The 51,447-nt window shown below is 45.6% G+C and overlaps 3 protein-coding genes across 7 annotated transcripts in view; 1 reads left to right on the top strand and 2 right to left on the bottom strand.

Moving 5' to 3' along the window:
* Positions 1–4,169: 4,169 nt before the first annotated feature.
* KLHL38 (kelch like family member 38) lies at positions 4,170–9,525 on the bottom strand. Its single transcript, XM_013956871.2, has 3 exons — positions 8,167–9,525; positions 6,566–6,671; positions 4,170–4,456 (listed from the first exon to the last, which is right to left on the bottom strand). Exons 1-3 carry the CDS (start codon positions 9,514–9,516, stop codon positions 4,170–4,172), a joined length of 1,743 nt encoding a protein of 580 aa, XP_013812325.1. The 5' UTR covers positions 9,517–9,525.
* An 8,149-nt stretch (positions 9,526–17,674) lies between these two features.
* On the bottom strand, positions 17,675–43,182 carry ANXA13 (annexin A13). 2 transcript variants are annotated; one of them, XM_013956945.2, is made up of 12 exons: positions 43,107–43,180; positions 41,243–41,317; positions 29,391–29,469; positions 26,428–26,522; positions 24,592–24,762; positions 24,309–24,342; positions 24,149–24,228; positions 22,830–22,898; positions 22,532–22,633; positions 20,185–20,260; positions 19,249–19,361; positions 17,675–18,009 (listed from the first exon to the last, which is right to left on the bottom strand). In XM_013956945.2, exons 1-12 carry the CDS (start codon positions 43,119–43,121, stop codon positions 17,890–17,892), a joined length of 1,029 nt encoding a protein of 342 aa, XP_013812399.1. In that variant the 5' UTR covers positions 43,122–43,180; the 3' UTR covers positions 17,675–17,889. The 2 variants fall into 2 exon arrangements, with proteins under 2 accessions (XP_013812399.1, XP_013812400.1); XM_013956946.2 differs by lacking the exon at positions 41,243–41,317 and having other exon boundaries at positions 43,107–43,182.
* A 6,426-nt stretch (positions 43,183–49,608) lies between these two features.
* The window catches only part of FAM91A1 (family with sequence similarity 91 member A1), a 30,785-nt gene continuing 28,946 nt past the window's right edge, over positions 49,609–51,447 (top strand). For all 4 annotated transcript variants that reach the window (XM_067290183.1, XM_067290182.1, XM_067290181.1 and 1 more), the window contains exon 1: positions 49,609–49,757. In XM_067290183.1, coding sequence (XP_067146284.1) covers positions 49,686–49,757 — 72 coding nt within the window. In that variant the 5' untranslated portion in view covers positions 49,609–49,685. The remainder of the gene's footprint in view (positions 49,758–51,447) is intronic.

The raw sequence follows: 51,447 nt of genomic DNA, 5'->3' as shown, positions 1-51,447 counted from the left end.
AAGAAAAAGTAATCTCCTCTCTTATTTTTTGCCTGAAACTTTTTCCCTAGTATAAAAATGACTCAAAAATAAAATATTTGCTGTGAAAATTAATAGAATTAGAGCTGAATCCAGCTGAGAACACAATAATTAGGGCCTGGTGCAAAGCCCATTGTTGAAGCTCATGGAGAGACTCATTGTTTTTGACAGGGTCTGGCTTGGGACCCTGGTGAGCCAAAGGGAAGATGGAGTTAAGACATAACCCTGGGAGACCCTGGGTCTCCCACAGTCTTTCTGTATGACCTTGCCCAAACTTGCAAGCGTTCCTTAATCCTGAGGCCTGAGCACAACCGAACCCAAGTCGGTAATCTGCTGCTGCTGCGAAAAGCAAATACCCTTCTGGGATGTGTAAGCAGAAGTGCTGTAGGTAGGATGCAGAGGGGGTTTATTCCACTCTTCTCTTCTCTCTCCTGCTGAGCCAGAGCACTGCACTTTTAAGTTAAAAAAGAATACAGACAAATTAGAAATTGTCCAGAGGAGAGCAACAAAAATGATCAGAGTGCTAGAAAACATGACTTCTGAGGAAAGATTGGAAAAGGGCTGGGTTTGTTTAGTCTACAGAATCTGAAACATGTTAATAAACTTTAAAGATGTAAAAAAACATATATACAATACCAAGGAGGGTAATCAATTGCCCTCTATCTTCACAGGGGCAGCTGAATGGACAGCAAAGATGATTTAAGATATATATACTATTAAAAGCTATGAGGCTAGTAAAGCACTCAAATACGTTACTTAGAGAGGTAGCAGAATGTCTCTCATGGGAGATTTTTGATGTGTTAGACAAGCACCTGGCACGAGGGACCAGGGCATTGCCCCACAGAGCAGGCTGCCTTCAGACACGCCATCCTACGGTTTCCCTGAGCTAGTGATCATCTTGGGACACCCACAAATGAGGCCTCAAAGGTGATGAGCATTCACAGCCCTCCCTGACTTGCAAAAGAGCAGCAGCTGCTCAGCTTCTCCAAAAGCTGACTCACAAAACAATGACCCTTTTTGAAAACCCTCTTTTCCTTGGCTTCCATAGTTAATAAACAAAGAGCAATAAATCCCCACCTCCGCATGGAGCTGTGATCATATTTGTGAATTACCTTGCTGTTCTTCGATGGGAAATTCCCATCTAAGTGAGCACCCTGAATGCTCAAATATTAGGATGATGAGACCTCTGGAAAAGCATGTGATGACTCAGAAAGTGCTTGGGATAGAGCTAGCCTTGCAGATCCTGTTTGGGAAAGTACCCCCTGCTACTATGGAGAAAGGGGTGTCTTGGCTGACTCTTGCTATGAGTGCCTTCATCCACAGCACCACTGGCTACAACAACCACAAAGCACTCAAGGGGGCACCAGGTACTGCTATTGGTGGACCAGGTGGTGACCAAAACCTGGTAAGAAAAGCAGCATCAGTTCTCACCGCCTCTGAGGAGGTGTATACCCTGTCCTGAAGCTCTGTGGGTCTGTTGGTGCTCTGGAAACCAAGTGACGGGACATGCCTTGGTGTGCATGTTTGCCTCAGTAATGCTTGACTCTGTTGTCTGACTTCAACCCTTTTTACAAAGGGCCCCAAAAGCTTCAGTCATAGTTTGCAGCTTCCTGGACATCAAAGTCAGCCAGCCACAAAATAGAAGTCTATCAGAAACGTGGTTTCAGCAGGCCCAGAGACTACTTTTTCCTGCCCAGGGAACCCAATTTCCTTGAATTATGGGCACTAGGCGAGGAGTTTGTGAAGGGAAGGAGCAGAGAGTTGCAGCCACTGGCAGAGCTGGCCAGAGCCCTTGGCAGCACGAGGGACTTGAGGATGATGTAAGGGATCCCTGGGGGATGTAGGAAGGATGCTTTGCTGAACACTGCACTGCGGCTGTGCCTGTTCCTTGCACTCTCTGTTTCCTGCCCAGCTACAGCCGCGCAAGGTACTATTTTGTCCCTGTACGAATACTGAGAAAATTGGTAGTTATATGATACGGGAATTAAAAAATCTGTTTGCTTCCAAGCATAAACCATTCGCTGTTGCAATGGTTTGCAACACAGGGTTATGACCCCAAGTTAGCTTCTTCCATCAGCTCTGGGTACAGTCACGAGCCTGGCAGAAATCAGTGTCAGCTAAAATGTATGGCAGCGACTGGCGTCTCACGAAGTTATGGAGCTGTGAGGGGAGTCACAACAGGAAGGAGTTTGGGAAAGCAACACTAAGGGGTTAGGAATAAACATCTCCCCTGGGCAGAGTTTCCATAATTGGTCATGACAAGGGTTCTTTCTCCAGAGAGCTGGAGCTGGCCCATGAAGAAGCAGAATGAATCACTGCTCCGGTCCAGTCTGTAAGTGCTGTGATTTAGCCCTGCTTTGCATGGGGATGAGATGATTATATAGACTGAAAGACAGAAGGGAATCATAGCCAAAGGCTTCTGAGCTGGGAGATGAGTTTGGGTTCCTACTCATTTTTTGCTGGTTTACTCAGATCCTTAGAAGGAAACCCTGGCAAAAACCTCTGGTACAAAAACAATTCCCTTTTTATCAACAATGTAGAGGGAACAGTGGGGACTCCTGAACACAAAGCTCATAAAAACAATAATAACCATTTTATTTTGCATTGTTAAAACAGCAGTTGATATGCAATTCCTTCTTCCAGTCTCCCGCTTTGTCAACTATTTTTGTTGACCTTCTGCTCCCACATACAGATTTACGAGAGGGGGTGTTAGCTCCACAGTGAGCGGTTGGAGTCTGTGTCCTGCAACATTGTCATGACCACGTGGCTGTGCAGCTGACTGAGAAGAGAAGGGCTGAGTGTGATTTCCTCATGCCATCCTGCACCCTTGGAAAAGTCCCTCTTTCTTTCAAATACAGAGAGAAAAGGGTGTAGTTCCTGCTGTCCTTTCTCTGGATGGTGGTCACCAGTGCTATCATAAAAGCTTCTTGCTGTCTCAGCAATCTTACCAAGCCTGGTGACCTGAGAGCAGTTCACAGCCCGTTCAGTATCTGATGATTAATCCCCTCCCTTTGAAAATATGCACTTAGTGGCAGAACCCCACAAAAGTACTGGTAGAGCCAGAGCTGTTTTGCCAAGTGGCAGACTTAGACATGCTCTTCTTGGAAAGCTGGTTTCCTGTCACTGGCTTTCTCTCATCACTGTTTTCCAGTGGTTTGGAGAGAGGAGAAAGGGAAAAAAAACCCTCAAAAAACTGTTCCTCCCAAATACCTCTTCTCTTTTACATCCACTTTCCCCCCTGTGTTACCTCTATTATTTCAGCTTTCAGGAACTCCACCAACCTAGAGACTTCCTAACCACCCCCAGTGCCCTCCCTGATGGAAACAAAGCAGCAAGCTTCATGCAAAACAAGATCCCTCCAAAAAAATAGACACAAATAACCTTCATTTCCATCTTCCCTTCTCCTGCTCCTTCAGAGAGCAGGCAGATGGAACAAAAATCCTTGGAGAGATTGTCTTCCCTGCACTGGGGAGGAGAGGTAGCTCAGAAAACTCAAATCTGCATCTTGCTACAATGTGAGAGAACTCAGATTGAAGTATCAGGCTTTTGCTAATTTCTAGTTTGATATTTGGAACATTAAAATATTATTTCTTCTTTGATGACTACTGTAGCCAATCCAGATAATTACTACAGGGCTGGCTACTTGGGCCTTCATAGTAAGAACAAGGCTTCAGCTTGGGGCTTCCTATTCCAAACGTTCCTGCCACTCAAAATGAAAAGCTTGGTCAGCACCGAGCACCAAAGGGCTGTGGCACACAGCCGAGTAGTTCCGTTTCTTTGCATGCTAACACAAATGCAGATCACCCAGATTTTATTTTCTCTGGAGATACCAGCATTCCTAGTCACCTTTCACTGTAAAACCTGCACAAAGCCAAATCCTGCACTAGATTTTTACCCAATATTTCTCTCCTATTTTCTGTTGAGATGCTGCATAAGGCCTCAGGGTTGGACTTCAGCAGCACCACATGCAATACTGTCAGCTGAATATGACATGCACATGAAACTCATGACCTTTCAAGCAGAGCCTTTGGGGAATGACCAGCCCTTCTGATGCCTTCATGAACAGGAGTTTGTGGGACCCTGTTAAGATTCCTTGTGTGCTTTATGCAGAGCAAGGTGGGTCCTTTTTGCAGAGGAGTACAAAACTCCTTTTAGAGAAGGTTAGAATAGGGGACACACTGGAGAGTAAGGCATCCATGGTCAAAGAGTTTGTGTGGCAGTTTTCCCTTTGGTGTCCACGTGTTGGTCTCTGGGTCATAGCAGTCCAATGAATCCGAGTCTTCAATGACGTTGTCCGCAGTAAGACATCGTCCTCCTGTGACATACAGCTTGTTCTTGATGACAGTGGCCCCATGATGCATCCGCCTGTCCTTCATGTCTGCACATTTAATAAACTTGTTGCCCTTCGTATCATAAGCAATTATTCTCCGTGTGTACCCTAAATGCAAAGCCAGAGATGGAAGAAACAGATAGGAATTAGAGGCTATGGCCAGCAGAAGAAATGATAATGTGTTTCCTGATAGTCTTCAATACAATCTATTATACTGGTACATAATTTGGCAGAATAAGACATCCGGTTTAGCTGGGAAGTGATGATGTGTCACAAGAATTTCTGTTGATCTTCCCTTCCTCTGTGTCCTCTCTCTGCCTCATATCACCTTGGTAGGCAAGATTCAGTGATCACCATAAAACCCATCAGATCAGAGAGGCAGGTATAAAGCAGGATTTGCTGTTCTAGGTAGGCAAGCAACCTGCAAACACAGCTGGAACATGCAGTTTTCTGCCTGTGCCTTCCAAAGTCCCAGTGTATTTCTTTTAACCCAACAGACTCCTAGAGCTTCACTTGGAAATACAGAAGCCAGTGGCATCTGGGAAGCCAGAAGGGATGTAGGGAGCAACAATGCCTTGTTGGGTTGGAGTTGTCATCGTTGTCTACATATGGGAGCTGGGTACTCACTAGTGCAGTCCCACCCATGCTAGCTCCACTCCCATGTCCTGTACTCCAGCTCTGCGCAAGCCAGACTGTAACCCAAATGCACAGATCTTCCACTGATGGGTGAAGTAACCTCACATCTGCTGAGAGGTAAGGACTGGTACTGGGACCATTGCCCTGGAGCAAGGGAGGTGTAAGAGTGTGTTGCCCAGCAGTAACTTGTGCATGAATTCCTGTAGATAATCAAGAGTGTCAATGGCAAACAAACTGCTTTGGGCCATATGTTTTGAAGGCCTTGAGGACACTCTCCCTAGCCAAAATCAAGACCTCTCTTGTTGAGGCCAATACATTCCCCTTTATTATGATGTAAACAGTCATGCAAAGAGGTGGTGAAAGCTATTTTTAAGAGAAATTTTTTGTTGTCGTTGTTGTTACAGTTGTTGATAAACCAAGAACAGTTGGCCAATGTTTTGGCATGGAAGTTGGTAAATAAAACCTGACCATGGTAAATCTGTCTGCTCTCAAGCAAAATGAAAGATGTTTAAAGTTAACATTTTTTTTGTGGCTTTTGTTAAATAAATAAAAGAAATTGAGAACTTAAGCTCATCAGCAGAATACTTGGGTCAATACAGGCCTTTCAGATAAATGCATCTGAAGATAAAAGTTTTGAAAATACTGTATTCTGGGCTCTGTGGTCTGATATCAGGGCAATCTGCCACACAGAGGCCTGATAGTCTTGAACCTTTGGACTCAGCCCTTCCCTGCTCTCATTGCAATGGGTAGCAGTGGCCTCTTGCAGAAGAAGGATGGTGTGTTTGAACCCTATATGACTCTGATTCAGTCCTCTGCTCTGCCATAGCTTCTCTATGCCTCTTTCTCCCTTGAGCAATGTGACACATGTCTTACTGTTGTCCACGTGTGATCAGGGTAGCTTCATTAAAGACTGTGAGATGCCAAACTACCACAGAGATGTGGGCCACCAAAATGCTGTGGGCAGAGGCTGACCCTTGAGTTGAGTAAGGTGCTAAAAAGTTACCTCCTCAGGGTATGGTATTTCACATCCCTCTCAGGACGTTTCATGGTCATCCCCAGGAGGCAGTGGCAGGAGCGATCAGCCCCATCCGTCACAAGCGGTCGGGGCGGCAGGCACCCTGGCCTGCCCGTAACCCCACTCTCCGCCCCAGGCACTTCCAAGAAGAGCAGTTAAGGAGGGCCAGCCCATGACTCAGCAGGGGAGGGCGAGGGCCTCCTGTGCCTCTTCCCTGCTTTGGCTTCCTCCCTTCCTCTGCTGGAGAAGAAACTTGCACTGGCCCTTCCCCAAATACCCCCTCTACGCGCCCCCCAGGCTGTGTATGGGCCCCGCTATGTGGAGTAAGTTGATGTGCTGTGGAGAACTTGTTCCCATCCTCTCCACGGCACCAAGCCCGCATGCGAGGCTGGGTGCACGCCTGCTCTCCTTCCCAACCTCCGCGGGCTTCGGCGGGCAGCACAGCCCAGCTCGCGAGCACAGCAGCAGTGCCGGGAAGCGGCACCTCTCCCTGCACAGTCCGTGTGTGAAACCCCGCGGGAGCAGCGCACGAGCGAGCAGGAGGGAGGCCGAAATAGAGCTGTTACCTCCAACAATGATAATCTGGTCTCCGATCAGGACAGCTGGTGCACAGACGTTCTTCACCACTCTGGTCTCCATCCGAAACCACATATTCCTGGAGACATGGTAAACCTGACAAATAAATAAAGATACACACGCAGCTGTTTATGTTGCATTAAACTGGCAATTGTAATTACAGAGGAACTTATGGTTCTTATTTTTGTCTTAATGAATACAATTTACTGACTTGAACTGCTGGAAATCCGAGAATTTACCCACTTTTTCTCCTAATATGTCCCCTTGGAAAACTTTCTAGTTCTCTGGGCTCGTCGGCTCAGGGCATGTTAGCATGTAGTATGGCAGAGTGCATCTGTCAGAAACTAGCTTCTTGGCTGTAAATCTTTGTGTGGCCATTAAATTGCTGTAACTCCTGGTTAATGCTCTTTCAAAATGCGGGTCACTTGCTTTCACTTTCTGATTATTCTGTGTATTCCTGCCTTGCCTATGGCATACTAATTTCCCGTGCAAACAAACCTCAATTTTATCTAGCTCTGCTGGCAGCCACCTTGTTTGCCCTGCTGCTATATTTGTGCTGGTGGCTGGTATGTACTCAGTTTGGCAGAGAGACTTGTCGATGGGACCTAGGTGATATCTAAGTCATCAATTTATGTGGGAGAAAGAACCGTTGCCAGGTGATGATCATTCAGTCATCTATATCTGGGCAACACAAACTTTTATGCCATGTCATCCGCTTCTTAATATAGCAAATATCTCCAGGACATCTCCCCGCTTATTGATAATTACATTTCCTTCCCACTGATAATTAAATAACGTTATGATCATAAACAAGTATCGCTCACATACCCGCTGCCATCCTCGCCTTTAATGATCTTTCTTAGTTAAAATACCTAAACCAGTGAAAAACACTCACATGGGAAAGTAACATTACAATGTTGCTAAAGCATCAAATCAGATAAGAAATGATTTCATGTATTTTTTTCCTCCTAATATAGTTTAACCACTGAAGGAAGGCAGAGAGCCAGCAACATGTGGCAAGAGGCACATTTTTAAAACAGCTGTTTATGTGAAATAACTGTCAGTTTAAGTTCTGGCCCTTTGATGAGTGAGAATCTAATCGCTCTAATGATCACAAACCGGCATCTTTGCTCTTACTATGAGTGAACAGATGTACAGCTGAGACCCCAACTCAACCACCTACCTGCCTAATGGGAAGCATCGACTAAATGAGAATATTGTGGGCACCAAGTTAGGCACGTGGGTAAGCTTCAGCTTGCTACATGGTCTGTAGCGTCGCCCTCGTGAGCCCTAAGGCCTCGGCCCCAGCACCACGGTGGGAAAAGTGCCCCTGACAGAGCTGACTGAGGAAGGGCCTCGGGACTTTTGCCTGAAAAATAATCAAGGTCACTCTGGGGAAAATGAAGGAATTGCAATCCCAGCTCTCTACATACAAGATTTCCCCAAAGGAACATTTCAATGTATCCTGCCTCTTGCTGCCTGTGATTCACAACAAATTGAATTCAGTGTTGGGCTTTGATTTCCTCTGCAGGGAGTTGAACCACTGAATCCTTTAGATGAAACTACCAGGACAAGCAGGACTGGCTGTTACCTGTATAAGCCGGACGGGGTTTTGCATAATGTCTTCTCCCCCAAAGAGGTAGATTCTTTGGTCTTTGGCAGCAACGGCAGGGTGAAGGACAGCAGCAGGCATGCTTGCCATGCTCTCGCAGGTGTTGTAGATGCTATCATATCTTTCCACAGAATTCAGGATTTCCTGGTTCTCACCAATTCCACCAAATGATAAAATATAGTTTTTGTATGCCAAGCTTCTGTGGGAGTATCGTGGAACTAACATGGGTTCAACTAACCTCCACTGATTGAGTTTGAGGGAGTAAATGTAAATATTATCACTGACTGGGCTTTTCTTATTGCTAACGGGCATTCCTCCAAGCACATAAATATTGCTGTGTAAGCTCACTGCAGAGGCTTTGTACAGGCGCACAGGCAGTTTGGCAAGGCTTAGCCATTGGTTGGTCTTGTCATCATACAGCAAGACATCTCTCGTTGTCTGCTGGTTGTCCTTCCTGCCACCAATGATGATGAGGAACTCCTGGCTGGAGTACCTGCGAGGAACATGCAACATGGGCTTGATGTCAGGCGTGCTGGTGCTGTACAAGGAAAACATGTGTCTCCAGGCTGATTCCAGAATGCTCCTGCAAGTGGGAGAGGACTGAACAAGGGAGTCATTGGCGATGAAGTGGAAGAGGAAAGTTGGATGTACATACTGAAGCCGGACCTTCTTGAACAAGTCTTGGATGTAGCCTTGCCTTGTCTGGAGGTCGTGCCGGATCCAGACCATCAGTGCCTCAAAGACCTGCTCCTCCTCCCCGCAGAGCTCGTCATCCCCAAGGTAGTCAATGAGTTCCAGAGCACAAAGGTCCTTTAGGTCCTCGGAAGAGGCCACCTCAGGAAAGCACTTCAAAGCCATAGCCTTGGCTTTCTTATTAAGGCTTTGGCAGTTTAAGATTTTTGCAAATCTTATCATGCTCAGACAGTTGTCAGGAGTCAGCTTGTCTTGGAGGTAGGCAGAACAGGCCTCAAACAACTTAGCATACTGCAGCATGGACGCAGTCTCTAAGAGGTACAGGACATTCTCAGGGGATATCAGAATCTCCCCCGTGTAAACATAAAGGATAATCTGATACAAAATCTCGGAGTCAATGCCCTTCAGGATGATCTTAGTCTGGCGACTCTCTTTAAAGTTGTTACAGAACATCGCCTTAAAGTAGGGACTGCTGGAGGCCAGCACGTTTCGGTGGCAGGGGATTTCAAAGCCCCCGGAGCAGAGGGTAACATCAGTCAGCATCCCGCTCTGTCGCAGCCCATTCAGCTGCCTCAGCAGTTCGGAGGAGAAGTCCTGGTCTTTGAAGAGAAACTCCTCAGTGGATCCCTCCTCCATAGCAAAATAAGAGAGAGATGAATTCTGGACTTGGCAGAAAAAACAAATTCTTAGCAGCTTTTATTGAACTATCCAGCTCCGAGGGAACAAATCAGGACTTTGATGTTGCTCTAAATGTTTGTTCGCTGTTACGCATGAAAATGGAACATGGGTTAAGCACAGTGGGAAAGTAATAAAGAAGTTAAAAGGTCACTAAGACCCTTTTAAATTTTCTATAAAGTTATCAGGTTGTAACTCTGAGGTCAGTATTGCCTGTATCCCTGACGAGAAGCAAAAGCGCTGAAGTTATCTTGCTGATTTGGGATGAAAGCTGAAAGGCTGAAGCAATTGGTTTGTTCACTTTAATCACACTGAATAAATGCGCTTAGACATTTATTCACTATTTTAAAGTATTAGCAGTTTAGTAACTTGCGCCTCTTTCCCCTAGAGTTAGTCATTCCCAAAGAATGTAAATCTGGCAGAGCCGAACTCTGCAGCAGGGCAAACTAAACCCTAGAGACTGGGAATCTGCATTAAAATGGTTATTTATTAACTCTGCTTAGCTGTGTTTTTTTTTTTTTTAATGTTAATCAGACACACAATGACTAAATTAAGTGCCAGGCAGAACAATCTGATGAATATCTATTTTCATAACTAACAGCTCAACCTGCAGTGAAATCATACGGTAGAAACGTTTACCTTCTGCTGTCCTTCACTGCTTTCACTTACTCTCTGTCGCTTATCCCCTGGTGAGATTTTCCATGGCTAGAGCCTGCATAAAAACTATAAACCCACAGGACGTTTCTTTCGGTGGGTAAAAGTGATTCATAGAGGGTGATTTCTGGCCGTGTTTATTCTGAAGTCCCTTTTGCCGCTTTCGGGAGCTCTGTGACGGAGCCGCCAGGCGGGGGGGCATTGTATACATTCCTGCGCTAAGAATAGGCGCATATGGACTTCTCGCCGCTGTCACGTGTGACTCTGCCGTTGCCTTTTGCAATGACCTGCCTGGGACTGAGCATGCCCAAGGGGTGTTTTTCTGGCAAATGTTTACATATAATAAATAGACACGGGGAGGAAAGTTCACTTATAAAAGTCCTGGCTGGCCGTTTGGAAACAGCAACAGGACCCTGTCCTAAAGTGCCTGGGAACTCGAGAAGCCTGTAAACAGTCTGAAAAGGCTGGCGTTAGGTAACGCGCCATCATGTATTTTCGTGGAGAAAGAAGGGCTTCCAGGAGGCCCGGTGGGACAGACTGTGTCTCCATCCTAAGGAGACACCTGGGGAGCATCTGCCCCTTGAGTTCGGCAACTGCGGGTGGGAGATGCTGATACCCCAGGACTCCCCCCACAGTCAGCAGTGCTTGCCCCAGGCAGAGCAGCCGGTGGGCATGGGAGAGCCCAGCTAACTGCCCGGCAGAGACCAAAGTTCGCTCTTCAAGCAATTTATCTTTGTGATGCTGCTTGATACTCAGCATAGAAAACAAGAGGTTGTGGCCTCTTGCGTAAGGAGCTCAGCTCTCTGAAAGCCTTAGCCAGGAAACTTCGCAGCGCCTTGGGGAGCTGGGCATTACCCGGGGGGCAAAGCAAAGCAGTTTGCTGAAGCAATGTAGCAGGCTGATGTCCAAGCTGGAAAATAACCCTGGTACCGGGCTTCTGGGGTGGCATTCAGCTCCTGGGGAGACACCTCCATGGGGTCTCTCGCTGCAGGTGTGAACAAGGCGTCCAAGCTCCCGTCACACTCAGGGAGGTCTAGGCAACACAGGGAAGTGCGGAATTATTCGGGTCACCACTAAGTCCCACCTGCATGTGGACAGGCGAATGGCTCACTGGGCACCCCCGATTAAACCTCTGCCGGCTGTAAGTGCTCGGCTGCCTGGACCACACACAAGGCATCTCTGTTTGACCTGTGGAGGTGTCCACGATGATGAGCCTAAATCCACCCCTGGTGCTGTTGGAGACTCCCCACAGCCCTGCTGGGCCCTGTCTGCCATGGCAGAAGGGCCAAGGTCTCCAGTGAGTCCTGCGTTGCGTGTGCTGGCTCCATGCCAAAACCCTGGACCATTCAGGAGAAACGGCACTGGCTGCCTGTGCCCGGGTAACTGGGGTGAGCCCCTCATCTGCCCCCAAATCCCTCCCTTTGATTTGGAACAGGACCGAATCCAAAACAGCGTTTCTATGCATCGCTCCCACAGGGAAACACAAGGTTAAAGCAAAACTCCTTTGCCCATTTTCAAAGCTGAAGCTCCCTGGCGAGTGACGTCTGCGTCTTGGCATGGCGAGGCGGGCGAGCGAGACCGCTGGGAGCCCCCGCGCCCCCATGGCAGCTCCCGGGAGGCGCTGGCGCTCGCAGCCCTCCCGCAGCCACTCGTGTCTAACCCCGAATCCCGCAGGGTCCGGGGCAGGCTGTTCTCCTAAAACCCGCGGCTTTGCAGCACGGGCCATGCCACGCGCGGCCTCTCCCAGGGATGCTGCGGCGCAGCAGAGCAACACGGCTGGTCTCCAACCAAATGGGCACATCAGCAAGACGCTTACTGACATAGTTATGCAAGTTATTTTTTAGTCGTAGTTTTTTCGACTCAATCTTGCAGCTGAACCTGCAGGCTAGACGAAGCCCTGAAGGCCCAGACCCGTGCTAGACGCCGGGTGGAGTCGGTCTGGCACACCTTTTTGGAGGCTGTAGCTTCATCCCTTCCTGTACAGTGCATGTGTGTGTGTGCGCGTGTGGGCACACTCGGCCAAGCAAGGTGCGGGAGGCCAAGGGAAGGAGCCCCTGGACTTGCCTCCTGCGGATGAGTCAGTTTTCAGGAAAACACGGCAACGGGCAGCCTTTTCCCGACTGAAAGGATGATGCAGACGATTGCATAGGTGCTTGGGGGGAAAGCACGCCGTCCCCTCCCCGGGCCCTACCATCGCTGCCTCACCAGCTGGCCAGGATCTTGCTATAAATATTTAGAGTGGCATTAAAAACCCACAGGAGAAGTTCTCGCTCCGCGGCCAGAGAACATTAGCTACCCAAACAAACCGCCTGCTCGCGCGCTCTGTATGTATATGCTCTCATCGTGGAGCATTGCAATGATTGATTTAGCTCTATATCTCTGCTCTGGCTCTAACGCTTCGCTGTCTGTTTAGTTCTTCTGGCCTCTTCTTGGCAGTGGCCGTGGATTATTTTTTTAACCCTTAAAGAAACTAATGATGCTATCTGACTTCACTAATGATGCTGTTTTATGGGGTCAGGGAAGGGTAGTTAGGATGTTCCACTGCTTTAGACACTGATAAATGTGACAGTTGCTTGGAAGATCCCAGTCTGGAGGGCTTTGCATGGTTATACAAACTCCCACTAGCCCAGAGGACGGCATGTGCTGATTAAATAGCTGCTTGCAGGTTTCTGCTAATTCAGGGTTGAGACACCAGCTCAACGAGGAGCCTGCTGCCTGCTTTGCAGCTCGCTCTTCTTCGCTTCCTGTGAGGTTACGGTTTCAGATGTGTCTCCAACCAAATGGGCACATGAACAAGATGCTTACCAACACAGTTATGCAAGTTATTTTTTAGTCATAGTTTTTTTGACTTAATCCTACAGCTGAACCTGCAGCGAGTGCCTATATAAGATTACCCTTATGAATAAATTAGAAATAATTTTTCATGGTATATGCTAGAATGGCAGCTCTATGGTCCCTGCTGCTGCAGTATCTTAGTGCCTCAGAATTAAATGCATTTTCCCTCAAGACTTCCTGTGAGGGAGGGAAGAGCTGTTTCTTCTGTGGGACAGTGGCACTTGTCTGAGGAGGTGTGTCCCTGGGTGAATCCTTGAGTCAGGTTTCCTAGGTTAGCATGCTGTTTACCGAGCAGTTCTTCCAAAGACTTAAAAAGACTTTTTTAGGGGACTGGATATTGCATTAACAAGGGACTGGGATCTTGCATGGACAATGGCCTCGTCTGAATGCAGTGCCCAAAAGGGAAAGTGGCTTCATTTGTAGGGCTGCAGCAGGTGAAGTCAGATGGTCACACTGTGGGAGTCGATGCTGCAGATTTCTCACAGCCCCTGAGGGAGGCTGGAGCCCTGGTGCCTCTTAAAAACAGCAACCTCTGCCACCTTTAGATTATGAAACCCATAAATGGCCACTTGCTAGAAACTGGAAGAGCCTACCAAGGAATGACCACTTTTCTGTAATGCTGTATACTTACCCTGTTTCTTTGGTGTTGCTCAGTTTTGGAATTAGGATGGTCAAACCTTTGATCTGACCCAGAGCAGCTCTTCTTATGTTTTAATGTAATGGGATGATGAAATGTCTATTATCATGTGCTAAGCAGCAGAGCGGAAAAAAGTGGTAATCTAATCAGTCAGCAGACAGGTGCATGGAGAAGACTGGTGATGTCAGACAGCTTCTTAAACACATACGCTGATCCTATTACAATTCAGGTGAAAAAGAACAAATGCGAACGAGGAAAAAAGGAGTGTTCAAGGCAAAGACTTCACTGAGCTTATTCATAATTATGTGTGTTGCCCTGATGGCTCTCAGCTCCCCCGGTATCAAGAGAGAGATCATCTTCTCTCCCTCCAAGAAAAAATATTCCTTATTATAATCTTATTAAAACTGGAAGAGGTAACAACAAACAGGCTTGATATTCCTTGTTATACAAAAAGGACATTTACAGGGATCATAGTTAATCACATGCCATGAGCTGGTGTGGGCAGGGAGATGCAGAGCCCCAGTGGCAGCTGGCCACGGGTTTGTCTCCAGCCCATTAGCTCTGGGCTGGGAGAGCAGCCAGAGTTTCGGGGAAACTGGGCAGCCTGGCAGTGTGTATACTGGCAGTGTGGAAAACTCAGTCTGTGTGCCCTGACTGGGGTAAGATGGGTACATGACACCATTTGGCTTGTTATAAGCCAGAGGGGAAACAAATATGAGAGCAGAAAGGAAGACTAATGTGATGGGTATTATTAAATTTATGTTTTATCACATTTATCACATACTTACATGTGCACGTAAATGTATATAAGAATATACATAGTGAGAGAGCGAGAGGAGATATGTCTACACTACCAAACTATACAAACATGTCTGGAGCACAGGCCCTAGCACTGGCTTGTGAGGATCCACATGGTTAAATTGGTCTTTGGCATAGTTTTGGCTCATGCCAGGCAGCGCTCCTAAAAAATACTGAGGCCTCAGTCAGGAGACATGATGGAGAGAAACCCTTCTGCTCAATGTGCATGTCTGTATCTTACTCAGCTGGTAGCACGTGGAGCCCTCACCCAACACACAGTGTCAGGCCAGGCCAGTGAAGGTAATGCTACCCCATGGCCCAGCACCTGATTTCTGGCACACTTGGATGCTCCCCACTGAAGCAGCATCCCCGAGTCCTGTCTGCACTTGTCCGGGGCAGAGTGTGGATTTTCTATTTGCCTCGCTGTGTTGGGGAACAGCACTTTGACCCCATTCTCTAGCTCCCTAGCTGACATTTCAGCTTCACCAAGGGCAATGAAACTCCCCAAACAAGCAAGGAGTATAGAAGACATTGAGAAGCAAACTTAATCCACTGTGAATGTATGGAATTTGGGAAACAATCACATGACAAAAAGATGAAGCCCTTCATACTACTTCAGGTATCAGAAATACAAAGGCTTATTCCAAAGCCATCATGCTGCCAGGAGCTAGGTATCATTTATTCTTTCCAGTGAGGTAGATCTGTGGTCTCCTGCCGACAAACTCTCTGATTCTTCTAGAGTCATTGGAAGATTTAGGTTGGGGAGGCTCGCCCCCAGGATCTCACCTAGTCCAACCTCCTGCTCAGAGCAGGGCTAGCCTCAAAGTTAGATCAGGTTGCTCAGGGCCTTGTCCTGCTGAGTTCTGGCAATTTCGAAAGATGGACATTTCGACAACCTCTCTGGGCAACCTGCTCCAGTGCTGAACCACTCTCATGGTGCAGATTTTTTCTCTATACATCCAATAGGAATTTCCTTTGTTGCAACTTGTGACTCCTACATCTTGCCCATGTAAAAGTCTGCTAACTTCCATCTGCTGCTGTTAGTTGCCAAGTATCTGGTCTTCTTCCTATTTTTTGAAGTCCAGATATCCTTATGATCCTTCTCTCCCATTTCTCTGTAACTACTACATTACTCATCTTCTATTTAGATGCTCAGCAAAAATAATTTCATGGAGTGCACTATCACCACAGTTGTCATTCACATTGGTATGATACTTGATTCTGATCTAAGGCTTAATCTGGGTTTGGTTCTGATTCTGTAGGCTAAGTAATGGACTCATTCTGTAGGCTTGAAATCTGAACTTGAAGTTTGAACCCCTGACTAAACTTGTGCTATAGAGACAGGGGGACATATTTTACTCTTACAGCATTGGAGAGACAGAGTAACTTCACAAGCTTCACTGCCAGCAGTGTATGTACTGTGCAGAGAAAGGTATATAGACAGATAAATATAGCATGTAATTTAGTGATGACTTTACCCCAAGATGTGTGGGTGTGAACTCTAGCTTCTGGCCTGGTTGCGTGCCAGCCTGTAATCAAAGACTGAAAGATTAAAATGAAAGCAATTGTACTCTTTCTTCTTTAGTCAGAATGACCTATTAGTGTTAATTGAAACAGTCTTCAGGCAAAAATAAATTTGGCTGCTAAAGTTAGGCACTTCACATTGACATTAAATAAGTACATAGTTGGTTTTAAGGGGTGATGAACTTCTAGAGGTTTCACAGAAACCAGGGATGCAGCTATGGGCACCCTTGTTTGAATTTTTTAAAACAAGTCTTTTGCCTAAACCAGCTCCTTCATATGCCTTTCAGACATCCGCTGGCTTTTTCTCCAAACTGCATCATTTGAGAATGGGAACCTGCCGGCTTATCTTGGACTGAACATGCAATCTGACCTCTGAAGGATAAAATAACACTGAGAACACTGGACACCTAAGCAGACTATTCATGTGTCTCTTTCTACAGTCTCTGGTTACAAGAGCCCCATGGCAACAGCAACAAGGAGATATGCAGATCCCACACTTCTCCACACTTTCTGGGTCTGCAAATTAAAATGTCTTTGATAAAGTCAAATCCAGAAGCATAGGGTTCATTTCAGGTTCAGTATCTGCCTCTGATATTCTTACGTTGATAGAAATGTTGCCAAAGGAGGGCTGAACCTCTTAAATATTGGAATATACTGTTATACCTGTGTGATATACAGAACATCATTCCCACTGTCCACTCCATCTGTCTTGTACCATCTTTACAGGCTATAACTAGGTGTCCACATACTATTGCTGTGATATTGGTACAAGTGGGGAGAAAGAGGTCCAGTTCTTCAGAGATACTATTGTCAATGGGAATTAGGTGCCAAAATGCCTCAGAGGAGCTAGGTCTGAAAGACCTTACTCCTCACAGTATAGTACACTCAAAAGAAAGAAGGGACTAAACACAGAAAAGAGCTCCTAAGCCCATCTCCTTGAGCCAGACTCTCCTCTCTCTCCCTTTTTATTTGTCAGGCCTTGTCATGTTATTTTTAACCTACATCATCTGTCATGTGATTATAGGATCTTAGGATAATTCAGCTTGAACAGGACCTCAGGAGGTTTCTAGTCCAACCTCTTGATAAAAGCAAAGTCAGCTACAAGGTCAGACCAGGTTGCTCAGGGTGCTATCCAGTTGGGTGTTGGAAACCTCCAAGGATGGAGACTGCACAACAATCTTGAGGCACATGTCCACTTGTGTGGGAACAGCATTTTCCTGCCTGGCCATACTTCATGAAGTCCTACTTCCTGCCCAGCTGTGCTGCAGCACCATACCACAGGAGCTGGTGCTGATGGGGGCTGCAACTCCTTAGCTCCTTTGTGGGATAACTTAGGAGGTGACTGTGCTAAGAGGGCAAATATACAGACAGAGAAATCACTACAACTTTCCCTGGTGATAGCAGGACTTAAGTCATTAATTCACAGCTCCCAGGTTGTGTAAAGAGGTGTAAAGAGGTGTGATAATGGGCTGAGAAGAAACTAACATCCATTTTCTCTTGGCAGGACCTGTAGTGGTGTGACAAGACATTCTTCAGTTTGGGGATAAAAACGCAGGCAAAGAACAGGGATAATCTTCTGAACTAGAGAAAGACAGTAAGTCTACCCGGAAGACATAATGTCAAAAAATAAAGATTCCTCCACATATGCAAACACAAAGAGGTCAATTTAGATTTAGTTTTTTAAAATATCTTTATTGCTTAAGGACATTTGGCAAGATACCTGTAACATAAACCTCACGTCCAGCATTACTTGGCAACATGTTTCTCAGCTGGAAAGAAAATAAATTGGATTTTTTTCTTTCTGCTAATGCCACATTTTTGGATGCTACTTTGGAAACCAATCAAGAGGTGGCTGCTCAGCATGCCTCTCTGTTCTTGATGGCTTTTTAGCGTACAAGAGCCAGCAGCAACTTTCTGAAGTCCCCAGAGGTATCAGATTGGACAGCTTCAGCTAATGACTTGTTGTACTTTTGCTGGAACTTCTCTTTTATTGCTGGCAGGTCACACTGAGGAGACAAGGAAAGTCTCTTTAGAAGAGTGGGATGTGCTTTGCATAATATGTCCTGCTTCTGTCAAGCCCCTCAAAGTCCACTGTGTTCACTGGGAGGAGCAGAGGAGAAAGCAGGAGGTCCAAAACCTTGAAGGACTTTCAGGTTAATGTTTGGACTGGAGGTACGGCTGCATGTGTGGTGTGGTGATGGGACGCTAGCTGCAGGGTGGGGTATGGGAGGTGCAGAGAGCCGTGCCAGAGGGGCTGGTGGGCATCTTTGCCTGGCACTCGGTGGTGCCACGCAGGCACAGCCTTGGTACTGCACAAACTAGCACTGGTCGCTGAGGCCTCCTGAGGCCACTCTTTGGTGGCAAGAAGAGAAAGAAGCACTTCCAGGAGTGTGATTAAATGATAGTTGTGTTCTTCTAGCCACAGGTAATTTTCTGGTTGCTATGGAGGGAGAATGAAATGCCTTGTCTTGAGCTTTCCTGTGAAAAGGCACCCACGGCACGGCTCTGATCTTTATTACTGGGGTTTTAAATGTTGTCATGACTGCACCACATCTTAACAGAGAGACTACCCTGGAGACTCATTTCCAATTTTCATACTACAGATCACTAAGATCAGATACAGATCACCTCCTCACCTCTATGAACAACTCCTCCTCTATGTCAAGACTGAAACAGCAATGGGGTTACAACCTGAATAGCTTACGTGGAAGGAAAATTTAAAGACTATGTTTAGGATCTGAAATGTCTTGTGCAGTGTTGTGCTTTTTAAAATCACAATTATCTCCTTTGGCTCTTTATTTTTCTTCCTTCCTCCCTTCCTTCCCCCATCTGTTTTTCCCAGCTAGAATCAGAAAGAATTGGCAACATAGGATTATAAGCGATTCTCAGATTGGGAACTGCTGTTTTATCTTAACCAAGATTACCTTAACTAGGATTTTACTTATAAAGATCTTTCCGGGGCCAGATCTCCCCATGGGCCAGTTTTATCCAGGTAAAGTTGACTTCACTCGAAATTGCTTTCATGCTTTCGAGTTCAGATCTTTTGAAAACAAAAATAGATGCAATATGAAAATTAGGGTTGCCTATGTACAAAAGCAGAGTGTGAGCACTGCCATCAGTGGCTCTGCACTGGTCTGAAACTGGGTTGACTGAGCACACAATCTACCAGGACTTACTCTGTACCCTTTAAATTTGTACTTCTCCCCAAAATGATTTGAAGTATGGCAGATTGCAGGGTACCCTACCTCGGCCCTGGTCACAAGGATGCGAATCAAGGTCCCTTCATCAGTCCCAGCTCCTTTCATCGACTCGTGCAGAAGTGTAGCAAAGTAACCTTGGCAGTCTTTGGCACAGCTGACTAAAGAACAGTAAGAGGCTTTCTTATACTTGTATATTCGCATTCTGTGTTATGTTTTCAGTGAGAAGGAAATAAATAAGGCAGAAATAAAGAAAACTCTTTAGGGTTGGTGTTCAGGCAGACATAGAAACTGGTAGGGGTTCATTCTGTAAGGGGTCCTCTCTTGGTATGCTAGGAGGAGGCTTGGAGTCTAAATGGGAACATACATTTCTCCACAGGGAAAGCATGCTACACAATGAAGTGATTAGCACCAAATACATTGCTACTCCACAGTGAGAATGACATGAATGAGAATGAGGATTTGCCCCTCTGGAGTTCTCCTTTCCATCTACTCTGGGGATAGCTGCTTACTCCGCAGCTTGCAGGGGCAAGATCCCAGATGCTCTTCCCCCACACAAATAAAATCTATCCCAGTAAACTAACCAGAGCCAGGGCACAGGCCTAAATACTGGTTACAGTCATCCACAGTGCTAAATTGCTATCATGGTCCCTGTACGTTTTTGAGTGACAAGATAGCACACTTGTGACAATGCCCAGGCATGGGCTGGGGTCATCACAGGCCAAGGCATTGGGGACAGCTTGGAGGCGGCCACCCTGTTTTAGAGGCTAAATAATTTAGCTGTGTGGAGGGGAGATGCATCTGGCCTGTTTAATTTCTAAAACCAATAGGTTCAAATCATTATTTAAACCTGGGTCTCCTTTGCCTGGCAGTTATGTTTGCTTTAGTTTAAAACTATCTCAATAGCTCTCACTAGACTCCTAAGAGTTAATATCAGAGGGAGATAAGAACTAGAAAGGAAAGCTATTGAAACATTTCTTTTACCAAGAGTGAGATAGGCCTTCTCCAGATCTCCAGATGTTTCACTTTTAATGGCTTCTTCTATGTCTTTCCCATGCAGCTACAAGGACAACAAAGAGGAGCCATCAGAGCTGCTATCTGTACACGTAATCCTGTTACCATAAAACCAGCATCAGATTCTGGATCCAATGGCAAAAGGCCAATTTAAATCCCTTTCAGCCTTCCCAAGGGAGTATTTCAAGGGCAGAGGAGGTCCTCCTCTGGGGTAAATGCTCATAAATTCACTGGCATCAAGGGAAGAGGACATATGAGGCCGAGTAAGGCAGAACAGTTAAGAGATGGATAACCTAAATCAAGCAGTCGTACTTGTATCCGAGGGCTTCTTTGACAAAGAAGCTGCAGTTTCTTCTTGGGTGACCCTTAGTCAGGAGAAACTGTTTGAGCTCCCTCTAATTCCTCCACCAAGGCTCTGGATGGTTCCCACACAAACATGATAAATTTTGGAGCTTTACCAGCTGTAAGAAGGTTTGTTACTTATTGGCTTTGGGCTCCCAGGGAAAGTTTACAAGCGCTGCAGTTGTTCCTGAGTTTCTATATTATTCTGTAGGCAAGAAATTGTCAGGCTGAAGAAGGGGAAAAACAGACTGCCACTTCAAAACACAGCTTATCCTCACTTCTGTGAATTAAAGAAAATCACAAAGTCTTTTACTTTGCTCTGTTTTGCATATCAGGATGGTCCTGCATGGCTCAACACTGTAATGGACTTTTAGCTCAGACCTGGGAGACCACAGATACCAGCCAGCACGGGATACCTTCTAAGGATTTGGCCTTGAGCTCTGCAAAATCCAAGCTCGTTTAGATCTGTCCCTATTTATCTTTCCAAATGCAGAGAAGGACTGATATTTGCATGGCTCTAATCTTGGCCCACTTCTGCCTCAAATACAGCCAGGCAGGATGTGGATGGATCGGTTTGGGCAATGCGATCTGCTTGGCTTTAGAAATCAAAAAGCCAAGGTATCTTGGATATAGGATCATTTAACTTAACCCCCAGGGTTTGGGCTGCTCAGAGGGAGGGAGTAGCAGTTAGTGACCAGTTTTGTTCTCTTGCCAGCAACAAACCAAGGCTTGGATTAAGCTGTGAATGTATTTCCAGCTAAGGGTTCCTTATTGTGCTGACACTGAAGTATGGCCTTGACTGAAGGTTTTTCATCTTCAGTGCCTAGGGTTATGATTTTCTGATGATCTTAGACTGATCTTAGGGAAGCTCGGGGCTGTGAGCCAGAGGCTGGAGAGGGGACCTTCTTCTCAGAATAAATGCTACTGCTGAGCTTCCACCTAGCTGCCAGGAGAAGGACCTTGCATCTCCAATTGTTTTGACTTTCAGAGGTAATTTCCAGGCGAGAGGTCTCAGTGGAGGTCAGCTCCAGGCCTAGAAATGAGTAAAATGTCACTGGTGGGTGATGTGGGGAGAAGTAATAGAGAGCTGTGACCCTGCTGCCTACCTTGCCCTTAGCTGGGGGAGGCTTGGAGGCAGAGGACAGTGCAGCAAACTACTTGGACAGGCTGTCCACCCAGGGTGGGGAAAGAGGAGGAGGCGGGAGACATGCTTCTGCTCTCGTGGAGGGGCTGCTGGATGGTGTGCAATGAGGGAGATGGGAACCGCAGACATGTGGGGGTGTCTGGGGTAAGCTGGGCCCAGTGCAGACCCAGCCAGCTGCATACTTCCCCACTGTCCCAACAGGGTCAGGCCCCCTGGACATGGAGGGGTCCACCACTGAGTGGTGGCCACTGAACAGCCACCACTGCTCTTCAACCATGTCTCCCACTGTCTTCAGAGGACACTCCGTGATGTGGTGTGAGGACAGTAAGGGTCCAGCAGGGTTGGAAGGGAGTAGGTTAAAGAGCTGCTACGTCTGTGTGAGGGCACTTTTCCTGAAGTGGGGGATCAGGATGAGACACCTAGTCAGGCTCTGCTTGGGAGAAGGAGAGGAAGAGACTGGAAGGGCAGAACTCTGCTTCAGGGCAGTAAATTGTGAACCTGTCCCTTTGCTGGACCTCCTGCAGGAGTGGGGACACACTTCTTGGTGCAGCTGTAGAAAGAAAAGGACACCATGACGTTTATTTGGCTGGATATTGTGAGGGCTACAAAGGGAAACAGTTTTTTTACTGGCAGAAGACACAGCTTTTAGGCCCTATTTCTACAAGATCAAGATGCAGTCCTGCAGAAATATTTTTCAAGATACTGACAGCACGGAGCAATTTTCAAAATGGGAAAGAAAAGATCGCCTGCTCTACATGTAGCTGTGGGGTCTGCAAGCTACGTGTGTTGGGCCCTGCTGTGTGCAACCCAACGCAGAAGAGAATAACTCACCTTTTCATAGGCTTCAAAAGTAGCTCTCAGCTGCCGATAGCTTCTCTTTGCTAAGACTGTGTTGAAAGCCAGCTCCTCCGTTCCCCAGCGGCCTTCCCCTGCCTTGAAGATTGCACGTTCTTTTCTAGAGCATTTGTTTACCCCGGTGGAAACGCGAAGGCAGCCAGAGCCCGGGGCTCGCCGGCTCCGGCGTGTGCCCCCTGCCACCGCCCCGGTGCTCCGGTGGTCCGTGCGCGTGGCCACCTCGGAGGCAGCGCAGCGCCGGGCCATGGTGGGGTTTCTCCGCCATCGCACTTACTTCGTACAGCTCTCTGGCATCCTGCCCGGCAAGCTCGGCATTGACCTCTTGGGCCTCATCTCGGTTTGCCTACAGAAAAGGACGTTACGTTAAAAAAAAAAAAAAAAAAAAGGCCCAAGTGCCGGCTGCTCTGTGCAGCAGCAGGGAAGTTTGTCAGCTCTGGGCGCTCAGAACCCCTTTGGTTGTAGCTTTGCTGCCATCTGCTGACAGTTGCGTAGCATTTGGGCAGTTCGGGCCTTGGCAATCCGGGGCTGAACGCTCTGCTCTGCTTGGGGTCGTCACGGGCTTTTGGTGACTCTGGCGGTGCAGCCTGTGCGTTGCCCAAGGCAGGGTCCATCCGCGGGTCCATCCGCGTGGGGCCCCACCAGGACGTTTCTGAGGAGAGCAACTGCCGCATCCATCATTCAGCTGCGGAGAAAATGTCCCCAAAACTGGAAGCGTTGTCGATTTTTACGGCGCTGGCTAGGCCCCGAGAGCAGCAAAATGGCCCTCTGCACTTCCCTCCCTAATCTGTACACCTGAGCGTTTACTAACGCGGTAATTCCTGATGGAAATCACGAAGGACTTCTCCACGTGTAAACCCTGTGTTTGTCACTCCTGAAAACACGCCCCGAGAGGCTGAACGGAGCTGCGCTGTATCACCGCTTTCCGCAATGGGAATCCAGTTGCGGTGCATTTAGCAAGGTGACCGTTATTCCCCTAAAGTTTCTTGTATTTATCGAATTTTTCCACCCCTAAGGGCTGGCTGCTGAGGCTGTCCACCGCACCGATTCCTACTCGCCTTCCTACTCTTCTTGCTTGCAGTGTTCCCCTGGAGAAGCTAACTTTTGTCCTTATTTCAAGCTGATGTAAAATAAAGTGCGTTCTAACTGAAAACATGCTTGTTCTTTGTGAATGGAAAAACAAGATGATGACGAGCTCCTATTACTTTTTCTGTATCTACCTGAGCTGCAGATTCCTCAGTTGAAACGGAAACGGTGTTTGGCCGGTTTTAGACGGAAATCAGCCCGAGGTAGCCCTGCCCTGAGTGGGTATGCCAGCCACGACCACGGCAGAAATAATAATAAAGCAACAATCTATCGTTTTCAAGGTACCAGAATTTATAAAATTACCCGTGATTTTATATAACCGCTTTAGTTATATTAAAGAGCTGTAAACACAGAAGGCTCTTACCCTGACAAAAGCCTTATGCGTGTTATAACTATCATCTCGTTACTGTATTACTTATTATAATTACCAGCTAACACTCGCTAGCGTTACCCAGGGCGGGCAGGGTGCCTGTGTCAGGTAGGCGCGCAGGAGGAACGCCCCAGCCTTACCTCCAGCACGGTGACTAGTATCTTCTTTAGGGAGCCGCTTGTGTCGCTTTTAACGTCAGACTCCAGATCCCTGTCAAAGACTGGGGAGAAGGACGTCCGTAAGGGCTCACTCGATGCCAACGGCTTTACGCGAAGGTGTGTGAAAGCAAATCTTACTTACGCCTTCTGTACGCCTCCTTTATGCTTACGATTTGCTAGGCAAATGAACAAAAAAACAAAAAATAAAACCCCAAATAAGCAAACAAGCAAGCACAGCCGCGAGTCAGCAGCACGCCCATGTCTCCCGAGCCCTGCAGCGCCCCGTTCCCGTTCCCGTTCCCATTCCCATTCCCATTCCCGCCGCGGCCGGGCTGGCACCAGTGCTGGCACCACTCTCTCGGCCTCTCGCGAGCGCCCGGGCACGCTTCACCCCGCGCTCTCGGGCAGCGCAGGGCCGTCCCAACCTTGTTGCTTTGCGTGCACAGGATCTCGATGAGCAGCGACTCGTCCGTCCCAGCACCCTCCATCGCTTTGCGAAGCTCTCGGGCCTCGTACTCGCAGGGGAGATCCAGCAGGGCCAGCACGCTCTTTTCGAAATTCCCGCTTAGGTCTCCCTTCAGCACCTCTTCCAAATCCTGCGGAGGCGGTCGGAAGGATTAGTGCCAAAACCAAGCTTGGACTGGAGGATTTACTTATTCGCTCATTTGCTGCAGGGAATTTAATGATTTCAAAGCTTCTTCCATACCAAAAGGAACAATATCAAAAAAAAAAAAAACACACAGGCATTTTTTGCAAATAAAATTCCCTAAAAATTGTTGTTTTATGTTGATTGAAATGATCCTCCCCATCTGCAGATATCAGCAATAAAACTCTTACTTGTCGGAAGAAATGCAAATTAATGTTTTAAAAGCTGGACAGAAGAAACCTTGAAACCCAATGCAGAAATTTCCTGCTCTGAAAAAGTTGTAGCAGAGGAATCAAACTTACTAAAATTCTCTTTTAATTTTTCTTAGAATTGGTTTCTTGGGAAAAGCAAAACTTTTCTCCGACGTTCTTTGCTTTCAAGCAATCAGCATTTTCCACCAAGAAAAAAGAAAAAAACCCACCTTTCTGATGTGATCTACTTAATTCAAAAATTAATAAGACCCTGGAGAAGAATTAGCTAGTGCATATGTGTCAGATGAACATTCATGCTGAGCATTATTTCTAATGATTTATTTTAAGTCCTATCTGCAGTTAACATCTCCTGTAGTACAGAAAGTCTTTGACAAGTTCAGATCATAAATGAAAAGAAAACCCAACTTTAAAACTATTGTTCTTCAATGTCCTCTCACATGATTGCAAATTAACGCTTGATCTATTCCAGTAAAAGACTGACATCGAGGCTGAAGTGGTTTCAGTGAGCCGCATTATGAACCTAACTTCTGTGAGCTGTTATGGGCTAACGTAACTGGGATGTCTTATAGAATTTGCTCATTTCTCATGCATATTCTTATTAATGCTCATTATAGAGCTAATTCTGTAGCATTTATGCAATCAAAATCCTTCACGTGCTTGCTGTAAGGTTTACAGACAGAAGGCTTTCAGGTTCAGTGCTGCCTGCCTTAGTAACACTGATTAATGTGGAACGTTCAAGCAGACCACAAAAAAAAAAGACTGATTTAATAATAAGCCCTGCAGGATTTGGCTGTTTACCTAAATAATATATAGGAAGCTTTAGTTTTTTTCTATATGCCAAATCACCAAGGCAGTCAGTGTTTCCTCCTTCAGAAACCAAGTGCCCAAAGAGATTTCTCAGTTTTGCAATGTGTATTCTACTCCATCACTGGAATTTAATCAGTGCTAAATCCATTTAACTCAGTAAATGTATAATGGTGTAAGATCAGATAGTCCCTCTGAATTTGCATCTGGTCTTAGAGGGATTCTAACTGGGAATTTGCCTGCTACATTAATTGCATTTACACTTTGTTTCAGACTTTTTTCCCCCTAATTGTGCTGAAGATGAACAGAAGCTGAAATGTTTTTGATTTCTGCTATGAATTATTTTCTAGCTCTGCTGACTTTGATTAAAATGCTTTGTTCTGGTTGAGGCTGGTTTCCATTTTGAAGAAGACTCAAAGGCATAAGATTATTAATAATCATTATTTTAGGAGATAAAAGAAATAATTACTGAATCAGAAACTAACTGGTGCCCTCTTTAAAACTATTGGGCCATTTATATTTTCCAAAGTAGGGTAATGTAGGCTATATTTCTAAAGAGCATAGTATTTGAAACAAAGAGGTCATTTATTTTGAAATACCTTGCCAAATGCAGTCTTGTACTTCTGTTTTATCTGTTGCCTCTGCTCCGATGTTCGATTTGACAGGATTTCAATAATTATTTTTTCGTCAGTTCCTAAAAAAGAAGTTGGGCATACAGAGAATTTGATCAGGAACCCAGTGCAGAGGGGGAAAAAAAGAAAAAAAAAGATCAAGTGTCCCCTCTCCAAAGAGAAGAAAATAAATATACATATATCCACTGGCACCAACTTTAGGTTTTGTAGCATCTAAGCTTCTTCTGAGGATATATTTATCTGTAGTACAACGCTCAGAACACCATCTTGTGCTGCTTAAATTTTATCAGGGGAACTGAGTCCTCTGTTTAGCAGATCAGCTGCTGTCTGCTGCTAAAATGAGGGCGCTAACAGCACCCATGGTCTGCCCCAGGGCCGCGTCTCGCCGGAGACGCTGACTTATTGGAGGCGACAGGGAACTGCTCCCTGGCTCCAGCGGGAACAGACGCGGAGCCGTGTGCCCTGCACCCTCGCGCCTGGCTTTGCAAGGGGACTTGGATGCCGCTTGGTCATACAAAGCACCTTATTCCACCATAAATAAGTAAAGCCCAGCTGCGTTTAACCCTAGATACCGACGCTGACGCCAGCGAAGCTCTCCCATGCCCCCGAGCCCTAAGGGCACCGAGCCGCACCAGGCCTGAGCCGCACGTGCCGTCACCCTGCCCGCTGCTCCCGCATCGCCTGGCGCGGGGCCGTGAGCGCCGTCAGCACGACACAGCCCGCACTGCTCGCCCGGCGGCCGCGGGCCAACGTGCAGGTTTTGGCGGCGAGGCTCGTCTGAGCGGTCCCTGCCCTTCACCACCCTCTTCCCTCTGCACTTTTCAACTCTCGTCCCCTGAACCACGCGGCGCTTCCAGCCTCCCCTGCCCGAAACAGTGGGTCTGCCGGAGAAATAACCTTTTCCTACAGGCTTGCTTGCCCGGTGGATCCATCTTCCGATCTGGTTTATTAAACGTGGGAGCGCTTGTGCCATCATAACAGAACGAATGGCATGGGGCGAGTGGCGGCAGTAGGTGGGGATGCGCTTAAATCGGCTTTATTAACCTGCAGCCTGGACCATGGTCTGTACAAAACGGGTTGTGCTTTGCTCTGAAAGGAGACTGGCAGAGGAGCAAGAACCACTCCACTGCCTGAATCTCCCCGTTGATGTTGTTTTAGTTGGCAAAAATAAGCGGAAGGTAGCTGGGAGTGCAGTGCCCAGCTGTACAGCTGCCCTGGCACAAGGCACGGTGGTGGGCTGCAGCTCCTGGGAAGGCACGTGGGGAGGCTGTGCGGGAATCGAACACGTGACAGCCCTCTGCGAGGGGGTCCCGGGCGCCAAGAGGAAACAGGAGCTCTGAGCTGCAGCTTCTGCAGCCTGTGGAAGCTGCTTACTAAAGGCAACGACCTTGTTGTTGTGCTTTCCTTGCCCTCAGCCACGTAAGCAGATGTTTGCACTAAACAAAGCTGCTGGAAGGCATTAGCCAATGTTTGCAGCTACAGGACAAGACTGCAGAGATCCTGCTTGGGCACTTGAGTGACGCAGCAGAGGAGCTCTTGCAGTAACGTGCGTGTCCCAGAGTACTTCCGACTGCAGGGCCAGCAGCTGGCCTGAGGCTTTGTTTTTTCAACATAGGGATTGAAATGAAGAAGGTCTATCAGGACCTATGATCCTGCATGCAATGGCCACTGCCAAAATGCCTATAGGATATAAAGGGTTCAGATGTCAGCTGAAGGGCATCCAGCCATATGCCAGCTCTGCTGAAGTGCACACATCACATGGGCTGACACAGACCTTGCTTCCCTCGTGCCCTTCTGTTGGTGGCATCACCACCCTGCTTCGTGCCATGCCTCACTGGCAGGCTCTCGTGAGCAGGGACCCTCTTTCTGGTCCCTGTACGTGCAGCACCTCACACTGTGAGGGTTTCCAGGGAGCTACCAAAACAAGCGATAAATCTGCAAGTGGTATTTGCATTCATCAGCAGCTTGTCCATTCTCATCACTGCATATCACGTCTGTACAGGACAAGTTTATGGCATCCTGTCCAGTTTTTCCTGCTTAGAAGTGAGACAGAAGGCATGATCCAAGTGTAGACTGAAAACCATTGCTATCTGAAAATGTGGGGTTAAACTCTTAATAGGAAGGTCCTCTGGGGAACTGTCTTGATGGCAGGAAGCTGATAGGACAAGAACAGTTCCTAAAATTCAAGCACTTTAACTAGCTAACCCTGAATGTCAGTGCTATAGCAGGAAAAAATGCTTAAATACATGTTTACTTTGCAAATGCCTGGAGCGGGTTAATAACTTTTTGCTCTCTTGCACTGACTGGCTGTTCTTCCTCTGCTGAATGTTGCCACCTCCATGGGTCTGAGGAACACTGTATTCCTTATGCACGTTAGTGCAAAGTCAGCCAGCTTAGTGTAAACTTCCACAGAAGATGGTGTGAGCCAAAATTTTGGTTAAAAATCCCTGACGGAGACTGAGGAGCACCATATAGACCTTTCAGGTGAAGGAGCTGCAGTGGGCTCTGAGGAGCATATAGAGGTGGTGATGTTTTTGACTGTTCCTTGAAGACCTGGAAAAGGACATATAACCATGCCCTTAATCTGGCCTGACTAGCTGGACCCCACAACTGTCATTATCAGCAGGGACAGCTTGCTGGTCCTATTGCAGTGAGCAAATGCTATGTTCATCCTGACCCCTTGGAGCCAAGCAGTTAGCAAAGTAGATGCTTCAGACCTTTGAGGAACAAGCTGGCTTCCCTTCCCATTTATCTTAATCATTAAAAACTCCACAGTTTTCTCTACGTGTGCATGTTCTTCGAGTCAGTGAGTGACAGAAAGCATCAAGATTAACTCCAAATGGTTTAAATAGTTGCTTTGCCATAAGTTTGTGCATGTGCTCTCTATAATGTTGAATTGTCCATTGTATAAAAAACGAGAGCTTTCTCACCTGCTCCTTTGCAGGCTTTATGTAGCTTCTTGGCATCCCGGTCTGCATCAAAGCCATGATGACGGTGATGAGTGGTTGACTAGAAAAATAGAGACACAACAGGTACATGGGAAACAAATTTGCATTAGTCTCTCTGATTTACAGAAGCTTGGTCAGGCTGTTGCTCAGTTTTTGTTTGCCCCACCTAAACTGTGACGTCCGAGCTGGGCTGTGCTGGTATGATATCTCTATCACTAGCGCTCCTAGAATCAGAGCAAAGCCAGCCATGACCACATGGCACAAGATGCTGAGCCTGTATAACCTTGTTCTGTCAGTTCAGCTTTGTTCAAATAATTTTGATGTAATCACTTGATAATAGACAATTTTATGCCAGATCAAATATTATTTGTTTGTACCACTTTAACGTTAGGCCAATATAAATTCCTTATCAGATGCCTGCAGACTTGTGCTGCACCTCTGCAGTACATTTGTAAATACTGGGAGCTGGTTTTCTTTCCTTCAGGCAAAATCCCAACTGGCCTAATAAAACTGGATCCTGCAAACCTTCCTTGTGCTGATGCATTCGCACACACAGATGATTGGGCACATATACCATCATACGGCTGCTGGAGCTTTTTTGTCGGAATAGTACATCTGGTTGCCTTGAGCTAAATCTGTCAGATACAATAACTCAAAGTCCACAGCAGCAGCAGTTTACAGCCTGACATATATCGATAACTGAAAGCTATGGTAAACTGAAAACCATGCCAGCTCATACTAATCTGAGCAGCTGTGAATCACAGGGGCTGCACTGTTGGTACACCCTCTATTCGCAGCAGGAGGTCAGCAACCTTTTCAATCCCTGTAGTACCACAAATCAGATCTTTTAAATGCCTATGTGCTAAAATAGACCTGTAAAACAGGTCCTAGGCTCCTAAATCAATTGGAGCTATATGCACCTCATCAACCGCGGGGGCCTAATAGGGGCACTGCCAGCGCTTTGGCATTTGCATGCCAAGAGCAACAAGTGCATCTGACTTCTTGCTTTGCAGGGTTGCCGGGCACTGGCTCTCCCCTCTGCTAATTAAGGGTTGGGACACCCCAGGGCATCGCACTGGGCTCACCCCTATTGCTAATTAAGGGTAATGACACCTGAGGGCACGGCACTGTGCTCCTAAGCCCTCCTGAAAATGTGGTGACAGCTATGAAGGAGCTACCTATTCAACGACACAGAGTCTTATACCAAGGATAAAAGCCAAATCCACTCCCCACACCGCTTTTACCTTTGTGACAGACTAAAGTCCATTTAAGTACGTGGCTCTTCTAATGCAGTTAGCAACTAGGATTCAAATTAATGCTAATCGTAGCTGCCCTAACGCAACCATCTCACTGAAATTACCTTAACTGAAAGCTATTTTACAACAACCGCAATTAGAAAGGTATTGCAACATTGCAAAAAGTTCTCTCAGTCTTATCTTACTGCAGCCTCCCAAGGTAACACTTTCACTGCCATGTCATTATCACAAATCTCGCTTGTAAATACGTATGCTATCGTATACTAGGAATGGATTGTAAAGTGAGCAGACACATGCCAGCCTAGAAGATATGCTTGTCTAAACCTTTCAATTAAGGTGGAAATAGATGCATATAAAAATTAATGTTTTCCAGCAGGAGATTTTATTTAAGAGTCTTCAAATCTGTCAGGAAAAGGAAACGAAAAAATGCAAAGTTAGAAAACAGATGTATTTGCCTGAACTGCATTTGCATTCTTCTATTATCACAGGGTGCACGTGCTTTTCCCTTGATGGACTCGGGCACTAAAGACATTTTTGCCTAATGTGCTTGAAAATTAAACAGACCTAATGTCTGTCTTCTGTCTGATTGATACGCTACACCCTCATTTTCACTCCCCACTTGGTGATGGGAAGGTTTGTGAGAATCAGATTCACCTTTGTTCTTTGTAACGCCAGACTCAACAACGGCAGCCAACAGGACTCGGCAATGAGTCTGGGCAAACAGAACGGCGGCACCCTATGGCAGAGCGCAAGTCCGTTCTGGATACGCCGCTCCACGACGCAAATGCTGCCAGCGCAGTGGCCCTCTTTGCCCGAGGGTCGCCCACGCGTGGTGTTGACATGTGGAGCGCGGCTCGGGTGGTCCTCGACAAGCGCCTGGTGCAATGAGCATTTCTCGTTTGTGCAAAAGCATATTTGCCAACAGCTAAATGTCTTATCGGCTGTAATACTGATAAATCAGTTGAGAGTCCTTCCATTTGGAGATCTGTGCTGTAGAATAAAAATGCCTAATTCCCACCAGGATTACTTATTGAGGCCATCACTACTCTTAAGGCTACATAAATAAAATTGGACATCAATTCTATGTCCAGCTGAGCTCCCCTCGTTTTCTCACTAGTTTCCTATTTGCTTCTGGAAACTTTTAGAAACATATCCATTAATTTTCCATGCATGAACTTGTGAACTCTTGAGTGGGGCAGAATTCATCCTGACATCGGAGGGCCCAGGTTTTACGGGGGCAGCTGTAGTGTGAGACACGACACACGAGTGTGTGGTGCCGCTATGGTTGCCCTCTCTCCATAATACCACGTTTAACATGCAAAGGGTTCTCAGCACTTCAGTCTCTAAGTTGGAGAGACATCCCTGCCCTTCTGCCGTCCTGCGTGGAAAGGAGCTGTTTGCAGGAAGAAGACGATATCTGAAGGAGTAAATAATAGTGCCATGAAGTTATCATTATTTGGAGTCAGCACATTTTTAAGACGGTGTTCCTGCCCCTCATATGATCGATCCCTTTGTCAGCACCGCACTTATTCTACAGTTCTCTGCAAAGCATTTCTTTGTGAGGGCAAGGACCACTGGAAGTAGCTGAGAAATCAGCAAAAACAAGACAATTCTGGAGCACAAAATGCAGAGAAAAGCACTAACACACTATATTAACAGTATAGATTTGACTGTTTTGCTGTATCCAAGTGCCATGCTAATTTATAGCCCCCCAAATTCATTTCTGTAATGGGAGGTCAGAACTATCACTCCAGATTTGCTTCCATGTAACCTGGGACAGAAGTCGCACTGGGGAGAAAAGAGAGGAAAAAGGCTTTGTCTGGCATTTGCTCCCACTTCTCAATCATTCAGCATGGATGCAAACACCTGTGTGAATGCCCAAAGGTGCTGGTCTGTACTTTGCTCTGCCGTAAGTACCGGCGGGATTCGGCTGGGGGTTAAGCTGGGAGCTGGCTGAGGACCCAGCTCCCTCTCTCCCGGCTCTCGCCAGACCAACGCTGCCCAGTCCTGCCGTTCCCACTGCCCCAGCAGTGCCCTACCACAGAGCCAGCTTGTCCTGCTAATAACATTACGAGGCTTTGGGAACTGCTATTTTATGCCTTCACAGCTGTTCAGTTATACCCAGATTTTAGTGAGTTCCTACCTCCTAAGGGAAAATGTTGCAGTTCGTGTGTAGTACAGTTGCATCAGGTAGGAAAAAGGTAGCACCAATGACTGAAATAACAGCATGGATTTACAAGGATTCATAAAGACATAAACGAAGAAAGGCATTTGTTTTCAAGGGAAAAGATCACGCAGAAGGAAAGGAAGGCTTGTTTCTTAGAGACGTTCAGGATATGTTTGTTTTAATGCACCACAGGAATCTATTGAGTCAGCTGGGCTAAAGCTTCCATCTTCAAATAAATCACTGTAAAACATTAATTGAGGCTGGGGAATACCATTTGTAGAGTATTATGTGCAATACTAGCATCACAGCTTTTATGGATAGCAAATCTGATACTATGGGTGGGTGACTGTCACGGCCAACTCCTGAGTTAGCTGGAAAACTCTGGTTAAAATTCACTATCTCCTGGCCCCACCTTTGGTCTTGGCCACGGGCACAGCCTTCCTGGGCAGGAGAGCTATTTCAGAGCCGTACTGCTCCCTAGCCTGCACGGCTCACAGGTGGATTTTGCTGTAAGGGATAAGTGGCAGAAGAAACTGATGTTTAACACTGCTTCAGGCTTTGCACATATTATTCATTTAAAAACATGAGCAGAGTCACTGTTTAATATGCTCATTGTTTTAGAGTTAAGATTTTAGATTAGAATTGAGTCATTAATGACTTTGAGTGTTTACAGCAGTTTACTGATAGTGTGATGCGGAGTCTGAAACACCAGCTGGGCTGATTATATATATATATTGCAGTTGAACATAGTATGGAAAGGAACTTTTCTTCCACATTTCCTTCCAATATTATTTTAATTAGTGCAACCAGTGTTCTGGTGGCAAGAAACCCTCTTTGAACTTCCAGCCTAGCTTTATTCTTGGCATGCGTCCATTTGTTTTTTCTGCCAACAGTGTTCCTTTGGCTTAAACAGTGATTGCCTACACGATACGTTTATACACAGCAATCATTTTCCTCTGCAGCTTTAGCTAAAATTGTCACAGATTTATTTCAATTAAACTGGATAGACTATGACTGGTCAAAAACTAACATTTTAACTTATAGTAAAGCACACCAAGTAATTTTTCTTATTGTCAGTTATGTTTTATTTCAAGGACCTGAAAGATGAGCTTATAGCTGATGATGGTCCACAATGCTTAGAGAAGCATTTGGAGAATTTTCTTTGAAATGTTGGCATGGGAAGTGCTTATGGTGCACAAATAAATGTTTTAGCAAGAAGACTGGCAAAACTAAGAAAGAAAGAAAGGAAAAATAAGAGCTCCAGTGGGTTCAAGGCATCAATAGTCAGAATGTTGCAGTACATAGCAGAAATTTATGAAGACAAAAGAGGATGTGAGCTTTGCAACCAAAATCTAATAGCTTGCTTGACCAAAAGACAATTAAGCCTGAAGTAGATATAAACTGCCAAGTCGGCAGAAAACACGCACAGAAGAAACACTAGCAAGAGCATGTCAGATAGCTTCCTGTATTGCAAAAGAGACAAAGTACTCCATCTGAAAACAGCTGACAATAGCCGAACAATCGCAGCTGCCTTGCCATCCATATCATCTTAAGCAGACGCCGCGACCACGCTCAAGAGCAGAAGTTTATGGAGAAGTAAAGTCACAACAGCCGAAAGGGCAGCTGGTCAGGATGCTGCTGACGGCGCTCATCCGCGGCAGCTCTCGCATGGATCGATGCTGAAGATGCGCCTGGATAAACGCAGACACAGGCCCCTAGGGGCAAAGCGTGAGGAAGGGGCAGCAGCAACGTGGCTGCTCATGAAAGCAGAGGACACACAGATATAAAAGCCAAGGGCTCTTATAATCAGGACCGGGCTGATCCAGGGAGGCTGAGTGCCTGCCCCAGTCTTCATTTGAGCCAGATCCATTTACGTGCTTTATCCAGTGGGTGCCTTATTTCAGGCTTATCTTGTGTTTCATTTTTCTTTGGCTAACAGAAGCATAAAGTACATCTAAACCAGCAGCCTGTAGGAAGGGCAGACTGACCCAGCCAGGCTTTTTAAAGCCCTGACTACTGCATGTAAGCGGGGCTTGGAATAAAACAGGGCAGAATTCAGTTGTCTAAACGTAGGTATCCTGTGCCACTGGAGATGCCCCAGGGTAAGCGGCTAGCTGCCAGCTTGGAAATGTGTGGTCTCCCGTGGGTCCTCCTGGTGCAAATGCCTCACATACCCAAAGGCATTTCCAACAGCTCTAGATGCACATGTTTAGGCGACAGAATCAAGTACCTAGCATTTTACCAATTTTGTTATTTTTCACATAAATTTAATTATGTTGAGAAGAATTCATTGGAGAGAACCAAGTTTTTAAAAAACAATTATAAAAAACAGTTCCCTATGCAACAATTTGAGCCTTCCTTACTACCAAACAGGTGAGTGCCAAAAATCCCTCTGCCTGGTTTGCCACAGATTTACGTCTCCCGGCTGACTGATTTCTGTGCCTATGCTGCCTCCTCCAGCAGAAGCAACTTCTGTGAGTGGCACGGTCATAATGGCCCATCACTGTGTGGACTCTCTGGTGTCTAATAAGGGTTGATTTCATGTCCCAGTCTTTCGTTCAGGGGATTTCTAATACATTCTCTCTCTTCTATTGATTTTCATGAAACTTAACAGGCACCACATACTTTTGAGACTTGTACCCTGCTGGTAAATCCAACTAAAAATTTTCCAGTGGGTCCAAATGCTTTTAGCTGGCAGAGCAGATATATACAGGCTGCTGTCATGTGCACCCTGTTTCTTTAGGAAAGCAGGCTGAAAATGATCCATCATATCCCTAACGGTAAGCACAGGAATGGCAGAAAAACAAACAAGCCAAAACAATCCAAAACCCTTCACAAATGAGAACCTGTGGACCCTATTGAGATGTCTCAGCTCTCACTGTAGCACTGTCACAGATTCACCAGTTCAAAGCCATTTGGGGAGGGTCTTGTCTCCAGCTAATGAACCAGGTCTCTTCCAGCTCAGTGCTGCTGGATCTGTCAGGAAAGGTTTGGGTAGAGTTGATCTTGCTGTGGGCGATGGATAAGTTGGCTGACATCTCAAGGTGCCTTCCAATCCCATATTCTACGAATTTCTATTTTCTTTTCTTTGTGTGTGTGTGTGTGTGTGGAGAGGAAGATTTATTTCCTCTGTCTACCAAGAAATGTCCCAAATCATCTGGTCATTTTGTTAGCATGATAAATGACAGGATTGGCATGTTTATCTCACTAGTTAAATTGTATCTAATATATTCCTATCACAGAAGACATCTTTTGGCAAATCAGTCCCTACATGATTAATTATTTATCAACACATACATACTTAAGATTAATTATTTATCCTAGCAGAAGCCTTTAATGTGCTATAATGTAACTGGAATCCAAGGTTAACTAGACTAACAGTATGGGACAGAGAAAGAAAAAGACACATAAAACCACATCTTGGGGTTTTAGTCTTCTACTACATCACACATTATCAGGATAACATCCTGTTATCAGAACAAACTCCCAACTCTTACCCAAAGTGACAGTTTGAGTGAAAAATGGCCTAATTCTCGTCACTCACTCCCAGGCATTTCCTTGTGTTAAGAATAAAATACAAGAATAGATGTGGGAGTAAACTGTTCTATTTTGGTTCTGGTGTACTCCAAAAGACAGAGTGAAAAGATGATGTTACATTTGTACTTCTCCAATAGTCTAATTTATACTAGAATAGTCATTTCTAGTCATAAAAGTTTTGTTCAACCTATTTTAATGCTTCTTCAGGCCCCTTTGAACAGGGGCAATTTTTGGATTATAGTAGAAGGCATGAGTCTAACAGGAATAGTCACCTTACTACAACCTCCTATAACTATATAAGGCCCCAGGTGACTGGCAGCCTCTGCACGGGGACAGCCTCACTTGTGGCCATGCCAGCCAGCTCCAGCACTGGGGCTGCAGTCACGCTGCTCAGCAGCCGTAAGAAGGACCACAGGCAAATATTTTTTGGGGAAAGAAAGCTGACTTGCTCAGAAAGCTCCAGACCATCAATCAAAAAGGGCAGAAAAGTAGATAAAGCCCGCTTGATTTCAGTTCACAGGTACTTCCATGATGAAAACTTCCAAATATTAACGGGCTCTTTAGTAGAGTGGAGAAAACAACAAAAAAACCCCTTCAGAGATCAGTTACTGGTAGCCTAGGTCAGGCCTCATCTAAGTCTAACATAGTCTAAGGTCATGTTTTTGATGGGTGAGGATGATTAGTCTTTAGCAGATGGTGGGTTCCCCATCTCTTAGAGTCCTCACATCAAAGCAAGAGGCTTTTCTTCAAGCTTTTCCTCAGTGAAATTCAGATAATTGGGTTCAGGTGTTCAGGTAGGAACTCATGTGAATGCAAAGGTCTTTAACACACAGGTCAAAGTAGACGGGAGCTAACATTTAAAAACAAACAGAAGCCAACAGCTGTGGCATGTTGGCAGTAGGGAAGTTATCAACAAGCATCAGGGTTTGTGCTATGGTAATAAAAAGATTGGGTTGTTAAACACCTGCAATTGGAAGAAAGGCTTAGTCCTGTTTTTACAGCATTGGTACTCTTGGTCTTCATTTTGGACATTTCTCTATTGCTACATTTGCCAAAGAAATTAGTTCTTAGGGAATGTAACGAGAAGATGAGCACAGGAGGGGTAGGTTTAGGCAAAACATACATAAGTCAGTTGGTGAGTGCTCCCTTAGGCATACATATGTCCTTTTGACAGCAACGGTTTCTTTCTCTTCTGTTTAGCAGTCTGTAAAACATACCTGTCACTCTTGTTTGTTTGAGCAATTTTCTCAGGCAGCTACAATACGTAAATGGAAAATTGCCATCTGCTTCCATGACTGCTCAGAGGACCATATCCCCATATTCGAGCGCCACTTGCTGCCTGCTGGGCAGGCTGCTGTTCTCTCCCAAATCCTCATGGCTCCTGTAGGTCTACCGGCTGTATGAGAACCACCCATGCCATGGGACTAGCCTACAGCAACGAAGCAGGTTCGGTATGAAGCATTTAGTGGATAATGCAATGTGCACAGGTCATGTAGACTGCACTACTCTGCTCAGCAGCCTTTGCAATGGCGCCTTCCAAACTGATAGGTGGAGATACACTTCTTTTCTAAATCGCAGACTAAAACTACGACGACGACAAGATTATAATAGAATCAGTTGCATTTATTTTTCCTATTATAAACAAGTGGCAACAGCCAAGCCCATTGCTCTGGCAGTTATTTAAACTGCAAAATCAAAACATGTTTCTACCACCATGTCTCTCCTATTTCAAGGCAGTTGTTAATATATCATCTCATAATAGCTTATGGCTAATTTTTTATCCACCTAGTTTATTTACAGTCATCACCATGATAAGAGAAGTCCACAATCAAGAAAAATAAGTTTTGGGAGGGGTTCTCTCATGGCTGAATTTTATATCATCCATTTCTAGTGTGTCCAAACTCCTTGATAGAGATTACTTTTAAAATCGGAGTTAGTTACCATGGTACCATGCAGTGGAAGTGGATTGCCAAAGTTGTGAAATCGCTAAATACCATCACCTTTGAGACGTCCCAGAGTACCCAGGACATCTGCCCGGGGCTGGCTGACATGACACAGGACTGAAGGGACCTGAGCCCTCCGCGTGACAGCTGGAGCCAGGTAGGAAGGGACGCTAGAGACCTCCAGAGGCACCATGCCTGCATTTCGGCACTGACTCACGCCTCATGTGACTTCCTGTTAATACTTATCTTGAAAACAAAAGCCACAAAAATGGCAAACAAATGGCTTTATTCGCCTAGGACAAATCTGGAATTTCAAATCTAGAACAATTCTGTATTACACTAGGGATGGATTTGTCTGTTTAATTTTACTGACCATAATGCCTGATTCTAAAACACTGTATGCTGGGCCATTAGTGGTTATGATAACTAAAATGATTGGAAACTGGTCTACTCTGCCTCTTTTTCAGTAGAGATACCAAATCTCTGACTAGAATGGTAACACAGAGAAGTGTTCTTATAATTTATTAACAATTTTACACTCCTCTGATTACATCAACTAAGTCTTGTGATGAGTTCCAGTAAGTTAATATTGATGGAGCAGAAGTTAATTCTTGTGTATGCCAGCACAAAAACTTATGTGATTAAGTATGCCCATACAAGGCTCAAATATATGGACACAGTCTTCGCGGATGTTATGCAGACTTCTTAATATATTCTAAATCTGAATTATTTAAAAGGAGAAGAACTGGATGGATGTAGTGCCCCATCAAGGAAGCCCCAAGCTTACATGCTTCTCCCTATGGTCCCTAATGTTTCCTTGCTTTTAAAACGTTCCTCTGCAAGATGCATTATCTAAACGCCACGTGAAAAATATGTCTATATATCATAGATACATACCTGGGTTATTATTGTACAGACATTGCTCATATGGTGTTTAGTGTCTGACAAACCAGCTGTCTGTACTGAACGTGGAGGTTTCTGCGTCTAACTCCTTTCCGCCTCACAGGATGGGAGAAATCTCGAGACACAACCAGGTCACCTGAGCCACCAGAGTCAGCTGAATCAGTCCATTACTTCATTACTTAGCCACAGTTAACAATAAAGGGGAGAGTATCTTTTCCAAATTTGACAGGCTATCTTCTCTTCATAGGAAAGATAGAACTTGGCAGAGCTTACTGAAGATGCTGTATACACAGAAGAGCTTTAGATTCCAGTTATTTTGCATTTTTTATGTTTTTTGTAAAAATAATGACCTTTTAATACTTCCAATAGTTTTTGGCCACAACTGAAATGCATCATAAATGTTTCATGGATATATGTTTGTTAACACCTACCACAGCTGCACTCAGGTCTAAAAGGCACAGCAAATATCATGGATAAATGGGGACCATGGAAATGAACATCTGCCATGGTTTTTTCCCCAGTTTCATGTGGTTGAACAAGAAGGTATTTCTATCTTCTGCTGACTCTGGGCTTATGGCCAGGGACTGAACAAGAATCTACTGTCACTGAATATTGGTCTATAAGGAAGCAACAAATAACTATTGTTGAGCTTTGTGATGAGATCAAAAAATCATACTGCAATAAATAATACTGGTACTAAGGTACTATAGGCAATGCAGAGGCCCTTATGATGTTTGTGAGCTTTGAACTTATCCCCAAGAAGCTTTATCAGGCAGATGTGCTCTACAAAGTTATACTTACTTTTTTACCTTCAAGTTCTCAAACCATCTGGCCAACGGCAACCTGCCATCCCCTTCTTATGTTAGAGCCCTCCCTGGCAGAAGGTTTGTGCTGCTCACAATGACAAGATGAAACTCAAAGGTCTCCCAGAGAATCTCAAACAATTGTTTAAAATAAAAACAAAGTCCTTGTCCACCCCCCAGATTAATTTAAGTTACAAACATCACAGAGAACAACAGAACAATGCACACAGGATTCTTGAGAGACGGAAGGTTAAAAAAGCTAAGCAATTTCACAAAAGTCAAAAACAATCAAACTTTTCAAACCATCATACCATGAAAACCATTGCTGCTATTCTCAAACTTTCCCCAAAGCACCTTGCTTACAGCAGAGCAGCTACCCAGATTTTCAGATGAATTGATTTCACTTGTGGTAATTTTGAAGAAAAGCAGAAGTACAGATAAGCTTGAAGATACCAGACTGCAAAGAGACAATAATTGGAGACTTTAAATCTTGAAGGGTATGCAGTCAAGACTGGTTGATTGTAGAAAGAGGAACTGGATCCAGTTTTCAGACAGTGAAAAGCATGTGGAAATATGCAGATTCGGAGCTGTAATTTTGCATCAGGTGCAGCTCTTGACCAAGAGCTCAATTTCTGTGAGAAAGCTATTCTTTGGTACTGGTTGGAAATATTTTGTTGAAACCATTTTTTTCCCCAGTAAAATCTGTTACTTTTATTCAAATTAACATATTTAGGAAGATACTGATTTTGATGAAAGTTCTATTTTAAATATGAAGAGACATTTTGATACAGCTGAAAATTTCCATTTTAACATCCATGTAATGGAACATTTTCATTATTTTGTTTTGAACAATGCTTAGCTTTCAGTGCAAACTTCATTTATTAATGACACTTTTTTTTTAAGTTTTAAAACCTAAATCCATTTAACCAGAACAAAATATCTCAAGTGACACAAATGATTCAATTTCTATTTCTCCCACCAGAATTTGGGCTATTCAAAAACTTTTCAGTTCTGAAATTTCAAAGCAGACAAAATTTTGGAAAGATGTAGTATTCAACAGAATGCAAGAAGCCAGTGTTTAGCCAGCTTTACTAGTGTCAATCTTGACTGCCAAATACGGGTTGCCTCTGTGCACTGCAGTGCTTCCCAAAGCCACCATAAGCCACTGCAACACGTGCTGTAATACCATGGTGCCCCTTTCATCCTTCATAAAAAAAGTGCTTACTGGTGCATCTGCTGACAAACTGGTAGTCCCTACGGTTGATTTCCGTATATCCTCTGTGAGGCTGTAAGACTTGCTCTGGAGGTTTAAAAAACACAATAAACAAGACACTCATGAACCTAGGATTGCAAACTATGAGATTAGGAGAAAGAACAAAACTGCAGTTGAAAAGCTCTGTTAAGAACTGAATATTTTCAGGTTATTGCAGAAGTGGTTCTCTGAAACAGATGCAGGCATTTCTCCAAGATTACCTGTAATTTCCTAGAGACAAACACGGAATGATGATAAGGAGCTGCAATTCTCAGATGAGTCATAGGCTGAATCATTGGGTACTCTTTCAACACAGGCTCGCACCTCTTCCCACTGAAGCCTACAGCACAACTTCATTTTTCCATAGATACGTCCAGGCCAGTGTTGCTGGCTACCTCGTCCAGCACAGAGCTCATACAACTGCTAAACCTGCCTGAGGTGTAGTGCTGCAATCTCTGCTGCCACAGATAGACACAAACCGGCTAATTTAAAACTAAATTGGATATATCTGCTCCTGTCCAATGAAAGTGTTGTCACCTCCTTTGGGGGCTGGTGGCAGCTCTCCAGGTCAAGTCCCTCGGGAGGTGCCCACCGACCATGCTTGGATGTGTGCTTACATGAGCACACAGGGCTGTGCCGAAGGAGCCTTTCTCGGCCTCATGTTTCCTCTGCAACAGCAGATTGCTGAATTACTTCTTTCTCACTATGCAAACAGCTGGGCCAGAAATGGACGGCGAGGAGATGGGGCCAGCTACTCTTTCACAGGGAGATGCAATGATGCACGAATTGGCCCCTTCTACTGGCACTGACTTGTGATCTCTCCTAGCTCCTTGGCTCAGTAGCTGGAGCCTTGGGCAAATGGTATGGGCTCTCCTGCTAGGAGTCTGGCAGAGAAAATGACCTGAAGAGCGGCTCCAAAAGCAACAGATGCTCTGCATCTCTCAAGGCCTTGCTAAATTTGAATAAAACAATAGTCATGTAATAAAATAACACACATCTTAAGAGAGAAACTATTGCAACATTAGTCTATGTCAGCTAACACGCTGTCCTCTGTTGATACTGCTAAACTGCAGATTTTCTGAATCAATATGCAAAACTGAAAAAATATTGTGGTCGTTTATCCATTAATTTTAAAATGAAGCTAAAAAACCCCAACTTCTTCAGTGCAAGCTACTTAATTTTCAGAAGCACTGAGCATTCACAGCTATCACTCCAATTTTTGACAATCAGGCTGTTTTGAGAGTAAATATGCAGATTTAGATATTTATTATTAAACACACAAACGTTAGCCAAAATTCTCTCAGTCAAAACTCATATGGTAATTCAATGTGGTAAGTCCTGATGCCTGGATTTTAATCAGGCCCTTCTGAGAGTACCGCAGTTTCAGATTACTCCTGTCCCCACTATCCAGTGATAAACTTTGACAAAGTTTGAAACTGTTGGCCTTTGGAACCGGAAGGTTTTCATAGACCTTTAGGGAGTTATTTTAATGTTTAAGAAAGTTTTAATACAAATTTGCCATTTAAAATGAGTTGTCCCATGACATCCTACTCGTTGTTTCTTTCTCTCAAAATTAAAGTACTGCAATTTTTAACTGTGCCACAATCAGCGTCAAAAGACTCAGAACCTGTGTTACAGTAACAATTTCATAATTCATGTAATGCAATGAAGTGGATGTTGCTGTCTACGTACAAGAGTTTCCACCCCACATTTAAAGTAGACGTTGCATTTAAATCTTCATTTGCAGCTGCATTAATGTCATTTAAAGTGAAAAGGGACAAAAATAACAAAAGGAAATGGCTGTATTCTTGACAATCCAAATTAAATAACTACTTACATGCGAGCCACCCATTTTTGCTTAGTCTGAGTGTGGAAGATACAACTCTTCTGCTCTTCAATAAAACAAGCATTCAGATGGAATAGTCAAGTCTTTTACTAGAGCAGCTAATCATACCCAGCCCTGGGTTAATCAATAACTTTTGACATTATTTAAATTCTAGTCATTTCAAGGTGGGGTGTGTTCATCATTATACGGTGGCTTTATCCTACAATCTAATAGTACATCCTGTTGGGTCATAGAGCTGGCTGGTCTCTTTGGGAAAATCAGGATCTTACAATATAAGCCACCAGGTTATATATAGTCTTTTATCTAATAGTTATTACAATGATTTAAAATATATAACCATGGTAATGCCCAGCAAGAGTTTTCCAAACATTTTAGAAGGAAGGATCCCTGCTTTGAAGAGTTTGTACTGCGTCTGATTTAATATGTTGTTGAGGACGCCTAAACCCCACAAAATATTTCAAACAGAACCTCACTGCTTTAGACCATGGCTAGGACAGCCAGAGAAAGGTAAGAGAAGAGAACAGGTACATTTGAATGTATGGCAGTTTTTGGAAAAATTCCAAGTGATTATCTAAATAGTAAGCAAAAATAAAACCACTGCATTACAGAGAGTGTAGTACTAATTCTAAGCAACAGCCTTGGGAATATCCATCATTTATTTAATATTAGTGTGCTCATTTTTAAGATATCAGTGTTGTTTTCAAACAGTTTGACAGACTGCATTTTTCTGCAAAGACCTCTCCAACATTCAGACACACTTAAAAATAAATAATCAGTTTTGATTATGGTATTCAAATATGTGAGATGTAAAAATCAAACGTGATTATGAAGAATTGTGTCTAGAATTCAATGCTTTGTGGTAACAAACTGTCTCAAAGACATTTTCAAAACCTATACTAAGCTGGCAACCCCCCACTTACTTCACAACATTTTGGGGGATAAAATCAGCCCAACTCACATTAAAGGAAATACTGAAGTTGGAGAGAAAGCAACTTCAATGTTTCTCTGCAATCTGTCAGGTTGGAGTGCATTCATAATCTCCAATACAGGCTTGCAATCCTACCGCTTTTACTGGTGAAATGCTGCAGCCCAGAAGGTAAAATAGAGGATCACTCAGTAAGGATTTAAAACAAGCAGCAGAATGAGTCATACTGTATGATGTTTCACATGCAAATGGTCTATTTGCACATGCAAATAGGGTGTCATCAGGCAAACTCTGTGCTACTTGCACAGACCAATTTTGTGGACTTAGTTTATGTATTGGGAGCTTAAAGGTTTGCATGATTAACAAAACTAAAGGATTGTATTGTACTTTTGACTCCCTGCAGAAGACCTGGGATCATACTCGCCGTGGGTGACACACTCTGGGCAATGGAATAGGGCCACCACTTGGTATGTGGTGAATGAAGTCTGCCTCCCCCTATTTCTTCCTTCTTTTGCCCAGCAGGACTGAAAACTGAGGGACTGGTACTATGCCATGGCAAGATCAAGCAGGCGGGATGCTGAGGACAAGAAGGCACTAAGGGCCTATAACAGACATTATTATAGTTAACAGGGTGCCTATAACCAGATATTGTCCTCTGAAAAGTGGAATGTGGAGAACTGAAACAGGCGAGGAGATGAAATGTTATCCCAGGTAAGAAGCACCACACACTGCAATGTGCAACTGTAGACTAATAATACTGCTATTCTGGGGATTAATGCTGGCTACCATCAAATGAGACTTCACTCTAAAGGTAACCACAGAACTGGTTAAGGCTGATGGACCTTATCTGAGATTAAGTGGAAGAGGCCACTAAAACCTTTAATCTAGTGAAATAAGTGAAATAATAAAGGACCAAGGCGGTAACAGGCAAGACCTAGGTGAAGCTGAGCTTTGCAGTGAAGATAACTTGCACTTTTTGCAGAGGATGGTATCTGTGGTAGTTGTGTGCCTACATGGCTTGGCAGCGGGATGGTGCCTTGTCTGTATGTAAGAAGAGGCAGAACTTTCTTCCTGGAGACACAGACACGTGGACTTCTGAGTGGGAGAGACACAGGGCTTGGGGATCACGGTAGGGCCATGAGTCAACAGAGTGAATGTCTTCACTTCACTTTGGCTGCAGCACAGGTATGAGCTGGGAAACAGCTCTCACAGTGGTAGTGATGCCTGGCATTCCTGCTCAACTCCCATGAACTTTGGCAATCCCCCATGGGACAGTGGAAGTAGAAAGTCAGAACAATCTCAGGAATTCAGAACGATATTTGGAGGTTTGTCTAGACCAGAAAAAAAGGACAGTGGGTTGTCCAGTGACTAATCAGCCACTATTACGGATCAAAAGATTTTCAAGAAAAGGACAGTGAAAGATTTAACAAGGCATTCACTAACAGGGATAAGCTGCAAGAAGGAACTAAACTTTCAAATGTTCCATTTGAAAAGGAATGAAAAGGGTTGAAAAGTAGAGGGGAGTCCTAAATAAACAATTCAGCCAGCCAGCAAATTGGGCTAAAACCAGGCATTTACAATGAATCTGTCTCCAGTTGGAAGTCAGAGAGTCCTTAAGTGAAGTAACTGGTCCCATTCCATGGGATATAGAAATCACTGTCTCTGAGGGGAGAATTCCCTGGGAAGTATTTGGCCGAGGTAATGATTACAGCTCAGATCAACAGCTGTCAACTTGAGTGACCCCACTCGGGGGTACTGCAAAAGTCACTCCTGAGAATGAGACAGGAGGTAACTAGGAGAGCAGATGTTCTTCACATGTCAGTGAAGGCAGGAGGCAGCTCAGCTGGCCAGCTAGGACTAGAAAGAATGGGAAAAAAGGAGATCTTAGTACAACTTCGCAGGACAGGTACTCAGTCCAGAGGAGAGCTGTGCTGATTCAGCTGGGCAGCTTTCAGCATCTGAGTTACCTCTTTCAGAGCACTGCATTTCACTGTGCAGATACGTCATTAAGTAGCTATCTGTCTGTGAGAAAAGCGAACAAGCAGGCCCCCACTAGTTTATCAAGTTCTTTGGGTGCACTGGAATCAGCTTCTGCCTCAGGAAACAGAGGACATCACTATGGGAAGCCGTGCCGCTACTTCTGATTCGAAGCAAGGGGGCAAGGCTTGAAAATCCCAAAGGGGAAGGTAGTTTGTTTGAAAGTGGCAGTGAAAAATACAGTTAATGTACTGTGAGGAAAAGGAATAAAAGACTTGGAATAAGAAAAAAGTAGACCTTTTGGGAAGGTAATCTCAAGGATGAAGAATAACTGGAAAAGAATATATTAAAACCCAACAGGCAAATTTTCAAAACAGGAAGGAAAAGTAGGAAGCATAGTAAGAAAAACATGTAGCAATAAATAGTCTGCAACAGGTCCTCTTTAAGAACACAAAACTCAAAAAAGGAACAGCAACAAGGGCACATAACTGCAGCTGAATATAAATGCAGAGAACAAGAGCAGAAGAATCAATTTAGAAAAGCAAATAGACTGAATAAGTTATGAACAGCAAAGAGATATGAAAGGCAAAAAGTCTAAAAATATATCAGAAGTAAGAGGTAGACATAGGTAAGTGTAGATTTATTAGAGAATGTGGAAGGACAGTGACTAATGGATGATGCACACCAGGCTGAAATATTCCTTTTTTGCTTTTCCTCACAAAGGAAGATAAATATTGCCAGAAATGAATGCATTTAAATAAGCAGTTATGTGTATCACCCAGAATAGGAAAAAAACTTTTAGGAAGTATTCATTACATATAGTCAAAAGAACAGGTCTACTCAGTGCAAAACTAGGGGTAGCAATCTCTGAACCGGGGGGGATTACCTGTGAGCACTGATGCAGGTCAGGGAAAGTTGTAAAGGACTGGAGGAGTGCACAGTGAACTGTGATTTACAGGGGAAAATTCAGCCCAAGGCAATATTGGATTTGCTACAACTGAGTTAAGAGACCCTACCCCATTCCTAAGTACATGTTTCAAAGCATGTTTCAAACATGTTTCTACAGAGTAATTGATCATTAGGCAGCATTCATACAGCAAAATAATATTGTAAGGAAAATAGTTTTATTTGACACGGACAGACCGCTACCACAGGATCAGTCTAAAGAACCTCAGGATCATCTTTGGCTGAGTTCAGATACACCCAAACTAACAAACCTCACTTTGATCCACTGGCCTGACAGACTGACAAACTGACCAGAGCTGACCCAGATTAGTCTGGACTGATAGAGTATGTCTCTACTGCTAAATCATAATGATAACAATAATGATAACAATGATAATGATAATAAAATCATAAAATAACAATGGAGTGCTAGGGGCAAATCCCTGACTCTGAGATCATGGCACAGATTACCTCACCTTCACACTGTTTAAGGTTTGCACCTTTTACAGCAAATGTGTTTTGGTGAGAGACAGCTGGATATGCCCAAAATAGAGTCAGGAAATAAGCTAGTGAATTGGCAGTGTGAACAACTGGGAGTTCAATGCTCAGACTTGCTTCATGGCTCTATTTATTCAGCCATAGCGTAGTCCACACAATGAATGTCCCTTGGCTTTTTCCTTTCATATCTTGGACTTTTCATTACCTCCTCTCACTTTTGAATTCTTTTGTTTCTTAAAACTACAGCTAATAATCTGACATGGGGCCATCTGCCCTATTATAGCATACAGGTCCTGCCATTTCATCCAAGATTACTCTCAAGGCAAAGAAATTGCTTCTGCAGTTTTCAATGGCTTCCAGTATCTATTTTATGAACTAATTGCCTAATCATATCAATGCTGGCTTTCACTCCTGCTTATCAGGTGTTATACTGACTTATTAACAGTTTAGCTTCTTTTTGCCTCTTCAAAGAGCTTTGTTCAGGTCTTAACAAATTGGTACTACAACCTAGTCAATATTACAACTTACAGCATCAGAAATTTACTGTTCTAATGAAAAACAATAATACAACATGTTGCATGTCAGGGAAGAAAGGGAAACCAGGACTAAACAGCCGTGCCCATGGTCATGGGGCAAAGGCTGATTCGCACTGATCAGCAAATACCCTGCGGCCCAATCCTCAGCTCTGTTTTTTACCCGAATGAGTTACACCAGTGTGACTGAAACTGCAGAGTCTGGTGACCTCAACGTAAGATGCAAGAGTTTAGAATGCTTTATTTACTGCTTTCCTTTAGAAAGTAAAATTGAATCAGTTGTTTGTGAATCTCAAACTCATTAATAAACACAGAACAATTTTTTGTACAGTATCCTTTCTAGTAATAAATTTAAACCTTGTTGAAAATCAGCTAGGTCCAGTATTGGCTTCTAATCACAGGTCTGATCAGTTATTCTGCCTTTCTGAAGATCTACCCTACTTCAATAGTTTCCTTCTGATTATATTGTTTTTGTTCCCCTTTTGCCAGTTATCACTCAAAAGTCTGAGGCAGCTGACAGCAATGCAATGGGAGCTCCAAGCTATTGAAAAAGTCTTTTTTTACTGCATACATCACTGTGATTCTGAGCACCTGAATTTTTAACTTGTGGATTCTCCTATCTGAGTCTTACTAAAATTGTTATTCAGGCGCTGATGCCCCTGACAAGAGCATTTATCTCAGAACCATACATGAAAAAATTGTCCTTGCCCTACTGAGAGGTGTGTCTCATTACTGATATCAAAAGCAAACAGACAGTACCAGCCAAAGACCCGTACCATCTGGTTACGTACCAAGGCAAGAAGGGCTTCGGATTTATGAACTAATGAAGGGTGTGACAGAGGAGAACTTGTAAGAGACCTGACAACTGTGGCCGAAAGAAATGAGGGGTGAGGTGAGCGCAGCCAGCCCTGATGGTGCTTGCAGACTGGTCTTTAAAGTTACTACCAAACGTGCCAGGTAACACTTTCAGCAATGAAATGGAGCAAGCAATCAGGGGCTTGCTTGCTTTTAGCTGATTCTACTTAAGAGTCAATTAATTCAGTCAAAATGTTGTGTAAACAGCCCTTCTCCCCGCTATAATTCCCTAATGCTTAAACAAGGAGAAAACCCTGCTGCAGGCAAAGCTGACATTAATTCCAACACTGGTAGAATTTTAACTGACTCACAAAAACCTAATTCCTAAGAAAAGGAGGGGCACCTGCTCCCATTTTGTTTGAAGCAACTTCCTTAACCACATTAACCCACTTCCCCGGATGCCCCGCACGAACAGGAGGCACGGCCGGCTGCGCAGCGCAGGAGGCCTCGCTCAGGGCGGCCCCGAGGGGCCGACACGGCTTCGCCCTGCGCGCCCGCCCCCTCCAACGGCCGCGCCCGCGGCAGGGCGAGGGGGAACCGCGCGAGGCCGTCGCCGCCACCGCCCGGCGGCCACCGCGCATGCGCAGGCCTGCCGCGCCCCGCCCCGCCCTCCCGAGGCAGCCCCTCCCTCCCCCCCGTGCCAGGCCGTACCCCGCGCGCCGCCGGCGGAGCCACCCACCGCCCTCCCCGCCGGAAGTGACGTTAGAGGGCGGCTTCCGCGGGGCGTAACGCGGAAGCGGGAGGTGGTGGCGGGCCGAGGGCAGGGCGGCCCGGCGGCGGCAGCGCCCCCCGGCGGCGGGGCAGGGCGGAGCGGCGGCGCCGCGGCCCCTCCTCGCCATGAACATCGACGTGGAGTTCCACATCCGCCACAACTACCCCTGGGGGCGGCTGCCGGCCAGCGTCAAGCAGGTACCGCCGCGCCGCGGGCTGCCCCGCTGGCTCCCTCCCGGCCCGCCGCCGCGGGGGGCGCGGGGACCAGGGGCGCTCGGTGTGGGGCCCCTCTGCGGGGAGAGGGGGACGTGGGGGCATGTGGGGTTTCTCTGTGGGGAGAGGGTGCGTGGGGCCCCTCTGTGGGGAGAGGGGGATATGGGGGCGTGTGGGGTTTCTCTGTGGGGACATGGCGTGTGGGCCCCTCTGCAGGGAGAGGGGGACATGGGGGCATGTGGGGTTTCTCTGTGGGGAGAGGGGGACGTGAGGGCGTGTGGGGTTTCTCTGTGGGGAGAGGGTGCGTGGGGCCCCTCTGTGGGGAGAGGGGGACGTGAGGGTGTGTGGGGTTTCTCTGTGGGGAGAGGGTGCGTGGGGCCCCTCTGTGGGGAGAGGGGGACATGGGGGCATGTGGGGTTCCTCTGCGGGGAGAGGGGGACATGGAGGCGTGTGGGGTTTCTCTGGGGAGAGTGCGTGTGGGGTTCCTCTGCGGGGGGAGGGGAACATGGAGGTGTGCAGGGTTTCTCTGTGGGGACATGAGGGTGTGTGGGGCCCCTCTGTGGGAAGAGGGGGATGTGGGGGCATGCAGGATTTCCTTGTGGGGAGAGGATGTGCGGGATCTGTGGAGTCTCTCTCTGGTTGAGGGGGGGGCATTGGGGTGTGTAGACTCCTTCTGCGGGAAGTGGGGTGTATGGGGACGTGTGAGGACCCTCTGTGGGGGGGGATGCGGGGGTGTGTGGGGCCTCCCTGTGGGGAGGAGGGGAGTAGGGATGTGTGCGAGGGGGTCCCCTTGTGGGAGAGGGAGCATGGGGGTGCATGTGGGTCTCCCTGTGAGGAGAGAGGGGTTATAGGGGCATGTGTGGGTCTCTCCGCAGGGAGAGGGATTTGGGTGTGTCAGGCCTCTCCGTGGGGAGAGGGGGGCGTGGGGGGGGTGTCAGGCCTTTCCATGGGATGCTCACACAGACGTAGGACAAGTGGAGGCAGGTTTCCCCTGGCCGCCCCTGGACAGCGCAAGGTGAACCAGGCCGGGTGTCATCCCAGAGCCTCGTGCTGCCCTGGGCTTTGGCAGTCGGGCAGCTGTGGCAGCGGGTGGCTTGTGGAAACGAAAACCTCATGAAATCTTGATTTGCCAGGTTTAATGGGCCTCTGACAGCCTGGGGGAGATACTGTGTCAAGTCAAAAGGGAGGTTCTCTTCTCGTCTCCAAAGTGTTAGGCTGCTTGAAAGCAGATACTGAAAAATAATTCCTGCTCTTGTACAGGAGAAAGGATGGAGAGGATGAATAGTGGCTCTAGATCCTGAATAATGAATTCCTTGAGTTTGAGACTTCAGGAGCTAGTCTGTAAGAGGAACATGAATGATGTTTCCTGTTTAGCTGGCCCAACTGAGTACCATACTGTTGTCTAAGAGATTCGGCGGTAGCAATACACTTGTGTTTAATTCATTATTTTATTTAATGTAACTTCTGGAATACCATTTTGTTTAGTTTTAGAATAGTCTTTTCTTTTCTCTCTCTTCTCTTCTCTTCTCTTCTCTTCTCTTCTCTTCTCTCTCTTCTCTCTCTTCTCTCTCTTCTCTCTCTCTTCTCTTCTCTCTCTTCTCTCTCTTCTCTCTCTTCTCTCTCTTCTCTCTCTTCTCTCTCTTCTCTCTCTTCTCTCTCTTCTCTCTCTTCTCTA

This window comes from Apteryx mantelli, chromosome 2 (genome assembly GCF_036417845.1).
Source record: "Apteryx mantelli isolate bAptMan1 chromosome 2, bAptMan1.hap1, whole genome shotgun sequence".
NCBI classification, from domain to species: Eukaryota; Metazoa; Chordata; class Aves; order Apterygiformes; family Apterygidae; genus Apteryx; species Apteryx mantelli.
Note: the sequence above shows the minus strand (reverse complement) of the source record. Positions and strands in the feature narration are given on the sequence as shown.

Excerpts from the sequence above, each read along its gene's own strand:
- ANXA13 (XM_013956945.2), bottom strand. Across the intron at positions 22,634-22,829 it reads ATGCCAGAGAGCTGTACGAA|GCAGGGGAAGGCCGCTGGGG; the intron begins GTAAGTGCGATG and ends GCAATCTTCAAG. Across the intron at positions 18,010-19,248 it reads TCCTTGTGACCAGGGCCGAG|TGTGACCTGCCAGCAATAAA; the intron begins GTAGGGTACCCT and ends TTGTCTCCTCAG.
- KLHL38 (XM_013956871.2), bottom strand. The coding sequence starts at position 9,516 with ATGGAGGAGGGATCCACTGAGGAGTTTCTCTTCAAAGACCAGGACTTC. Across the intron at positions 6,672-8,166 it reads ACCCCGTCCGGCTTATACAG|GTTTACCATGTCTCCAGGAA; the intron begins GTAACAGCCAGT and ends TTTATTTGTCAG. Across the intron at positions 4,457-6,565 it reads CCAGATTATCATTGTTGGAG|GGTACACACGGAGAATAATT; the intron begins GTAACAGCTCTA and ends CTTTGCATTTAG.